Genomic DNA, 72,089 nt, shown 5'->3' with positions numbered 1-72,089 from the left:
CACAGAAAGTGAAACCATGGATAAGGGGGGACTATTGTACTTATGAGTTCTATCAACCATCAGAAGAGAATGGATATCCATTCATCCCCTTTCATATGTAATATAAAAACTATGGGCACCACAAGGGCTTTGTGAACATGATGTACAAAAAGATGTGGGCTTGAAAAAAAATCCCCAAAATAAGAAGGGGCTCTGCGTATTAACCTGTGTCTTGGGTAGTTGGGTAGCATCATCCTGGATGTGGTACCCATGTCCGTAAGCTGGCCTCATGCCTTTAACCAATAACCTAATATTTGACCATGTCATGGACCTGAATCTTCAACCCAAGAATCTCAGCCTAAATGTTAATGCAGTCCTTTTTATTGGTAAGAAATGTTGCAAATCTAGGGAAATATATTTATATGCACATACGTACATATTCATGCACATACATACACATACATATACATAAGTGTGTATTGTATATGTATATATGTGTATGTAAATATATACATTTTTATTTTATGTTAATTACCTTTCTATTGCTTGATTGGAGTAGAATTCTGCCCTTCCCCTTCCCTGCCTGCTTCCCTCCCTGTACCCATAGCTACGGATCTCCATGCTGCATGATTGGAGTTAATTGTGCACACTCATGCATGCACACACAACATCCAGGTGATAACACTCCCTTCATAATTTGTTTCATTACCTGACCTACCGGTTACTGTCTTATAGCCAATATACTGATCCATTTCATTTTTGTTTGTCTCTACCTGCCAATGTCAGCCAGCCTAACAACATTCTATGTTCCTTATTTTACAGATGAGGTTCCTAAGTTAAGAGAAACAGTGGCCTTTGCCCAAATCTACCATTCACTAGTAGGCACCGCACCTAGGCCCCTATGGACTGCATGCTGTATTCTCTCTTCCAACATTCAACCAAGGCTTGTCCTCCTCAGCTATAGTCCAAAACCATTTTCCTTCATCAAAATGTATCTGACCTAGCTAATTCTGTCAAACACTTTTGTGCTATGAAGCAGAATTTAAACTAATAGTTTAATGAGTAATGTGCATTTTCACATGAGGATGTAATATTAATCCCCAGGGAGTGAGACGGAAGATGATTTGCTGACCACATTACAGGTGTAGGTGTTTGGGGACTGTAGTGGGAGGACAGAAGAGTTCCAGTCACTCAGGGATAAGCCACCCTGCCGCATCTGAAGATCATGCCTTTAGGCTTCTGGGAGTAACTGATGTTGAAAAGTCCCAGGCTTAGCAGGTCCTCCCCCACTCCTCTCTTCCAGGAAGCTCAGTCCCATAGCCAGACAGCTCTGTTACCCAACACCCAGCCTGGGAGCGGCCAGCCACACAGTTTATGCTGTCGGTGAGCTCATTAGAATGAATGAGATGAGTCAACATTCACACAAAGACCTTCTGGCCTGCAATCTGAGAAAAGGTTTAGGAAGAACAAAGCAAGGGGGAGAAATGTAACCAAGAACTATCTCTTTATTGCTTTTGAGTTGTTTAAGGGGATTTTAAGGGATTAGGGCTAAAGAAATGTTGACTGTAGGGAGAGGAGCAGGGTATCAGTTGAACAGAATAGAGGCCTTTGTGCTGACTAAGAGGAGAAGCAAATGAAAAGAATATCTCAGCAGCCTGGCTGCTCGCAGTGGGAGGGGGCTAGAAGTCAAAGGTGAATAAGAATGCCGGGTTTTCAGCCTATAGGGAAAAGTCAAAGCATAGGGACTTTTAGGGTCCCTGTTGGTTAGGAGTAGCCGGCTGAGGACTACCAGAGTTCCCCCGGCCCCTGCCTCCAATCTCCTCCCCAAATTTTTTTTTTATTTTTTAGATGGAGTCCCACTCTGTCGCCCAGGTTGGAGTGCAATGGCGTGACCTCAGCTCACTTCAACCTCTGCCTCCTGGGTTCAAGCGATTCTCCTGCCTCAGCCTCCTGAGTAGCTGGGATTACAGGTGCCTGCCACCAAGCCCAGCTGATTTTTGTATTTTTAGTAGAGACGGGGTTTCACCATTTTGGCCAGGCTGGTCTCGAACTCCTGACCTCAGGTGACCTACCTGCCTTGGCCTCCCAAAGTGCTGGGATTACAGACCTGAGCCACCACGCCTGGCCTTCCTCCCAAATTCTTGACTGAAACCCTAGGAGGAAACTCACCACAAGCACTGAACACAAAGAAGGACTAAGCCCTAGGAGACGTGGAGGCAACGTGCCAGGGAACCCAGGGAACCAAAGGGTCACAAACAACTTCAGTGAGGCATATAAGATAAATCTTAGAGTATGATAGGCTCCATCCTGTTCCTTTCATCTCTTTTCTCATTTCCTACTTCCCCGTAAGACTTTCTGTTTCTATCATTGTATCCACCTATGTCTGCCTGTCTTGATCCTCTCCCTCTTTCTCATTCGTGTCTGTCGCTCTCTTATCCCCTGGATATGCTCCCCTGCCATAGATACTATGGCTGCAACCCTCCCAACTCCCTCAAATGGATGCATGACCAAGAGGGGATTTCCACTGATGAGAAATTTCCTCACCAGCCCCTTCTGTCTCCCCACCTGCTGCACACCCACAGTCAAAGGCATAAAGAACAGATAAGGGCTCTGGGCAAAGGAATGATTTATGCTCTTCTTTCAAGTAAGCAGCCTCAGAAAGCCCAATAATACTTTCTATTTTTATCCTTCACCAGATGTTACCCTCCCATTCTTCCAGCAATCCTGCCAGGTAGAGTTTACTTTCGTTGGAAAAATTCATCATAGCTGTGGAGGCGGCACGTTGGGGGAGGGGATGCCTTACTTTTTCCCTCCATATAGACCTGTCTGCCTTGGAACTATCCGTATTCATTTCCTTTTTTAAAGCCTGTTCAGGACTTTCCTTATTGCTGGAAGTTCTCTCTCTCTGATTGGTCCTGCCATGATCAATTCTGCCTTCCCTCTGTACCATTCATTCAAAGACATGGGTTGAGGCTCTGGCGCTGCCACTGGGAAGCTGTGTGGGCTGGGGATGAGAGCTGCTTACCTCCCTTGACTCTTTTTCTCAACTTTCAGATGATGAGCTGTGAGGGAATTGTTAAGACTATAACTCTAGTTGGAGTTCCATGTGACTCCTTGGAGGACAGGGACATTTAAATCACCTGGGAAGCTTAGTAAAGCATCATCCATTCTTATCCAGGATGTGCATCAGAATCACTCATAAAGTTTTTAAAACTTAATTTCACATAAACATTGCTCCATTCCAGAAAATTCTGATGCCATGGTTTTGAGGCAGGGCTTAGAGATTTTTCTTTCTAAATTTACCTGATTATTCCTAATTGATTGACAGACCAAATGACATAGATCTCCTTGCTTGTGTCTCCAATACCAAGTGAAACGGATGTATCTAGTTATTATCTCACTATTAAGTTTACCTGAACAACCACAAGTACCAAAGAGGATAAATCTTGACAGAAAAAAGAAACCCACAGGCTCCCTCTTCTAGGCCCTGATCTTTTACTGGAAACTTGGATAACGTTTCAAATTGCAACAGCCAGAGCCAAAGACAATCTATACTCAAGCTCAGAGAGTTTAATTTATCCACTCTGACAAAAGCTTTAATAGCAGAAGTCAGGGAGAGCAACAGCCGGGTGCATGACATAAGACTAAGAAAGCAGCTTCTCCGTTTCCTCTGTGTTGTAATTTCTTGAAACGGATTGGAAGGAACTTGTTAGGTATTGAGGGTCTGTAGTGAGGTGTATGGAGGTGGTGTGGAGAGAGGTTGATCTCCAGGAGTGAAATTTATCTTAAAGAATAGGCTGCAGGTCAGGGTGGGAATGGGTAGGCAGTGCATACTCAGTTCATTATGGCTGAGACTAACATTTGCCAGGCCGTGAGATGTCGAGCCTTAGAGTTTTTGTTTTTTGTTTTTTGTTTGAGACGGAGTCTCACTCTGTTGCCAGGCTGGAGTGCAGTGGCGCGATCTCGGCTCACTGCAACCTCTGCCTCATGGGTTCAACTGATTCCCCTGCCTCAGCCTCACAAGTAGCTGGGATTACAGGCACGTGCCACCACGCCCAGCTAGTTTTTGTATTTTTAGTAGAGATGGGGTTTCACTGTGCTGGCCAGGCTGGTCTCAAACTCCTGACCTTGTGATCTGCCTGCCTCGGCCTTCCAAAGCGCTGAGATTACAGGCTTGAGCCACCGCTCCCAGCCTGAGCCTTAGAGTTTTGTCTATGCATCTCCCCCTATTTAGGTTCATACTCCTTTCTATGAAACTCTAGGACTTTCACAAATGCATCAGCCTCAAGAGGAAAGCTGAGGAGAGTGGCAGGGGGTGATTCAGAGGGATGAACAGGGACTTCATTTGATAAGACCTTTAGACTAGGATAAAGCATGTTCACCTTATAATATTTGTGTTAGTAAAGCTTCAGAGGGATTTAATGTGCTCTGATTTATGTTTCTAAAAGAATATTCTGGCTGCTGCATAGAGGATAGAATGTAGGGGATTGGCAAGAGCAGGAGAAGGGATACCCTTTAGAAAGCATGGGCTGGGCATGGTGGCTCACGCCTGTAATCCCAGCACTTTGGGAAACCAAGGAGGGTAGATCACCTGAGGTCAGGAGTTCGAGATCAGCCTGGCAAACATGGCGAAACCCTGCCTCTACTAAAAATACAAAAAAAGTAGCTGGGTATGGTGGCTCACACTTGTCATCCCAGCTACTAGGGAGGCTGAAGCAGGAAAATAACTTGAGCCCGGGAGACAGGTTGCAATGAGCCAAGATCGCACCACCGCACTCTAGCCTGGGCGACGGAGCAAGACTGTCTCAAAAAAAATGAAAGAAGCCTTTACAGATATCCAGGCTGGAGAGTCTGGTGGCTTCGACCAGAGTGGTGAGATGTGGAAATATTTTTGAGATATTTTGAGGTATTTTTATCAGACTTGCTGATGGATTGGATATGAAGAGTAAGGAAGAAAGAAATCAAGGGTGATTTCTATGTTTCTATACCTGAGGAACTGGTGGCAGGTATAATTTACTGCAATGAAGAAAACCTAGGAAGGACAGACTTGGGTGGGTGATATGAACATAGAGAATTATGAGTCCCATTTTGGCCATATTAAATTTGAGATATACTTAACTTGTCAAGTGGAGATATCAAGTAGTTAGTACAATATATGTCTGTAATTCTCATCATAGGCCAGGGCAAGAGGTATGAATTTGAGGTTCATTAGCATATAAGTAAGGTTTAAAGCGATGAACTACATTATCTGTAGTGAGAGTATAGGCAGCGAAGAGATGTAAACTTGGGCTGCAGCTCTGGTTCATGCCAAAATTTCAAACAGACCAAAGCGTCCATATCGGCCAGGGTCCAGTTGAGAGACCAAAACCACATTCATTATTTAAATAGATAGAACGTGATATAAAGAACTATTAACTAGACACAGTGTTGTCAATTAGCTTACAAAAAGGGTACAAATACCAACATTAAGTTATCACAGGTATAGCAACTGCAGTAAGCAGCTACCACCTCTAAGACTTAGGGAACCAAAAGAAGACACTGGAATATTGAAAACTTAGAAGCTTAGATAAGGGGCTCTACAGAGCTAAAACTCAGGCCTCTGAGCTGATGTTCCTGCCCTAGTAGGGCTGGTATCTCTGAGGTGGGTACAATGAGGCTTGTTCTTCAAATACTGGACAAAGTGCAAACTAGAGTCAGCTTCTGCCAACAGAAGGAATTGCTGCTGCCGGGATGAAGAAGCCTCCCTGGGATGATGCTCACAGGCATCAGAAGAAAACCAGCTCTAGTGCTTATATTGGTAGAGCCTAACAAGGGAGCCAGTAGGCAAAGCAAAAATGTAGTTTCCAGATTCCCAATCCTAGTATCACAAAGCTGAGTAGAGAAGGAGCTGAGAGACAATAACTTACTCACAGGCAGTCTTCTACAAATATATGAATACTCATACAACAAAATAATTCTGTGTTTTGTTCCTCACAGCAACTATCCAGATAGACAGATCTTCCTACTACCCCAAAGAAAGAGATGCCAAGCCCAATGGTCATGATAGTCTTCTCTGACATATGTTAATTACTTCTCAAATGTATTCAAAATCTCATTTGAATATTCTGTTACCTAAGTACTAAATTGTGAAGTTAGCTTCTAACAAAATTTGTATACAATAGTAAGGGAGGCCGGGCATGGTGGTTCATGCTTGTAATCCCAGCATTTTGGGAGACTGAGGTGAGAGGATTGCTTGAGCCTAGGAGTTTGAGACCAGCCTGGATAGCATAATGGGATCCCATCTCTAATAAATGAATGAATGAATGAATGAATAAATAAAAATAATAAAGGAAAGGAGGAGAAAGAAGAGGAAAATAATATGTACACACACCCCCCAATGAGAAAGCAAATGCACACAGCTGTTACAGTTTGAATTCTGTAAATGGTCACAAGGCTGTAGCTGATGTTCATGAACTTCCTTCTTCCACTACCCATCCTGTTTTGTCTTCAGCCAGAACCTCAGCTGATCAGGGTCTTTACCTGGTAGAATAGCACAGATCTTCATTCTTGAAAGGTCTGAATCTTCAGTGTCTTTGACATTTTTGGTTGCTGAAGTTTTCTATTACCTTTTATTAATGAACATGAAAGTAAAGTCACGTGCCACATAATAACATTTTCGTCAGCAATGGATTGCATATATGACAGAGGTTCCATAAAATTATAATGTGGTATTCTTACTCTACTTTCTTCTATGGTTAGATATGTCTAGACACACAAATACCCTTGTGTTGCAATTGCCTATGGTATTGAGTACAGTAACTTTTTTTTTTTTTTGAGACAGAGTCTCACGCTGTCGCCAGGCTGGAGTGCAGTGGTGCGATCTTGGCTCACTGCAACCAACTCCCTGGTTCAAGTGATTCTCCTGCCTCAGCCTCCAGCGTAGTTGGGATTACAGGCACGTGCCACCATGCCTGGCTAATTTTTGTATTTTTAGTAGAGACAGGGTTTCACCATGTTGGCCAGGATGGTCTCGATTTCCTGACCTCGTGATCTGCCCACCTTGGCCTCCCAAAGTGCTGGGATTACAGGCGTGAGCCACTGCGCCCGGCCGAATACAGTAACATTCTTACAGGTTTGTAGCCCAGGAGCAATAGGCTATACCATATAGCCTGGGTACATAGGTGTATTAGGCTATAACATCTAGGTTGATGTAAGTACACTCTGTTACGTTCACACAAGGATGAAATTGCCTGACAAATTTCTCAGAATGTATCCCCATCTTAAGCAACACACAACCTGTACTTAGAGATACCTCAATGAATCTTTAATGTTCCAAACATTGACCTTCATGTTCCTGTTGTGTAGCCACAATTCAATTCCTTCTTGGTAACCAAGATCAATTACTCTATCTCCACAAAGAAGAGTAATACCCTTCCTTGTCTCTTGGGTCTTTGGCATGAGAAGCTCAAAGTGGCCAAACAGTTTCATCTAGGAAACCAGTGGAACTATAGATGTGTCTGCTGGTAGAAGCATTCTTTTAGGGGGAATAAAAATTTCAAAGTCAACAGATCTCAGGCCAGGCATGGTGGCTCACGCCTGTAACCCTAGCATTTTGGGAGACTGAGGTGGGCTGATCACCTGAGGTCAGGAGTTCAAGACCAGACTGGCAGACACAGTGAAATCCCATCTCTACTAAAAATACAAAAATGAGCCAGGCGTGGTGGTGTGTGCCTATAATCCCAGCTACTCAGGAGGCTGAGGCAGGAGAATTGCCTGAACCCGGGAGGTGGAGGTTGCAGTGAGTTGAAATTGTGCCATTGCACTCCAGCCTGGGAGACAAGAACAAAACTCCATCTCAAAAAAAAAAAAAAAATTGGGAATGAGAAACAAATTCTACAAGTGGGCTGTTAGATGTAATAGTAAGAGGACTCACTCCCATTTCTACCTCTTGATTTTCAGACCCATGTATCCTGGCAATGGGAGTGGTAGAAACATAAATTTATCTCCAGTTCAAAGCATATAACTCTTTCTATAATATATAATCCTATCAGTTTTATGCATTTATGTGTAGAAAAGTTTTTTTCTCTGCTTGGTCAACTGGTTATAAGGAGTGCATGAAACCACTGGAGTATACTGGTGGAGAGAAGGCAATGCAGCAGAAACTGATGTTGGAAAGAGTCTGGAGATCAAAAGCCTGAAAAGGAAAAGCAGTTTGAAGAGCTGACTAGACTTCCTGCAGAGCCTTTGCTTGCTTTGATCATCATTCAAAATTTGTAGCCTTCCATATTACTTGGTAAATGTGTCTAAATAACACATTCAAATATGGTAGATGTTATTTGTAACACCCAGAAAAGCCTACAAAGCATTGTGTCTCTTTTATTGTGGTAGGTGGTACACAGTATAGCAACTCATCTTTCACCTCAGGGATAGCCTGATGTGCTCCAGACCATTAGATACCCAGAACCTTCACTGGAGTGACAAGCCTTGAATTTCCATGAGGTTTATTTCCTACTCTCTGATTTGCATAAGTCTTATTAAGGCATCTAAATTACTGCTAATTCTAGTTCACCAGATCAGATCAACATAATGTTAACGAGATTGTAGACCAGTGTGGTATCAAGAGGATCGAGACTGTCTCCAGCATGTATTACGGCACAGAGCAAAACTGGTGAAGTCCTGAGGCAAATTTGTGAAGGTATGCTGTTGGCCCTGTGGGATAGAAGCAAGCTGCTTCTGATGGTCCTTACAAATTGGTATAGAGAGAAAAGTATTCGCTAGATCAGTAGCTACATGCCAGGTAATAGGAACTATATTGATTATTTTTTCTGGTAAAGTTTCTATATATTAAACCACAACTTGGAATAACTGCCTGATAAAGTTTATGATAATGTACAGTCATTCTCCAATATTTATCTGCCTTCTGCATGGGCAAACAGGAAAGTTAGATGTGGCTTCACCACCTCAGCATCTTTTAAGTCTTTGATGGTGGTGATAATCTCTGTAATTCTATCAGGAATATAGTATTGTTTTTGTGTTTACTATCCTGATAAAGTAAGTTCCAGTGGCTTCCATTCGATTCTTCCAACCATCATGGTCCTTACTCCATGGGTCAGACAGCCAAGATTGGTATTCTTCTAGTTACTAAATGTGTCTATCCAATTTACATTAATTAACTGGGGAAATAACTATACAATTGGTCCATTGACACATTGGGCCATCTGTGACTTGAAATTGATTTAAGAGTCCATATGTCACCTGGCCACAATAGCCCTTATTTTATTGGTGGCACTGTGGCATTTTGAGTCTCTAGGAATCAGCATCAATTTAGAGCTAGCGCCCAGTAATTCCTGAAAGCTCTGGGTAATTCCCTTTTCTTAGTAAGTGAGAAATTCTATTAAATGATTCTTATTATCATTCTAGAAAATGGCAGAAAGTTTTTTGGGAGAAGTCTCCAGTAGGTACTTCAGCGTAATCCAACACACATGATGCCACTGTGTGCCTGGATACTAGCATCTCATTTTCCATTGGCAAGAAATGCAAGGCTGTGACCGAACCAATCCCAAAATACCATCTTTGAGAGTCTGTTTCCTTAGGCCACTTTTGCTACCAATTTCTGTATGTCAGTGACCATCCAGATGACACAATCTGCACCATTATTTAAATAGAAAAAAGATAATGTTAAAAATGCTATGTAGGTGTACATTTGTTAACTAGGTAACTAGAAGGATAAATCCTAACCTTAAACACATAAAAAATGTTAAGAATTACAGAAAGCTCCTATCATTCTCAGGGATGAAGGAACATAAAAAGAGGCTGGAAATATTAATGCTTAGAAACTTAGAAAAAAGGCACCAAAGAGCTGAAACTCAAAGCTCTAAAGAGGTACTACCTAGCTGATGTTGATATCTCTTAGCTCAGAGGAGGGTCCCTGTGAGCACAGGAACTAGACCTTTAAGGAGGGGACACCAGACAGCTGGTGCTGGTGTTTCTGAATGAGATATTATAAAGCTGGTTCTGCAAGTATTAGAAAAACTGCAAACTAGATTTAGCTGCTGCTGTTGTAATAATCCCAACCTCTTCCTTTCATTATTCCTGACTTGGAGTTTTCCCTATTGTATAGATTAAGTAATTTTTGTTTTGTTTTATTTTGTTTTGTTTTGAGAGAGGGTCTGGCTCTGCCACCCAGTGCTGGAGTGCAGTGGCACGACCATGGTTCACTGCAGTCTCAACCTCCCAGGCTCATCTCAGCCTCCTGAGTAGCTGGGACTACAGGCGCATGCCACCACACCCAACAATGTTTGTATTTTTTGTAGATACAGGGTTTCACCATGTTGCCCAGGCTGGTCTCAAACCCTGGCCTCAAGTGATGCACCCACCTCTGCCTCCCAAAGTGCTAGGATTACAGGCATGAGGCACCACACCCAGCCAGATTAAATAATTTTCTAGTAGGCTCTTCATCTGTTTCATTCCTGGGGATACTGTGATCAATCAGCCACTAACAAAAAGGGGCCAAAATACCTTGATACTTGCTCTACTGCTGTTTCCCATTACTATAAATGTGCCTACCTTATCTCTGGTAGTTAAAGTCTGCCACTTGGTATCTGCTATACCCAAATCTCATCATCTTACTGAAATCTCAACTGTGCAAGTTCTATTGTCATACATACCATAAAGTTTTAAACACTGGTGTTCCCCTCATGCATATCTTTCTTAATTTCTTGGTGAAAATTGTGTCCCCTGGCTTTCTAGGGTGATGCAGTAAAAGAGGGAGATATCAACACTCTCGTCCTCTTTGTATTCCTTTTTTTTTTTTTGGCATTATGTCATCATAGATGCTGTAGCATCTCAAACTCATAAAATTATTGTTGAGTCCAAAATTCAATGAACTAAGTAAACTGTTAGAGTCACTTTCAGCTACTTAAGTAAACAGATAAAATACAGAATCTTGGGTAAGAGCACTCATATCAAATTTAGCCTGATATAAATTTGCAATCTATCCCTTGGAATCATTCCCACATATATTCTTCATGTTACTGTCAATTTATATTTGCAAAATATTGCAGTTTTTTGGAATTGTAAGCTTGTAAGTCAAACTTCATGTTTGTCCCCTAGAGCATTAAGAGATATGACTCTTATTATAGGTAGACGAAACAAAGGATAGTTGGGATGTGTCATGATATTGTTACAGTGTCTTCAAGCAATGATAAGCGATTCTCCTCAGATGTGAGAGCACAGGTTATATCAACTGGTAAACAGAAGATCAGAATGGCTTAGAGGTTCAAGATTCTCAGCTTCATCTCTACCAAGATATCCCCCTTCCAAGTCTCAGGGTCCTCCTACTTTCCAATCGATGCCCTGATATTCACACAAGAGATTTGATAAGGCTGTAGTTTATAGTTACATAATAATTCTTCAAACTGCACTATTCAATTTTGCATCAGTTTTCATGGAAGTCAGTCCTGTGACTATAAGAAATGAGATTCCTTTTTAAAATGTATTATTATTCACATGATTGTCAGTGTGCAAGAAATGAGATTCCTTAAGGCTGCCATACAAACTTTCTGGTTGTGTGACTATAACTTGATCTGGGAGTTCATAGCCCTAAACCTCTTATTTTCTTTCTACAAGCGTTCCAATATACTCTGAAGCAACCATCCTACTCCATAGTCTTTGTAGCCATTATTACCATCACAAATGTCAAGTACTGTAATTGTTAGTAAGCACTGACAACAAACACAGATGATAGTTGGATTATTTGCATTACCACTACATGCTGTGAATTACCTTCTTCCCATTTCTCACTGGCAAGGACCTCAGCACTGCATTCAAGTTCAAGAACAGGACCCAAACAATATCGTATCTTTGAAAGTTTGCTTCCTGGGACCATTCCTGGAAACAGAAACCATACCAGTTATTTTGGCATGGAGAATTTAATATAAAGAATTGCTAACCAAGTATTGGAGAACTGAAAAGGCAAAAAGGACACACTGAGGTATCATGAAAGTAATAGCTCCAGAGAACTACAGACCACTGCTCAGCGAAATAAAAGAGGACACAAACAAATGGAAGAACATTCCATGCTCATGGATAGGAAGAATCAATATTGTGAAAATGGCCATACTGCCCAAGGTAATTTATAGATTCGATGCCATCCCCATCAAGCTACCAATGACTTTCTTCACAGAATTGGAGAAAAAACTACTTTAAAGTTCATATGGAACAAAAAAAGAGCCCACATTGCCAAAAGAACAAAGCTGGAGGCATCATGCTACCTGACTTCAAACTATACTACAAGGCTACAGTAAACAAAACAGCATGGTACTGGTACTAAAACAGAGATATAGACCAATGGAACAGAACAGAGCCCTCAGAAATAATACCACACGTCTGCAACCATCTGATCTTTGACAAACCTGACAAAAACAAGAAATGGGGAAAGGATTCCCTATTTAATAAATTGTGCTGGGAAAACTGGCTAGCCAAATGTAGAAAGCTGAAACTGGATCCCTTCCTTACACCTTATACAAAAATTAATTCAAGATAGATTAAAGACTTAAATGTTAGACCTAAAACCATAAAAACCCTAGAAGAAAAACTAGGCAATACCATTCAGGACATAGGCATGGGCAACGACTTGATGACTAAAACACCAAAAGCAATGGCAACAAATCCAAAATAGACAAACAGGGTCTAATTAAACTAAAGAGCTTCTGCACAGCAAAAGAAACTACTATCAGAGTGAACCGGCAACCTACAGAATGGGAGAAAATTTTTGCAAGCTACCCATCTGACAAAGGGCTAATATCCAGAATCTACAAAGAACTTAAACAAATTTACAAGAAAAAATCAAACAACCCCATCAAAAAGTGGGCAAAGGATATGAACAGACACTTCTCAAAAGAAGACATTTATGCAGCCAACAGACACATGAAAAAATGCTCATCATCACTGGCCATCAGAGAAATGCAAATCAAAACCACAATGAGATACCATCTCACACCACTTAGAATGGCAATCATTAAAAAGTCAGGAAACAACAGGTGCTGGAGAGGATGTGGAGAAATAGGAACACTTTTACACTGTTGGTGTGACTGTAAACTAGTTCAACCATTGTGGAAGACAGTGTGGCGATTCCTCAAGGATCTAGAACTAGAAATACCATTTGACCCAGCCATCCCATTACTGGGTATACACCCAAAGGATTACAAATCATGCTGCTATAAAGACACATGCACATGTATGTTTATTGTGGCACTATTCACAATAGCAAAGACTTGGAACCAACCCAAATGTCCACCAATGATAGACTGCATAAAGAAAATGTGGCACATATACACCACAGAACGCTATGCAGCCATAAAAAAGGATGAGTTCATGTCCTTTGTAGGGACATGGATGAAGCTGGAAACCATCATTCTGAGCAAACTATCGCAAGGACAGGAAACCAAACACCACATGTTCTCACTTATAGGTGGGAATGAACAATGAGAACACATGGACACAGGGTAGGGAACATCACACACCGGGGACTGTTGTGGGGTGGGGGGAGGGGGGAGGGATAGCATTAGGAGATATACCTAATGTAAATGACGAGTTAATGGGTGCAGCACACCAACATGGCACATGTATACATATGTAACAAACCTGCACGTTGTGCACATGTACCCTAGAACTTAAAGTATAATAATTAAAGAAAAAAAAGAAAAAGAAAGTAATAGCTCCAGAAAGCAGCAACCACCTAGGAATGGGATAATTAAGAGTATTAGTATTGGGATGTGCAAATTTGAAGAAGAGTTCTATAGAGCTGGCACCAAGATGTCTGAGAAAGAGGCATTGCTGTTCTGGTGCTGGTGCCTCAAGACCTCAGAGAAGGAACCACAGGGGGCTGAGACTCAGATTTCTGAAGACGATGCATCCATCACCTGGGACTTGCTGGTGTCACTTCATGGGCACAATGAAGCTGATTCTGAGAAAGTGGGGGAAAATGCAACTGAAAACCAACCACTGCCACTGGAACCAACTGTGAGAAAATGCTGTCGTGATGACGCTGACAGGAAAAAGGAGCAAACAGGAAGGAGCAGATCCCTTCCCTTCCCTCAGCCTCCCAGCCTCCCACTGACACCCCTCTGGACAAAGTCTAATGGAGAGCCAGCTGGCAAAGCTGACATGTGGTGTGCAAGGTCTCAGGCCCAGCTCCCAGAGCAGAGTATAGCCAGGTGCGTTGAAAATGAGCAACAGCAGCTAAATAAACGGGAACACGGGAGACCCAATATAGGAAGACTGGGAAGGCATTTCTGAAATGACAGTGAAGGGAAGCTCCAAGGTAACAGTGCAGTCTCTGTTTACCCATTCTTCTGATTTTGAACCCCAGAAGTTTAAGAACATAGTTTACAAAGGCGAAATACCCTTTGAACAGCAGGGAAGTGGGAGAAGACAAGTGGGCAAAGGCAAAAGTTTCTTCAGCTGCTGGAGGGAGGGAAAAAGAGACTGTTAACGTGTAAGTAGTTTTCATTCTTATGACACTTGCAAAGCACTTCTCACAATGCTTGGCATGTAGCAAGTACTCAACAAACATAAAATACTATTTATTACTATAAGTAGTAAGTAGTAGAAGTTATAGAAAAGTACCTAGTACCAGACAGGCTCCCAGTAAATGATGATTATTCCTACTATTCATATCTGTATATGACAGAGCATAAAACTTTAGAAAAAAGAGCCTACCAAAAGGATTTATGCAGCCATAAAAAGGAATGAAATCATGTCCTTTACAGCAACGTGGATGCAGTTGGAGGTCGTTATCCTAAGTGAACTAATGCAGAAATAGAAAACCAAATATCGATGGGTGCAGTGGCTCATGGCTGTAATCCCAACACTTTGAGAAGCTGCAGCAGGAGGATTGCTTGAGCCCAGGAGTTCAAGACCAGACTGGGCAACATAGTGAGTGAGACCTTGTCTCTAAAAATAAATAAATAAAATCTAAAAAAGGAAAAAAAAAGTATTGCGTGTTCTCACTTAAAAGTGGGAGCTAAATCTTGGGTTCACATGGACATAAAAATGGGAACAATAGATACTGGGGACTCCAAAGGGAGGGGGGAAATGGCTGAAAAACTTCCTATTAGGTATTATGTTCACTATCTGGCTGATGAGATCGATAGAAGCCCAAACTTCAGCACCATGAAATATATCTTTCTAGCACCACGAAATATGTCTTTCTTTTTTCTTTGAAACAGGGTTTCACTCTGTCACCCTAGCTGGAGTGCAGTGGCATGATCACAGCTCACTGCAACCTCAACCTCCTAGGCTCAAACAATCCTCCCACCTCAGACTCCCAAGTAGTTGGGATCACAGGCATGCACCATCACACCTGGCTAATTTTTTAATTTTTTGTAAAGATGGGGGTCTCACTTGGTTGCCCAGGCTGGTCTTGAACTCCTGGCCTCAAGCAATCCTCCTGCCTCAGCCTCCCAAAATGCTAGGATTACAGGCATGAGCTACTGGAACTAGCGAATATATCCTTGTAACAAACCTGCACATGTACTACCTGGATCTAAAATATAAATTGAAATTTTAAAAATATATATTTAGTAGAATCTTTGGATGTGTCAATCTGAAGAACCCCAGATCCATCCACTTTTATCCTTCCTTTAGCCATGAACTTACATTGTTGTAGGCAGAATAATGAGCCCAAAAGATGTTCACATCCTAATCTCTGGAATCTGTAAGTCATTTTACATAGCAAAAGGGACATTGCAGATGTGATTAAGGATCCTGAGAGGGGGAAGCTATCTTGGATTATCCAGGTGGGCCCAATCTGATTACATGAGTCCTTCAAAATGGAGAGCCCTCCCAGGCTGTGATCAGAGGGACATGTGATAACTAAAGAGCCAGAGATATGGCAGTGTGAGGACTTAACCTGCCACTGCCAGCTTGGAAGACATAGGAAGGAGCCATGAACCAAGAAATGCAGACAGTCTTCAGGAGCTGAAAGTCAAGGAAATGAAAATGGATTGTCCCAAAGAGCTCCAGAGAGGGATGCAGCCCTGGTGACAGCTAGACCCTGCCTGATGACACCTGTGTTGGAATTTCAACCTACAGAACTGTACCATAATAAACTTGTGTTGTTTTAAGCCACTAAGTATGTCAGAAGTTTAACAATAGAAAACTAACGCAAGCATTGTAGTTCCCTTTGCTCTCTTCCTGGCTACACTTGGGGATGAGTCCCTAATCTCAGCACTGAGCACTCAGTGCTCTGATGTCCCTATACCCTGGGAATCAATTTTGGAAGTAAGCAAATGGTTACTTTTTTCCCATGTCCCCAGCAGTGGGAGAGAGAGTCCCAGGTGAGCAGGCAAACAGGGACACAAAGGGCTCATCACCAGGCCTTGTGATGACCTCAAAGGGATAAGCATGCTTTTCTTTTTTTGAAATGGAATCTCGCTCTGTGGCCCAGGCCAGAGTGCAATGGCACGATCTTGGCTCACTGCAATCTCTGCCTCCCGGGTTCAGGCGATTCTCCTGCCTCAGCCTCCTGAGTAGCTGGAATTACCGGCGCCTGCCACCACACCCGGCTAATTTTTATATTTTTAGTAGAGATGGGGTTTCACCTTGTTGGCTAGGCTAGTCTCGAACTCCTGATCTCAAGTGATCTGCCCACCTCGGCCTCCCAAAGTGCTGGGATTACAGGCATGAGCCACCACGCCCGGCCAAGCATGCTTTTCAACAACAGTGTCTCCTCAGCTCACCTGAGCTCCATTTCCTTCCTGGGAACATCTGGGCACTTATCCCCCTTGTTCTGCACCACAGTGACAAAACATCTACCTTTAATTTATTAAAGTGAGATTCCTCCTTGCTGTGGCCTTCAAGGCCTGTAAAGTCTGGCCTGCCTCACCAAGTTTCCTTCTGACCTCTCCTCACCTCATCGCTATGCTCCAATCTCAGCAACTCCCTCCTGTATATTTTCCGGATGACTCTCATGATTTCCCACTGCAGGGCCTTTGCACCTGTCATCCCTCTGCCTGGAACAATCTCCCTGTTCTTCATGGGTGGCTGCTTCTCATTCTTTACATCCCAGCTCAAACGTCACCACCACAGATCCCCTTTTCCCCAAGATGTTCTCTGTTAGGTCACTGTTCATTCGCTTCACAGCACTTATTACAATTAGAAGGGAATTTGCTTTGTGTTTATTCCCTTGCCTTCTGTCCCCCTTGGAATGTAAGTTCCATGAGATCAGGGGACCTGTCTGGTTTGTTGGCTGCTCTTTTCTCAATGCCTGGAAGAGCACCTGGCAGATTACTGACATGCAATAAATGCCCATGAAAGAGAGGAAGCCAGAGAAAATAGCCTGGCTATGTCCCCGGTTCCAGGGTCCCTAACATCATCCAGGCTTTAACCCAGGCCTGTCATATTCTAGGTCATAATTGAATGCCTCCCTTGGCTTCTGAAATTACTTCTTGGTGTTATTTCTTGGCCTTGCCCTTGAACTCTTAGTAGAGCAAGTGAATCTGGTTCTGCTGATGCTTCGATAATGACCCTGTTGCATGAGTCTGGACCCAGGAGCATCATTGCTTCTGGACAGGGTCCTGTTCTGACTTTCAGCAGAGTGCTGAGTAGGCTGCCAGTTTTGGAGTCAGAGAACTGTGTTATGAATCAAGGCTATGCCACTTATTTTGTGTCTTAGTCTTCTCAGGCTGTCATAACAGAATGCCACAGACTGGTGGCTTAAACAACAGAAATTCATTTTCTCACAGTTCTGGAAGACAGAAGTCCAAGATCAAGGTGCCATCAGGGTTAGTTTCTAGCGAGGTCTCTCCTCCTGGCTTGCGGACAGCCACCTTCTCCCTGTGTCCTCACATGGTGTAGAAAGAACGAGCTCTGGTGTCTCTCTCTTCTTACAAGGACACCAGTCCCATTGGACTAGGACCCCTCCCTAATGACTTCATTTAACTTTAATGACCTCCCTAAAGGCCCTATCTCCAAATAGTCACAGTGGGAGTTAAAGCCTCAACATATGAATTTTGGGACACAATTCAGTCCATAAAATCTTGTGACTAATGCCCACTGCACCTTGGTCTTGCCTGTAAATTAAGGATGGTAACTCACTCCTCTTCATAGTTATTAAGAGCATAAATAGGGCCAAGAAACTTCATGTGTTCTGATTATTCAATACTCTACAGCGAGCTACCCAAAAACCTAGTGAATTAAAACAGCATTTTATTTTTATTTATTTATTTATTTTTTTTTTGAGACAGAGTCTCACTCTGTCACCCAGGCTGGAGTACAGTGGCACAATCTCGGCTCACTGCAACCTCTGCCTCCCGAGTTCAAGTGATTCTCCTGACTCAGCCACCCAAGTAACTGGGATTACAGGCGCACACTACCACATTTGGCTAATTTTTGTATTTTTAGTAGAGATGGGGTTTTGCCATGTTGCCCAGACTGGTCTCAAACTCTTGACCTCAAGTGATCCACCTGCCTCAGCCTCCCAAAGTGTTGAGATTACAGGTGTGAGGCATCATGCCTGGCCCTAAAACAGCATTTTTGTGCATGAGTCTGTGGTCTGGGCAGTGATTGGCAGGGACAGGTCATCTCTGCTCCATTCAGCATCATCTGGAGGGGTTGGGGCCTGGAGTCCTCTGAAGCTCACTCTCTCCCATGTTTGACACCAAAGCTGGGAATATTTGAATATCTCGGGACTGGAACAACTGGAGTTCAATGTCTCTCTCTCTCTCTCTCTCACCCCATCTCACCTCTTCTCTCCCCACCTCTCTTGTTTCTGTTTCTCTCTCTCTCTCTACCCCCCACCCTTCACCCCATCTCTCTCCATCTCTCTTGTTTCTGTAGAAAATGGCCTGAGGATAGCCAGACTTCTTAAACTTCAATACACACATCTCAAGAGAGAAAACCAGGTGGAAGCAATACCTATCACCTTTAAGACCAAGCCTTGGAAGTCAGGGATCATCACTACCCTGCATTCTATCAGCTGAGGCAGTCACAAAGGCCTGCCTGGGTTCAAGGGGAGGGGAAATAGCCTCCACCTCTTTATGGGGGAGAGATAAGGCATGTGAGACTGAAAATACTGTTGGAGCAATTTCTGGAAAATACAATGTGCTACAGGAGTCAAAATGTGACTTGCTTTGGACTCAGTGTCCAGATTGTAACCCCAGCCCTTGGTGGGTCTTCTGTTCCTCATGAGAGCAGTGAAGTCTCATAGCTGCCCCCGACCACCTGCCTGGCTGAGCCCAAAAGACATAGAGAAAGGTTTCTAGCTCTGGAACCAGTGATCTCGCGTCTGTTTGCCTTCTTGGAGTTCTTGTGGTTTGTCACAATGCTGTTCATTCAGAAGGCTTTGAGGGATAAGAAACGTCTAGGATCGTTTTCTAGCTACAGTTTCTCATTCTCTTGTCTCTGGTCGACATGGATATCCCATCTGAAAGATGTTGGCCTGGCTGTGTTGGCCTAAGGGCTGGAACTGTAGCCCAGGACTTTCCACATCCTCAGTGGGAGTCCTGTGCTCAGCCACGAGCAAATCTCTCCTTCCCCTGCTTTAGCTGGGGGACCCTCCTGAGCCCCCATGCTCAACTCCATCATCACCAGCCAGCTCGCCATATCTTGCACAGGGTCCTCTGCCTCAAACAAATGCCCTTTTAATGAGAGACCTAGTGGCTCCTGTGGCCATGCTGTCTCCTCCCCTTCTTCCTTCTCTTGCTTTCCTCTCCTCCTCACTCACTTTCTCATTCTGCACCAGGCCTTGTTCAAGAATGGAGCCTTACCATGCAGCCATAAAAAAGAGTGAAGTCGTGTCCTTTGCAGCAACATGGATGCAGCTGGAGGCCATTATTCTAAGCGAATTAATGCAGGAACAGAAAATCAAATACTGCGTGTTCTCCCTTATAAGTGGGAGCTAAACATTACACACGGATGCAAAGATGGGAACAACAGACACTGGGAACTACTGGTGGGGGTAGGGAGGACAGCAAGGGTTGACAAGCTGTTGGGTACTATGCTCAGTACCTGGGTGGTGGGCTCATTCATGCCTCATACCTCAGCATCATGCAATATATAACCAGGTAACAAACTCACACATGTACCCCCTAAATCTAAAAGTTAGAAAAGAAAAAAAAAAGGCCAGGCACGGTGGCTCACACCTGTAATCCCAGCACAGCACTTTGGAAGGCTGAAGCTGGTGGATCATGAGACCAGCCTGGCCAACATTGTGAAACCCCATCTCTACTAAAAATACAAAAATTAGCTGGGCGTGGTGGCGGGCGCCTGTAGTCACAGCTACTCAGGAGGCTGAGTCAGGAGAATCACTTGAACCCGGGAGGTGGAGGTTGCAGTGAGCCGAGATCATGCCACTGCACTCCAGCCTGGGCAACAGAGCAAGACTCCATCTCAAAAAAAAAAAGAAAGAAAAAAACGGAATGCAGCCTTGACTCTTTCTGTTCTAGCTGCAGAGGGATCCACTGGAAGTGAGATACAACCTCCCCATTCTGGGAGAGGTGGTGGCCTGGGGCCATAGGGGCCGCCACCCCCTCTGGTTCCCTTTCTCCTGGGGCTCTGCTTGAACTGTGACAGGCTCTGGGTCCCTGAGCACTCTGTCTCACCTCTGCCTGCCCTGACTCAGAAGAAAACCCTCTTTGGGCCAGGCGCGGTGACTCACGCCTGTAATCCCAGCACTTTGGGAGGCCAAGGCCGGTGGATCACGAGGTCAGGAGTTCGGCCAACATGGTGAAATCCCTTCTCTACTAAAACCACAAAAATTAGCCGGGCGCGGTGACAGGCGCCTTGTAATCCCAGCTACTCGGGAGGCTGAGGCAGGAGATTCGCTTGAACCCAGGGGGCGGAGGTGGCAGTGAGCCGAGATCCCGCCTCTGCACTCCAGCCTGGGCGACAGAGTGAGACTCCATCTCAAAACAACAACAACCCGCTTTGTCCTTGAACTTTTTGAAAGGATCTCTGCAGATTTAAAGGAAAGCAATTGCTAGAAGGATAGCCTGAACAACTTTATGTAATTGATGTGTTTCCCTCCTACTTTGGCCACCTTCTGGCTGAAGGTAGGCTGGTGCAGGGGCTGATGAGCCCAGGGTGAAGGGAAGGAGGTCCTCGCCTCCCGCCTCTCTTGAGTGACAGCTGATGGACTTCTTGCAGATGGGGTGGGGCCGCCTTCTGGAGGACTAGGCCAGGTTCAAGGAATACAGTATTTCCGATGACCACCTTAGAGTGCCTTTCAGGTGGAGTTTCCCAACTATTGATTTGTGCGCAGTACTAACCTGATAATGTCAAGCAAGGCTGAGCTATGAAATAATTTTACAGAACAGGCTAGAAAAGGTAAATAGATACGAATGCTGCTCTGCCACCCATCGCTGGAGAGCCGACTTTCCTGGGCTTCAGTTTCCTCACCTGTCAGGTGAAGCACTGGGAAGCAAGAAAAAGGACAAGCCAGACTCAGGCTGGCAGGACAAAGGGCCTCGCCGCATGCGCTGGACGCCCCGTTCCCGACCTGAAATCCCTTCAGGAAACTGTCACCGAACTATTTCTTTCCCGAAAGCTTTGCTTCCAGTGGGTCTGGGGAGGAGGAGGGGTGGGAACTGCAGGTGGAGAGGGAGTGGGGGAGGGAAGTTCATAAACAGGCTGGCGCCACCCCTCCCCTCCCCCGGTGGCCGCCCCACTTGGAGGTCTGGGTGGGGTGCTCCTCCCGAGGGCACAGGCTGCCAAACTCCCACCCACCGCCGCCGGCGAAGCCCCCAGGAGACCACAGAGCAGAAAGAATTCAAAGGAGCCTTCTCAGGTACAGGTGTGTGCATTCCAGGCCTGCCAGCCACCTCCCCCGCCGCCTTCCCGGGCCGTTTGTCCGAAGGCATTATGCAAAATAAAGCCGCCTTGTTTCCCGCGCCTGGTAACCCCGGGCTTCCCGGAGGCTTTCTTGGTGAGAGGCAGGATCCCAGAGCGGCGACCCGGCTGAATCACCGCGAGCCGCGAGCCTTCTTCCTGCCACTTGTTCTGGCCCACCTGGGAATTCGCAGTGGGGAGCAGAGGAAGATCAGACCCAGCTTCTACCTCAGCAAGTGTGGCCCCATAACGCCTGGGCAGTCCCTAGCCAGGGGACCGCGCCTCAAACACCTAGCACTGCGCGGGAGGAGATGGACCTGCGCCACGGCGGCGCGGGCTGGGGGATTGGAATTCAGGCCGCGAACCAACTTGCTGGAAGAGGAGTTCCATGTTGGGCCTCTAGGTGGCGCGATTCTTCCCGGGGACGCGTGGGTGAAACCCTGGATGGGCCTGCGGCTGTGGCATAGTGAGGCGTGGGAAGGGTACAGGGCACAGAGTAGCGCCACTTTTCCAAGTTAATCAAGTCCCACAAGAGCTAAAAGGCAGCCCAGAGACGATAGGTCCCCGAACTGGATTTCAGCATCTAGAGAGGCATAACAGTGGGGCAGAAAAGCCAGAGTCCTAGATCTGGTTCCAGCATGTCCCCTACTAGTGGGCTCCCTTGTCTACTCATTGATTTCCTAGTGCACCCCCGCCCTCTCTCTTCTCTGTCGGTACCAAACTGCTGAACAGGGAACACCTGGATGAATAAGAGAGCATCACTCCTCCCTCTTCCACAGAGAACACCTCCAGCTTGACTCATGGCCTAGAGAAGAAACGTGTGTTGTTTTGAGTTTTCTTGGGGAAAGCAGTTTTATAAGCAGATAATTACAATGCAGTATGATACGGTTATAATAAAGGCATGTACCAAGTTTTTTGGAAGTTCAGGGAGAGGGAAATTAACTCTTCCTGGGACGTTGAACGAGGTTTCCCAGAGGAACTGGGTCCTGATGAAGAGTAGGCGTTTGAAAGACAGGAATGATAGAAATTCAGACAATAACTTCAGAATCAAAGACCTTGAAGCAAGAAAGTGCAGACAATAGTTGAAGAATGGTATTACTATTTTCAGATCATGTGAAGATCTACACTGAGAACACAAAAAGAATCATCTAAAAAAGTATTAGAGCTAATTAGACCTGATTACAAAATAACCTGAAAAAAATCAAGTTTGAATTTTTTTTTTGTTCTAGAAGTAAGTAATGAGCAAAAGGTTTTTCTTTTGGTAACAATAGCAACAACAAGCAAAAGAGCAAGAAATAAAGGTGCAGAATGTAGATGAACAAAATTTCAGCTTTTTTTTTTTTTTTTTGAGATGGAGTCTCATTCTCTCGCCCAGGCTGGAGTGCAGTGGAGCAATCTCGGCTCACTACAATCTCCGCCTCACAGGTTCACGCCATTCTCTTGCCTCAGCCTCCTGCGCCCGCCACCACGCCCGGCTAATTTTTTACATTTTTTAGTAGAGACGGGGTTTCACCATGTTAGCCAGGATGGTCTCGATCTCCTGACCTCGTGATCTGCCTGCCTCCGCCTCCCAAAGTGCTGGGATTATAGGCATGAGCCACTGCGCCTGGCCCCAGCACTTTGTATTTTTTTAGCCATCTTGTTCTGTCACCCAGGCTGGAGTGCAGTGGCATGATAGCTCAATTATTGCTCATGGCAGTCTTGAACTCGTGGGCTCAAAAAATCCTCCTGCCTCAACTTCCCGAGTAAACAAGAACGACAGGGGCATGCCACCACTCCTGTTAATTAAAAAAAAAAAATCTTTATAGAGATGGGATCTCACTCTGCTGCCTAGGCTAAAACTTCAGCACTTTCTGAAGGACACTTACAACTCTAAACGGAAAGACACAAATATACATAAAACTTTAGTGTGTAATAAGGGGAGGCACTTTCAAATCAACGTGCTATGCATTTATTCCCTAAAAAGAATAGAGAAAGAACTGGATAATCATTTGGAATAATTATAAAATAAGATCCCATCACACTCCAAAATCGGTTCCAAAAAGATTCTAGTATTTCTCCTCCCTTGCTTGTGACTTTAAATCTTCTTGCCAGAGTTCTCATGAGCCAGGCCTTGCGTCTGTAGGTAAAGGCCTCATCAAGGACGGAAACCCATGGACACTGACACTGGCGAACCCAGACTCTGCCTGAGTTCATGAGTAAGGAAAGTGAGGAGAATGTATTTGCCTTCTTTGAGGAGTCAGGCTGTTATATCCTGACACAGAAGCCTAGAATACCAGAGGTTAAAACCAGCAGATGACATTCTGCCAGATTGCTGAGGAGAGAACTTTGTACCACAGAGATCACGGTACTGTATTTCACATATATTGTCTTTCTCTGTTATGAGTTGAGTTGCATGCCCCAAAAAGATATGTTGAAGTCCTAACCCCCAATGCCTCATTCAGAAGGTAACTTTAGCCAGGCGCGGTGGCTCATGCTTATAATCCTAGCACTTTGGGAGGCTGAGGCGGGCAGATCACCTGAGGTCAGGAGTTCGAGACCAGACTGGCCAACATGATGAAACCCCGTATCTACTAAAAATACAAAATTAGCCGGGTGTGGTGGCAGGCGCCTGTAATCCCAGCTACTCAGGAGGCTGAGGCAGGAGAATCAGTTGAACCCAGGAGGTGGAAGTTGCAGTGAACCAGGATCTCACCACTGCACTCCAGCCTGGGTGACAGAGCCAGACTCTATCTCAAAAAAAAAAAAAGAGATGGTAACTTCATTTAGAAATAGAATCATTACAGATGTAATTAGTTAAGCTAAAATGAGGACATACTCAATTACAGTGGGTCCTTAATTCAATATGACTGTTGTCTGTATAAGACGCACACAAGGGGCTGGGCGCGGTGGCTCCCAGCCCTTTGGGAGGCTGAGGCGGGCGGATCAAGAGGTCAGGAGATCAAGACCATCCTGGCTGACACGGTGAAACCCCGTCTCTACTAAAAAAATACAAAGAAATTAGCAGGACATGGTGGCGGGCGCCTGTAGTCCCAGCTACTCGGGAGGCTGGGGCAGGAGACTGGAGTGAACCCGGGAGGCGGAGCTTGCAGTGAGCCAAGATCGTGCCACTGCACTCCAGCCTGGGCAACAGAGCGAGACTCCATCTCAAAAAGAAAAAGAAGAAGCACACAAGGGGCCGGGCATGGTGGCTCACTTGGCTCACGCCTATAATCCCAGCACTTTGGGAGGCTGAGGCAGGCGGATCATCTGAGGTCAGGAGTTCGAGACAAGCCTGACCAACATGGAGAAACCCCGTGCCTACTAAAAATACAAAAGTAGCCGAGCATGGTAGCACATACCTGTAATCCCAGCTACTCCGGAGGCTGAGGTAGGAGAATCGCTGGAACCTGGGAGGCGGAGGTTGCAGTGAGCCCAGATGGTGCCATTGCACTCCAGCCTGGGCAACAAGAGCGAAACTCCATCTGAAAAAAAAAAAAGCACACAAGGAGAAGCCGTGTGTAGATGGAAGCACAGATTGGAATGATGCACCTACAAGCCAAGGAATGCCAAGGGCTGCCAGCAACACCAGTAGCTAGGAAAGGGCCATGGAACAGATTCTCCCTGGGAGCCCTCCGAAGGAACCAACCCTGCCAACACCTTGATTCTGGACTTCAAACCTCCAAAACTGTGTGAGAAGAACTTTCTCCTGTTTTAAGTCCTCCAGTTTGTGGTACTTTGCTGCAACAACCCTGGGAAACCAATGCATTCTCTAAAAAAAAGAGAAATACAGTTCATGCATTATTTGAGTGAGTTCTTTTAAAGTCTACTAACCACCAAGTAAATGATATTTAATGGAGTCATTCTACTTGTATTTTTAATAAAGTGATGCTGGTAACATAAGTGTGCAAGGCTATTGGCAGGCATATGAGAGGGCTGAGCGCCCCTCTCCCCAGCCCCAACCTGTACCCTGGCTCTCCCTCAGAAGACCAAAAGGCAAGTTGGCTGCCTTCCCAGGCAGCTGCCCCCCAAGGGGAGGCCACCCAAGCTTCCTGTATTAGTTTGGGGCTGCAGTTACCTGCTGAGGAAAATGCCTCCCAAACAGCACAAGAAAAGGAAGGTAGGACATTGAGTAAAGGAGTCTGAGGGTGTGGTATTTGCCACCCAGACCAGCCATTTGCTTTAAGTCTTAATAAATGTACAGGGTAATCTCATCTATTAAGCATGGACTCAAGCTTGTGGGCAGTTTAGGTTTTCCATACACAGTGTCCTAAATGATACAATGAGAATAACCACCTGCTGTTGAAGAGAGTGGGGAAGGTCCTCTGTACATCCTGGAACCTTTATAAAGATAAGAGAGGCTACCTGGGGAAATCACACCAAAGATTTCAACTGCAGTGGGAATCTCATTGCTCCAACCCAGCCTAATAGGCTGGATGGAGCAGGTCTTTCTGGGTTCGTTCATACTGAGCCTTCTTCCTTTGTGCCTCCCCTTCCTGCCACAAAGGCTTCATATGATTGCTGCCTCTGTTTAAAATACTCTTCCCAATTTTCAAAACACTGTGTCTCCCCTGCTCCTTACCCGGCCCCCTCTTATGCGCATCCTTCAAGTCTCAGGTTTAACATCATTTTATGGAGGAATTCTCCATGTGACACCCCATTCTTTCTGCTCAAAATTCTAGATAAGGGATCGTTAAATGATAATTCTAAAACTATATGATTAAGTATGAGTTCAGGATTTCCAGGAATAAGGTAACCTAAATATACTGAAATCCTCCAGTGCAAAACAGCTTCACCGTTTACAATGCCTGGATGAGCTTACAAAAAGAAAGTCAAACAACAACAAAGGGAAATCCTTGTGAGAAGAGGCAATGCTGGGTAATCACCAGCTCTGAATCCTCAGCTGCCCTGAGGGCACTATTTCACCCCTGGTGCCTAGAGTTTAGACCACTTGCTGGGAACCAGACAAAGAGCCAGGAGTAAGATCAGAGACCCGCTTTTAAAGCTGGACCTCCACAAAGGGCTACACCATAGGGAAACAGTGAGACAAGAAAATTTAAAAATCTGTATAGGAAGAAGATAGCATGGAAAAGAGTTTGTCTTGGACTTGGTTCTAGGTAGGTTCAGGGAGAGTCTTCTCAGAAAACTCATAGTCAAAGGCCTGAGTTTCTTTAGGTGTGATGATGGTAATGTGGTTTGGGGCTTTTAATAAAGTTCTTATCTATTAGATGTACACAGTGAAATATTTATAGGTACAATTATAAGATGTTGTAATTTACATGTAATGATAAGTGAGGGGGATATGGATAGAGGCTATCAGTGGAAACTAGAATGTCCATGAGTTGACAATTATTGAAACTGGGTGATGGAGAGATGGAATGTTATACTATTCCAATTTTGCATATGTTTGAAAATTTCTATCATGAGTTCACATGGTTCAAAAATATTAAATGGAAGGCCGGGCACAGTGGCTCACGCCCGTAATCCCAGCACTTTGGGAGGCCGAGGCAGGTGGATCATTTGAGGTCAGGAGTTTGGGACCAGCCTGACCAACATGGTGAAACCCCGTCTCCACTAAAAATACAAAAAAATTAACCAGGAGTGGTGATGCATGCCTGTAATCCCAGCTACTCGGGAGGCTGAGGCAGGAGAATCACTTGAACCCACGAGGCAGAGGCTGTAGTGAGCTAAGATCGCACCAATGCACTCCAGCCTGGGAGATAAAGGCAGACTCCATCTCAAAATAAATAAATATGAAATAAAATATTCATTATTTGAATATTATTAGGGACAGAAATACAAAAGAATTAATAAGTGGCCTTAGCAAAATTGCTGGATACAAAATCTTTTTAGAAAATGTAATTACATTCCTAGATACTAGAAATATACATTCAAAAATCAAATTTTAAAAATATCATTTCCAATAGCATTGAAAAACACCAAATACCTAAGACAAATCTAACAAAAGAAGAACAGAGCATTACAGAGAAAACTAAAATCATTATTGAGTAAAATTAAAATCTAAATAAATACGACATACCTCCTTCATAGATTTGAACACTCAGGTTCATAAAGATGTCAGTTTCCCCCAACATAATCTACAGATTTGATGCAATCACAATCAAAATCTCAACTGTGTGTGTGCCTGTGTGTTTATAATTGCTTAGGGTCAAGAATAACTGTAACAATCTTAAGGAAAAAGACAAAGTAGGAAGACCACTTTTGCTGATATCAAAACTTATTTTAAAGCAATTGTGATAGAATTGTGGTATTGGCAAAGGATAAGCAAATAGACTGACGGAACAAAATGAAGAGTTCAGAAACAGACTCATATACAAATGTTCTCTTAGTATGAATACACTTATTTAGTGTATTTCTATAAATAAGAATTAGTATGAATACACAGTATATTTCTATAAACAAGAATTACAGTTGATTTTTAAGACTCAATGGAAGAATTAAATAGGAGAATATACATCAAAATGAAAACTGATGAAAGGGAGATAAATATAAAGAAATTACGAAAAATATGACTTGAAGAAAAAAAGGTGGAAAATATAATAAAGAGGTTAAGCAAAAGAAAGGATAGATGGCTGTGTGTGGTGGCTCACGCCTGTAAACTCAGCACTTTGGGAGGCCAAGGTGGGTGGATTGTCTGAGGTCAGGAGTTGAAGACCAGTCTGGCCAACATGGTGAAACCCTATTTCTACTAAAAATACAAAAAAATTAGCCGGGCGTGGTGGTGTGCACCTGTAATCCCAGCTACTCAGGAGGCTGAGGCAGGGGAATTGCTTGAACCAGGGAGGAGGAGGTTGCAGTGAGCCGAGATTGCGCCACTGCACTCTAGCCTGGGCGACAGAATGAGACGCCATCTCAAAAACAAAAACAAACAAAAAAAAGAAATGATAGAATAAGTTTTACCATATATTAAAGCAAACTCTTAGAAAAGAGAATAGAAACAATGAAGGAGAGGTGGTATTCAAAAAGATGATTGTGGCCGGGCATGGTGGCTCACGCCTGTAATCTCAGCACTTTGGGAAACCGAGGCGGGCAGATCACCTGAGGTCAAGAGTTCGAGACCAGCCTGGCCAACACAGTGAAACCCCATCTCTACAAAAATACAAAAATTAGCCAGGCATGGTGGTGGGCACCTGTAATTCCAGCTACTCGGGAGGCTGAGGCAGAATAATCTCTTGAACCTGAGAGGCAGAAGTTGCAGTGAGCCGAGACTGTGCCATTGCACTCCAGCCTAGGTGACAGAGTGAGACTCTGTCTCAAAAAAAAAAAAAAGATGATTGCTAGAATTTTTCAAAATTGATGATAAACATTGAAAAGATAAAAACTCTCATGCAGAACATATAAAAAGAACTCCATACTGAGACATATCTTAATAAATCTGAAGAACATTGAAGACAGCAAGATTATTGAAAAGTAACTAAGAATGGGTCAGAGATGGACATGAGATTAGAAAAAAAAAGTAACTAAGAAAAAAAAGAATCTCTATATAGTAATAAGAATTGCACTGGAAGCTAGCTTCCCAACAGGAACAAATGAATAGCAAAGACAGTAGAAAATATCTTCAATGTGAAGCTGTCTTCACATTGAAAAAATGAAGACCTTTGTTAGATAAGAAAAAACTGAGTGAGTTTATAGCAATAAAACTTCACTAGTGGAATTCCTAAAGTGTGTATTTCAAGAAACCAAATTTTGATGTCAAAGGATGATTTGAGATTCAAGGAGCAATTTCAGCAAAGAAAATGGTAAACAAGAGGGGAATTGTTGAACAAACATTTCCACTATAAAACAATACTAGAGGCGGGGTGTGGTGGCTCATGCCTGTAATCACAGCACTTTGGGAGGCTGAGGTAGGTGGGTCACCTGAGTTCAGGAGTTCAAGACCAGCTTGGCCAACATGGTGAAACCCCTTCTCTATTAAAAATACAAAAATTAGCCAGGTGTGGTGGTGCACGCCTGTAATCCCAACTACTCGGGAGGCTGAGGTAGGGGAATCGCTTGAACCTGGGAGGCGGAAGTTGCAGTGAGCTGAGATCACGCCACTGCACTCCAGCCTGGATGAAAGAGCAAGACTCCATCTCAAAAAATAATAATAATAGAAATAAAAGTAAGTAGTGGTAAAGCAGTGGACAACAAATAATAGCATATAAGCTGGAAGCTTGGTGATTAGAGTTAAAGCTTCCAGATACATTTGAATTGTTCAGGACCAGCCTGAAGATAATAACTCAACTTTAGCCTTTAAGTTAAAAATGCAAATTAGGCCAGCCACGGTGGCTCATGCTGGTAATCCCAGCACTTCGGGAGGCCAAGGAGGGAGGATCGCTTTGAGGCCAGGTGGGCAACATGGCAAGACCCTATTTCATAAGTAAATAAATAAATAAATAAATAAAATCACAATGCAGAAAAGGTAAGAAAAACAAAATGTAGAAAATATATGGTAGAAATAAATCTAAATGTGTAACAATATGTGGAAACAGTTTAAGCCCTCCAGTTAAGGAGCATAATTTGTCAGAGTATATGTTATTAGGAAATACACCTAAAAATAAAACCAAGAAACCTTAGAAAGTTTGAAAGTAAAATGATGTAAGCAGATATTATAGTAGATAAGAAGACTAATCCAGCTTCTGTACTTCAAGAATCATGAGTGAGTAGGAGCTCCAAGAAATTGTGTTCCAGGCTGGGTGTGGTGTCTCACACCTGTAATCCCAGCACTTTGGGAGACCGAGGCGGGTTGATCACGAGGTCAAGAGATGGAGACCATCCTGGCCAACATGGTGAAACCCCGTCTCTACTAAAAATACAAAAATTAGCTGGGCGTGGTGGTGTGCACCTGTAGTCCCAGCTACTTGGGAGGCTGAGGCAGGAGAATTGCATGAACCTGGGAGGCAGAGGGTGCAGTGAGCTGAGATCACACCACTGCACTCCAGCCTGGTGACAGAGTGAGACTCCATCTCAAAAAAAAAAAGGAATTCTGTTCCAAAACAGTAAGACTCCAGATATGATACACTTTGGTAGAAAATGCTGATCAATCTCTCAATCTTATAGGAGGTATTAGAGACCCCCAAAGACAACCCCCTAAAATTAACTAACCAGACAAAATAATTTAAAAAGCGAAATCCTGGGTGAGGGAGGAATAGGGGGCTTGGAAAATCTGGGCCCTGGGGCCTAGGGTGTCAGAAGCCAGCTCTATACATGTAGGTAGCTGAGGCCATGGTGGCAGGAGATCAGGGCCAGAATGGCAGAGAGCAGGAGGAGAGCAGTGAGAGAGTCAGGAAGTCAGACCTAACAAGCTGGCAGCAGGGATAGCATGGTGTCTATATCAGTCTGTTCAGGCTGCTATAACATAGTACCATTGATTGTGTAGCTTATAAACAACAGAAATTTATTTCTCACAGTTCTGAAACTGGAAGTCTAAGATCAGGGTGCCAGCATGGTCAGGTTCTGATGAGGACCCTCTTCTGGGTTGCTGATGGCCAACTTCTAGTTGTGCTCTTACATGGCAGAGAGGGATGAGAGCTCACTGGGATTTCCTTTTATGAGGGCATTAATCCTATTCATGAGGGCTTCAACCTCATGACCTAATCACCTCCCAAGGGCTCCAACTCTGAATATCATCAATTTGAGGGTTAGGATTCCAACATATGAATTTGGGAGAACACAAACATTCCATTCTTACTAATGCCCTTACTATCCCAGCGCTAAAATAGTATACTGATTTTTTGAAATAACAAGAAGGGTGGGGGCTGTACCTGATCCCCTGCAGAAGCAAAGGCAACTCCAATCTGAAAAACATTCCCAAAGTAGGCCTATAGCACTGTCATAAATCAAAATCAGGAATAAACTAAAAAACAAAGAACTCACAACATGTAAGAAAGAAAGCCGCTGTGAGGCAGTTTATAGAAAAAAGACAATAGATTTAGATCCCCAACTATAAAGAGTTGGAAATGTCAGGTAGAGAATACAGAAAGGCTGTGTGTGAGATGGTTAAAGAAATAAAAGATGCAATCACAAAGATGAGCATAACATAGGAAAACATCAGAAATAAAGAAGTAAACTTAAAAAAAAAAAGATGGAAATGGTAGACAGGAAAATTCCAATAATTGAAATTACAAACTCAGAGACTAATGCACAGCAAGTTAGATAGTATTCTTTTCCTAACTTTTAGTAGGATGCTTATTACATTAATTTTCATTTTTCTTTGTTTCTTTTAGTTTCTTTCTTTCTTTTTTTTTGAGGAGTTTCGCTCTTACTACCCAGGCTGGAGTACAGTGGTGCAATCTCAGCTCACTGCAACCTCCACCTCTCAGGTTCAAGCAATTCCCCTGAGTAGCTGGGATTACAGGCACCTGCCACCATGCCCAGCTAATTTTTTGTATTTTTAGTAGATACAGGGTTTCACTATGTTGGCCAGGCTGGTCTCAAACTCCTGACCTCAGGTGATCCACCCACCTTGGCCTCCCAAAGTACTAGGATTACAGGTGTTAGCCACTGTACCTGGCCAATTTGTCTTAGTTTCTAATACAAGCATTTGAAGATCTAAATTTTTTATTTATTTTATTTATTTTTTTTTTTTGAGACAGAGTCTCATACTGTCGCCCAGGCTGGAGTGCAGTAGTGCAATCTCAGCTCACTGCAACCTCCACCTCCTGGGCTCAAGCAATTCTCCTGCTTCAGCAGGAGAGCTTTAGCTGATTAGAGCTTTCACTGCATCTCATGATTGTTTATATTTTTGCTAAAATTAAAATTATAAATGATTTTTAATATTCAACAGATTTGGAAATCTACATTTCTTTCAATTTAAAGATTTCTTTCTTGCCGCATGAGATAATTAGATAATTAGAAGTGTGTTTTTAAGGTTCCAGGTGATTTTTGTAGTTATTTATTAATGATGTCTTACTGAAAACTTTTATTGACAAAGAACATAAAGTCTAGACCAGATTTTTGAAGTTTAGTTTTATATTATGGCGTAGTGCCTAGTCAAGTTCATAAAGCTTTCTCTTTTTTTTTGAGACAGAGTCTCTCTCTGTCGCCCAGGCTGGGGTGCAGTGGCGCCATCTTGGCTTACTGCAACCTCTGCCTCTCGAGTTCACGCCATTCTCCTGCCTCAGCCTCCCGAGTAGCTGGGACTACAGGCACTCACCACCACACCCGGCTAATTTTTTGCATTTTTAGTACAGACGGGGTTTCACTGTGTTAGCCAGGATAGTCTCGATCTCCTGACCTCGTGATCCACTCGCCTCGGTCTCCCAAAGTGCTGGGATTACAGGCGTGAGCCACCACGCCTGGCCCTAGTTCATAAAGCTTTCTAATGTCCCTCAAGAGATGTTATATTCTCCAATCGTTTCTGTATGTGCCCATCAGATCAACCTTGTCAATAGATTTTGTTCTAATATTCTGTATTCTTAAAGATGTTTAACATTACTAATCATTAAGGAAATGCAAATTGAAACCACACACTTCACACACATTAGGATGGCTATTACTAAAAACAAACAAAGAGGTCAGGGACAGTGGCTCACGCCTGTAATCCCAGCACTTTGGGAGGCCAAGGCAGGTGGATCTCCTGAGGTCAGGAGTTTGAGACCAGCCTGGCCAACATGGTGAAACCCTGTCTCTACTAAAAATACAAAAATCAGCTGGGCATGGTGGAGGTGCCTGTAATCCCAGCTACTTAGGAGGCTGAGGCAGGGGATCATCTCTTGAACCTGGGAGACGGAGGTTGCAGTGAGCCGAGATCATGCCATTGCACTCTAGCCTGGGCGACATGAGCAAAAATCCGTCTCAAAACAAACAAACAAACAAACAGAAAATAACAAGTGTTGATTAGGATGTGGAGAAATTGAAACCCTTAGGCACTGCTGGTAGGAATTTAAAATGGTGCAGCAGCTGTGGAAAACAGTCCAGTGATTCCACAGAAAGTTAAATCAATGAGTGGATAAAGAAAATGTGGTAGATATATCTACCATGGAATACTATTCAGCCATAAAAAAGGAACGAAATAATGGCATTTGCAGCAAACTGGATGGAATTGGAGACTATTATTCTAAGTGAAGTAACTCAGAAATGGAGAACCAACCATTGTATGTTCTCACTCATAATTGAGAGCTAAGCTATGAAGACACAAAGGCATAAGAATGATACAATGGAATTTGGGGACTTGGGGAAAAGGGTGGGCGGGGGGTGAGGGATAAAACACTACACATTTGGGTACAGTGGGTGCACCACAATCTCAGAAATCACCACTAAAGAACTTATTCATGTAACCAAACACCACCTATTCCCCAAAAACCTATTTAAATACAAAATAAATTAAAACAAACAATTTAAACCATGTAGAATTACCATAGAACTCAGAAATTCCACTTTGGGTATATACCCAAAATAATTGAAAATGGGAACTCAAACAGATATTTGTACACCCAGGTTAATAGCAGTATTATTATTATTATTCTTTTTTTTTTGAGATGAAGTCTCGCTCTTGTCCCCCAGGCTGGAGTGCAATGGTGCGATCTCAGCTCACTGCAACCTCCGCCTCCCGCATTCAGGTGATTCTCCTGCCTCAGCCTCCAGAGTAGCTGAGATTACAGGCGCCTGCCACCATGGCTGGCTAATTTTTGTATTTTTAGTAGAGACAGGGTTTCACCATGTTGGCCAGGCTGGTCTTGAACTCCTGACCTCTGGTGATTGGCCTGCCTCGGCCTCCCAAAGTGCTGGGATTACAGGCGTGAGCCACCGCGCCCGGCCAATAGCAGTATTAATTACAATAGCCAAAAGGTAGTTACAACCTAAATGTCCATCAACAAATGAATGGATAAACAAATGTGATATATACATAAAATGGAATGTAATTCAGCCTTAAAAAGGAATAAAATTTTGATACATACTACAACAGGGATGAAACTTAAAAGTGAAATAAGCCAGACACAAAAGGACAAACATTGTATGATTCCACTTACATGGAAAACCTAGAATAGTCCAATTCATAGAGACAGGAAGTAGAATAGTGGTAATCAAAGGGGAAATGAGGAGTTACTGCTTAATGAGTACAGACTTCCAGTTTGGCATAATGAAAAAGTTCTGGAAATAGGTGGTGGTGAAGGTTACCCAACAATGTGGATGTACTTAATGCCACTGAATTGTATACTTAAAAATGGTTAAATTGGGCCGGGCTTGGTGACTCACACCTGTAATCCCAGCACTTTGGAAGGCTAAGGTGGGCAGATCACCTGAGGTCAGGAGTTCGAGACCAGCCTGGTCAAAATGGTGAAACCCCCGTCTCTAATAAAAATACAAAAATTAGCTGGGCGTGGTGATGCACAGCTATCATCCCAGCTACTCGGGAGGCTGAAGCAGGAGAATCGCTTGAACCCAGGAGGCAGAGGTTGCAGCACGCTGAGATGGTGCCACTGCACTTCAGCCTGGACAACAGAGCGAGACTCCATTTCAAAAAAAAAAAAAAAGTTAAATTGTGAATTTTATGTTCTGTTCTGCCCCACCCCCCCACCCCCATACTCTGAGAGTGTTTTATTTCAAACTCTGATCCCTGCCCTGCGATTACAAAGAGAATACTGCTGGTTATCTCCCGCAGTCCCTGCTGTGGGAAAAACTGGTATCCGACATTCTCTGAAACATACTGCCTTTCATCTAGACTCAGAAGCTAGACATACAATTTAAAAAAGAAGAAGAGGATCCATGGCCGTGTTATACCTGCTACCTGCCTAGGACCAGCCATCAGCCATGGTTGTTGACGGTGAGACTGCTGAAAAGACCCAAGCAGGATGGGAGAGAACAAAGGTATTTCTTTGTATAGCATGATGGAGATAGAAGACTTTAAAGCTTCCAGAAGCCTCATCACCCAGGCTTCACCCCAGAAGTTATTCTTGCCATCAGGCTAGCTGAGGCTTCTGGGCCTCTCCGTGTGCCTCTTCATATTCTTCCCCTGGTTTCAGCTGAGGGCCAGGGATCATAACTGTCTTAAGGATGGTGCTTAGCGGGTGCCCATGGGGGAACGATCTTGCCATGCATTCTCCAGCTTCCATAGGGGTTTGTCAGGTGCTTTTCAAATACAACATACTCCAGGACATTCTTGGGTACATCTTCCTGTCCATACATCAACCGGCCAAACCAGTCACAGATGGCCAGAGTCTGCTGGGTGTGCCTACGGTGACCTAGCCGTATAAGTTGCCCTGGTTCATCAGACTTGAACAGTGAACCTGAACCATATGGTAGGGCTCTAAAGATTCCACGAAGCTCCAGCGGATGGTCTTATATTTGATTTCTCAGATCATGTCTGGAAAACAGTGTTCAGTTACCAAGGTATGCAGTCAGTCATGTGTGAGTTGTTTAGACAAAAGTGAGCTTCAGTAAATACATCCTTAGCTTTTTCAGGGAAGTCCTTTGTTTTAAAATTGTCATCATACTCTTTTATCTTCTGGATTGACAATTGTGATGCCATATTCTTCTTCATTTGTTCAGTTCTCTGTTTCAGTCCTTCCTTTGAAAGAGATGGCATGTGAGCATCACCCTCAGGAGGAACATAGGCATCAAAGATACCAGCTGTACAGGCCAGAAGTATGGGACGATCCAGATGTTCTGGAGGAATAACCAGTCCTGCTTTCCGGGCATGTTCCATAAACTCCTTTTGTGTTTTGTATTTAGGTTGATAAATAGGAGGTGTGAAACGTTTTTTAGCTCTTACTGGAACTATAGCTGCAGACTGAGTCACCAGAACTGGCTGCCGAGATCACCAGCCCAAAACCCTTGATAAAAGAGACAACCCCTGAGATATGGGGGTTGCCATTTTGTTCACGCAAAGGCTGCCGGGAAGGTTTTTTTTGTTGGTTTTTGTTTTTGTTTTTGTTTTTTTAGACGGAGTCTCGCTCTGTCGCCCAGGCTGCAGTGCAGTGGCACGATCTCGGCTCACTGCAATCTCCACCTCCAGGGTTTACGCCATTCTCCTGCCTCAGCCTCCCGAGTAGCTGGGACTAGAGGCGCCTGCCACCACGCCCAGCTAATTTTTTCTGTATTTTTAGTAGAGACGGAGTTTCGTCACGTTGGCCAGGCTGGCCTCAAACTCATGATCTCAGATAATCCACCCACTTTGGCGTCCAAAAGTGCTGGGATGACAGGTATGAGCCGCTATGCCCGGCCAATGTTCTGTATATTTTATCACAATTTTTAACAACGAATGAAGGGCCAGGCATGGTGGTTCACACTTGTAATCCTAACACTTTGGGAGGCTGAGGTGGAAGGATCACTTGAGGCCAGGAGTTTGCAACCAGGCTGGGGCAACATAGGAAGAACCTGTTTCTAAAAAAAAAAAAAATTAATTAGCTGGGTGTGGTGGCACATGCTCCTGGTCCCAGCTACTTGGGAGGCTGAGGTGGGAGGATCACTTGAGCCCAGGAGATGGAGGCTGCAATGAGCTGTGATCACGCCACTGCACTCCAGCCTGGGCTACAAAAAAGAAAAAAAAAAAAAAAGGAAGAACTGATACATGCCACAATGCAGATGAACCTCTAAAACATGATAAATGAAGGAAGCCAGACACAAAAGGTCACATATTACATGATTCCATTTATATGAAATATCCAGAATAGGCAAACCCATAAAGTCAGACAGCAGATTAGTGGTTTACCACGGCCTGAGCAGAAGGGAAGACAGAGAGTGATTGCTAATGGGAATGAAATCTCCTTTGCGGGTAATTAAAATATTTTGGAACTAGATAGAGGTGGTGGTTGTACAACATTATGAATATACTAAATGCCACTGAATCATACACTTTAAAATGGTTAATTTTATATTACGTGAATTTTACCTCAAGTTAAAAAAAAAACTTACTTGATGCTACACATTAGTTGGGATTGAAAAAGAAAAAGAAATAAATACTTGAGAATAAAGACAAAACGTGGAGACTCTGTAACGACTAAAGAAATTGAATGACGGGCCGGGCGCGGTGGCTCAAGCCTGTAATCCCAGCACTTCGGGAGACCGAGGTGGGCAGATCACGAGGTCAGGAGATGGAGACCATCCTGGCTAACACGGTGAAACCCCGTCTCTACTAAAAATACAAAAAAATTAGCCGGGCGTGGTGGTGGGCGCTTGTAGTCCCAGCTACTCAGGAGGCTGAGGCAGGAGAATACTGTGAACCCGGGAGGCGGAGCTTGCTGTGAGCCAAGATTGCGCCACTGCACTCCAGCCTGGGCGACAGAGCCAGACTCCGTCTCAAAAAAAAAAAAAGAAAAAAGAAAAAAAGAAAGAAAGAAATTGAATGACTATTTGAGAATCTTTCCACAAATAATACACTAAACCCAAGTGGATTTACAAGTGAATTCTTCCGAATGTTCCAATACCCAAATGTGTAGTTGAGTGGAAATGTCAGAAAAAGTTTTAATGGCTGGAGAGCAGAGTGTGGGATGGGGTGGTGCTTGGTGAAAGGTGGGCTGGAGAAAATGGACAAAAACCAGTCATGATAAGAGTCTATCACGGGGTTTGGACTATCTTAAGGGGCCTTAGGAAGATTTTGATGGGTCTGAGCAGGAGAGTGAAATACTACTTTTGAATCTCTGCCTTATGTGGTGGGTTTGACTGTAAATAATGCTCTCAATAAGCGTTATGAGTATAACGTTTAAATTTTTAAAATTTATTTTAAAAATATCCTTGGCCGGGCGCAGTGGCTTACGCCTATAATCCCAGCACTTTGGGAGGCTGAGGCAGGCAGATCACCTGAGGTTGGGAGTTTGAGACCAGCCTGACCAACATGGTGAAACCACATCTCTACTAAAAATACAAAATGAGCCGGGCATGGTGGCGCCTGTAATCCCAGCTACTCGAGAGGCTGAGGCAGGAGAATCGCTTGAACCCGGGAGGCAGAGATTACGGTGAGCCGAGATGGCGCCATTGCACTCCAGTCTGGGCAACAAGAGCGAAACTACGTCTCAAAAAACAAAACAAAAAATCCTTGCACAAGGGCCATGCTAATATTCTTGGCATCATTCTAATTTTACTATATGTGCTGCTGAAGCAGATACTACATACCTTTTATAAGCTTTATTAACCAATGCCTTTTGTTTGCTCTTTTCATTTTTTCTTCTATTCTTTTATTTATGTATTTTTAAATATTCTTTCTAGAGACAGGGTCTTGCTTTATCACCCAGGCTGGAGTGCAGTGGTGTGATCTCGGCTCACAGCAACCTCTGGCTCCCGGTTCAAGCGATTCTTGGCTTACTACAGCCTTAAACTTTTAGGTTCAAGTGATCTTACCACCTTAGCCTCCCAAGTAGGTGGGACTGCAGGCACGCACCACCATGCCTGGCTAATTTTTTTGTATATTTTGTAGAGAGGGGGCTTCCACCATGTTGCCAAGGCTGGTCTCAAACTCCTGGGCTCAAACAATCCACCCACCTTGGCCTCCCAAAGTGCTGGGATTATAGGCATGAGCCATCACACCTGGCATCTCCCATTCCTTTAAATGCAATCTAAGACATAATGACCAGAAGTTTTAAAAATAAGTTTTAGTTTATTAATATTAATTCATCCTTTTAAACTGTTGACATGATTATTAATTCTGTCCTAACCATGATTTTATTTTATTATTTTTTTTGAGACAGAGTCTCGTTCTGTTGCCCAGGCTGGAGTGCAGTGGCGCAATATTGGCTCACTGCAACCTCTGCCTCCCAAGGTTCAAGCTCCTGCCTCAGCCTTCTGAGCAGCTGGGACTACAGGCACATGCCACCACCCCTGGCTAATTTTTGTATTTTTAGCAGAGACAGGATTTTACCATGTTAGTCTTGAACTCCTGACCTCAAGTGATCCACCTGCCTTGGTCTCCCAAAGTGCTGTGATTACAGGCATGAGCCACTGCACCTGGCCTTTAACCATGATTTTTAAACATAACTTGTTTTTTGTCTCTTTTTTCTAACTTGTTATTTTTGTATTTTTAACATTTATTTATTTATTTAGAGACAGGGTCTCACTTTGTAACCCAGGCTGGCATGATCATAGCTCACTGCAGCCTTGAACTCCCAGACCGAAGTGATCCTCCTGCCTCAGTCTCTGGAGTAGCTAGGACCACAGGCACAGACTGTCACAGCTGGCTAATTTTTTTTTTTTTTTAATTTTCAATAGAGACAAGGGCTCACTATATTGCCCAGGCTATTCTCAAACTCCTGAGCTCAAGTGGTCCTCCCACCTTGGCCTCCCAAAGTGTTGGGATTACATGTGTGAGCCACCACGCCTGGCCTCTAACTTTTTATTTTGGAAAATTATAAATATGCTCAGTTAGAAGGAATGCTGTAATGAAATCTCATGTATACAACATCCAGCTTCAACAAATTTCAAGTAATGGACAATCTCTTTCATCTATACTGTCACCTACTTCTTTACTCTCATTACTTTGAAATAAAACCTAGACATTGTATCAGTTTATTTGTAAATATTTTATTATTAAACATAATCATGTTCCATTATAAAATGAGATTACCAAACTTCAATTCTCAGGTGTCCGTTATACATGTTTGTATATCATACTCATTGAAGATATTCCAAAATTATCTTTAAAAATAAAATGTGGGCTGGGCACAGTGGCTCACACTTTTAATACCAGCACTTTGGGAGGCCTAGGTGGGAGGATTACTTGAAGCCAGGAGTTCAAGACTGGCCTGGACAACATAGCAATATGTCATCTCTATTTTCTTTTTAAGGTAATTAATTAATTAAAATAAAATAAAATGTGACATGTATATTTGGAACTTTGTTCACAGATGTCAGGAAAAATTATAAAATGCACCATTACCCATTTGAAAATAGCTTTTAACCTGGTTTCATCAACAAGGTGTCTCTAAGAGAAAGAGTAACAGATATAATTAAAAATTATTTGTTAACTTTGTAAAAGCCTTTTTGATATATTTCTCAGGAACTGAGAGAAGGAATAACACTAATAACTTGGAACACATTATTTTCTTCATTGAATGGTCTCTATTTCTTTGAATTTTTTTGTTTTTTGTTTTTTGTTTTTGCTTTTCATATGTTGACTTGCTTTAATCCTCACAACCTACCCAAGGGCTATTGAGAATCCCACTCCATCATGTTTCAGCATTGTATAATTGGTATGGTTGTCTCCCTGAGTTCTATCCCCTCCAACAAAGAGGTAGTATCCAAAATTGCCACCTGTCTGGTCCAAGCCATGATGACTTCAAGCCTTCATTATTATAATAAACTTCTTTTACTTTTTTTTTGACACAGGGTCTTGCTCTGTCACACAGGCTGGAGTACAGTGGCATGGTCACAGCTCACTACAGCCTCAACTTCTGGGGCTCAAGTGATCCTCCCACCTCAGCCCTCAGGGTAGGTGGGACTACAAGTGCATGCGCCACCACATCCAGCTAATTTTTAAACTTTTTCGTAGAGACAGGGTAGGGTCTCACCATGTTGCTCAGGCTGGTCTGGAACTCCTGGGCTCAAGCGATCCTCCCATCTTGGCCACCCAAAGTCCTGGCATGACAAGCATGAACTATATGTATGGTCAATAAAAGACTTTCAAGCAAAATTATATTAGGATAAGATTGTGGGAGAAAAAAAGAAATATAAAATTTCCAATTTTACAAAATTGTTTATGTATTTGTCAGTGGCTGATAAATACAAAAGTCATTGTGGAATTTAGATAACATTGGATAAATACAAATTGGCGAAACAATCATATTTTAAAATTATGTATGTATGTATATGTGTTTATGTATTCAAAAATCACATTTTTCAAACTAAACAAATTAAAAAATTGTAATGTCTATTATACGAAATAGTATATAGTTTTAAAAAATTCTATCACAGGGTACATGAACCAAAAATGTTGGAAGCCATTCCTCTAGATGGCCTATCTTCAGGAAAGCATAGAATCTTGGGAACTCCTCTCCCCTAACATCTGCCTTGAAATATCTACTGATTTTAAAAATTCTTTTTTTCAAGATTTCCTACCACAATGAGCCACTTGATCCACCTCATCAGTTTTAGGCCCTCTTCCTTTTCTGGTTCAACAGTGCACTCGTCCCTGCCTCCATCTCTCCTGCCCTTCCCCAAACTCCCTTCCCATCATCCTAAAACCCAAGACCCTCTCAGCCTGGTTGGAACTCTAAGCTGCCTGTAAACTTGAAAGGATTTATACCTCCATGACTAAAATGAACTTTTACTGCCATCATCTAAGTCACTTAATTGAAAAGTACATTTGTCCATTGGTATCCAAGAGGGACTGGCTCCAGGAACTCCCTCAAATACCAAAATCTGTGGATGCTCAAGTCCCTTATATAAAATGGCATAGTATTTTGCATATAACCTACACACATCCTCCTGTATACTCTAAATCATCTTTAGATTATTTGTAGTACCTAATACAATGTAAATGCTATGTAAACCATTGTAGTACTGTATTGTTTAGGGAATAGTGACAGGAAAAATGTCTGTGCATGTTCAGTACAGACTTTTTTTCTTTTTTTGAGACAAGATCTGGCTCTATCACCCAGGCTGGAGTGCAGTGGCGCAATCTCACCTCACTGCAACCTCCACCTCCCAGGCTCAAGCCATCCTCCCACCTAAGCCTCCTGAGTAGCTGATAGCTGGGACTATAGGTGCACACTACCATGCCCAGCTAATTTTTGTATTTTTTTGTAGAGATGGGTTTTGTCATGTTACCCAGGCTGGTCTTGAACTCTCGTGAGCTCAAGTGGTCCTCTCAACTCCGTCTTCCACAGTGCTGCGATTACATGCGTGAGCTACCACACATGGACAGACGCAATTTTTTTCTCCAATTTTTTTTTTCTTTTTTCTTTCTCCAGTGTCAGTGTTGATCCAAATATTTCCAATCTGCAGTTGGTTGAATCCACCAATGCAGAACCCACAGAAACAGAGATCTGACTGTATTGGACCTTGAATCATTCAGGTTATATCCAGAACAGTCCATGTCGCCTCCTGTATTTTTGTCTATGAATGACCTAAGGCTGAAGGCTGACTTTGACCTCGAGGTGAGTGCCTGAAGTCACCAGGTATCACAGCCCTTCAGGGCCACTCTTGTTTAATACCTCTCAATGGTGCCAAATACTGTGGACAACAGAATGCAATCTCCCAATTTCCCTCCTTGACTGGGCCAACCTTATCTTCCTAACTCAGTTAAGGTCACTTTCCTCTTCTCCTTTCTCACTAAACTCAATCACCCCACTGTCCTTCAGCCTCTGGTACAGGTCTAGCTCTCTTGTGCCCCTCTCCTCTGCCTTCACCTTCAAGGTCCTTTAGCCTGAAGTGTTTTCCAGACTCCTTCAGTGATTGGCTGCCTCTTTTTCTTCGGGTTTGTTGCAATTTGACAGTAACTGTCAAGATGTAAGATATCTACCTATGAGCCCATATGAAGAAATATTCATATAGTAGCCCATAACATTAAAAGGATGATTATTGCAACATTTTTTATTTTTATTTTTTACACAGAGTCTCGCTGTGTCACCCAGGCTGGAGTGCAGTGATGCAATCATAGCTCACTGCAGCCTTGAACTCTTGAACTCAAGTGATTCTCCCACCTTAGCCTCCCTGGTAGCTGGAACTATAGACGTGCCACCACTCTTCACTAATTTTTTATTTATTTTTATTTGTTATAGAGATGGGTCTAAGTATGTTGCCCAGGCTGATCTTGAACACCTGTACTCAAGAAATCCTCCCGCCTTGGCTTCCCAAAGCACTGGGATCACAGACATGAGTCACCACACCCAGCTCAGCATTTTTTTGTTTGTTTGTTTGAGACAAGGTCTTGCTCTGTTGCACAGGCTGAAGTGCAGTGACACAATCATGACTTGTTGCAGCCTTGATTTCCCCAGGCTCAAGCAATCCTCCTGCCTCAGCCTCCTGTGTAGCTGGGACTACAGGCATGTGCCACCACACAGAGCTAATTTTTAAATTTTTTTGTACAGATGGGGGGGTCTCACCATGTTGCTCAGGCTGATCTTGAACTCCTGGGCTCAAGCGATTCTCCTGCCTTGGCCTCCCAAAGTGCTGGGATTACAGGTGAAAGCCACTACACCAGCCTTTTTTTTTTCTTTTTTAATAGATAAGGGTTTTCGCTATGGTGCCCAGGCTTGTCTCAAATTCCTAGGCTCAAGCAGTCCTCCTACCTCTACCTCCCAAAGTGCTAAGATTATAGGCATGAGCCACGACGCCCAGCCTGGCCATTTTTTAAGAGAAAAAAATGGTTAAGAATTTAAATACCCTTCAAGAAAGGAATGGTAAAATGGTTGTACATATGCAGCCATTAAAAAGAGTGAAGTAGATCAGTAAGTCCTGGCATGGGTAGAGGTCCATGGTATTGAATATTGCATGTAAAAGAAGAAAATCACAGCACATATAGAGTGTGTAGTCCCATTTATGTAAATACCACAAAGCCACCAGCCTGTGTGGATATAGAAAAAGTTCCAGAAAGCCTCACACCAAGCAGGAGTGGAAGAATAGGAGAAAGGACATTTTTCTTTTCCTCTACATATTTCTATTTTGTGTGAGCACTTTACAGTAACTGTGTGTTTACGTACTAATATAAATTTGAGGTAAATTTGAAGGCAAGGAGCTATCTGCAAATTGGTGTCATGCTAGAGAAATATAACCTTCCAAAGAGATACCACGAGTTTAAAGCAACCTCCCTGGCACCTGCCTTGAGCTGAGCAGGTAAGATGTGACCCATTGCCTTGGTGCTGGAATTGTCAGCTAGACGCTTATTGTCCATGGCCAGGCACAGTGGCTTATGCCTGTAAACCCAGCACCTTTGGAGGCCGAGGCAGGTGGATCACTTGAGGCCAGGCGGGTGGATCACTTGAGGCCGGGAGTTTGAGACCAGCCTGGTCAACATGGTGAGGCCCCATCTCTACTAAAAATACAAAAAATTAGCTGGACGTGGTGGTGGGCACCTGTAATCCCAGCTACTTGGGAGGCTGAAGGAGGCTGAGGCAGGGGAATTGCTTGAGCCCGGGAGGCAGAGGTTGCAGTGAGCTGGGATCGTGCCACTGCACTCCAGCCTGGGCGACAGAGCAAGACTCTGTCTCAAAAAAAAAAAAAAACAAACACTTATCATCCAGAACAGGATCACATCTTTTGACATAAAGCTGTTGGATGGCACAGGCGGGGCCACCATGCGCGTGGATGTCATCACGGTTAGTGTGTTAGGCCATTCTTGCATTGTTGTAAGGAAATACCTGAGGCTAGTAACTTGTAATAAAAAGAAGTTTAATTGGCTCACGGTCTGCAGGCAGTATAAGAAGGCTGGTGCCAGCATTCATTTCTGGTGAGGGCCTCAGGAAGCTTACTTCTCGAAGTATTATGTTGGTGCAACAGTAATTGCTGTTTTTGCCATTACTTTTAATGGCAAGTAAAAGTATTACTTTTGCACCAACCTAGTAAGTACTTACTGGCTGAAGGTGAAGTGGGGAGCAAGTGTCTCACATGGTAACAGCAGGAGCAAGTGGTGGTGGTGGGGGAAGCTCTGCACACTTTTAAACAACCAGATCTCAAGAGAACTCGCTATCTCAAGGACAGCACCAAAGGGATGGCACTAAACCATTCATGAGAAATCATCCCCATGGTCCAATCACCTTCCACCAGGCCCCACCTCCAACTGTGGGAATTACAATTCAACATGAGGTTTAACAAGGACAACATCCAAACCCTACAGTTAGAAATGGTTCATTTCTTCTTGCCGGGGTTCCCAGCCAAGGCAAAGCTTGTTTTCCTTCCCTGGGGCAAGAGAGGGAAATGGGGAGAGTGGCAGGGGCCAGGAGATGAGAAAATAGAAGTGGAAGAATAAATGAATCAGGAGAATAAAGAAGAGAGGAGAAGAACAAAGGGGAGCAGATGGGAGAAGAGAGAAGGGAACGGGATGGGACAGGCAAGAGCAGAGGAGAGGAGAAGAAGGTGGAGAGGAAATGTGAAGGGAAAGGAAGGAAAAGGAAAGGAGGAACTATGAGGGGAGAGGAGGAGAGGAGAGGAATTCTTATCACTCAAATTTTAGGTCAAAGAGGTGCACTTGAGAAAGGATGGAAAGAAAGAAGGGAAGACAAAAAGGAAGAGGGAAAAAAAATGAAAACTCAACCTGATGGTGACTACTATTTTAATTTCTAAGCCAAGTAGGAGAAGATAAATATACACTATAGGTTGTTTCTGAACAGCTGATATTTGGGAATGCTTTGTTTTCCGACCTCTGCCAGTCTAAATAAACCAAGGCATCTATTGCTGCATAACAAATTAGCCCAAAACTTAGTAGCTCAAAACAACAAACATGTATTATCTCACACAGTTTGTAAGAATCAGGAATCCAAGGGTTGCTTAGCTGGGTAATTCTGGCTCAGAGTTTCTCATGAGGTTGAAGTCAAGATAACAGCCAGGGCTGCAGTCATCTGAAGGCTTGACTGGGGCTGGAGAATCAGATGCTTCATCTACACTGACTACAGGCCTTAGCTCCTTGCCAGCTGGTCCTCTCTGTAGGACTGCTTGAGTATCCTCATGACATGGCAGCAAGCTTCCCCCAGAAGGAGTGATCCAAGAGAGCAAGGTAGAAGTCACAATGTCTTTTATGACTTACCTTGGAAGTCACAGATCATCACTTCTACCCTATTCAGCTGACCATACCCACCTTTTATGCAGTGTGGAAGGGAACTACAGAACAACATGAATATCAGAATCTGTGGATCATTCAAGGCCATCTTGGAGGCTGGTAATCACACAAGGCAGAAGAAAAAATTCTTTTTTTTTGAGACAGAGTCTCACTGCTCACTGTCACCTAGGCTGGACTACAGTGGCACAATCACGGCTGACAGCAGCTGCAACCTGCTGGGCTCAAGTGATCTCCCCACCTCAGCCTCCCAGATAATTTGGACTATAGACACTCACCACCATGCCTAGCTAATTTTATTTTATTTTAGTAGAAACAAAATCTCGCTATGTTGCCCAGGCTGGTCTCGAACTCCTGGGCTCAAGCAATCCTCCCACCTCAGCCTCCCAAAGTGCTGGGATTACAAACACCTCACCTGGTCTAACAGATAAATTTCTGATGAGCGGTCTCTTCTCTAGTTGTTTACAGTGACTCAAGAATTAGTCTTGTCAAATCTCTCTGGGATGCTTATCACTCAGCAGTTTCTCTTTTAGCTGTATTCTCTGGAGATATGTGTACTAATGGACAAGAATATCCCTAAAAGCATTGTTCTTGAACAAAAAATATTTGATAGCCCAAACACCATTCAGCAATTAACCACATAAGTTGTGCTATATTTATATGACATAATACTCCAACTATAAACCCACCATCATGATTAACCAACTATGACCATATGCAACCTAGATGAATCTCACAATGTTGAACAAAAGAAGCCAGACCAATATATACTGTATTAGTTCCCAGTTAGATAAAGCTTAAAACACTCAAATCTAAACTAAAATGTTCAGGGCTGCCTACTTAGGTGATAAAACTATAAATAAAACAATGAACTTATCAGCATAAAACTCAGGGGAGTGACTTCTTTTTTGGGGTGATGGAAGGTGTTACAATCAGGAAGGGACAGGATGAAGCTTCTGACAAAGTTTTATTTCTTTGAGTGCTGATTACAAGTGTTTCCTTTTAAATAATACCTTAAGCCATAGATTTATGTGTTGGGCACTTTTCTGTATATGTATCATTTCATAATAAAAGGGCTTTAAAAAATCTTAATGCTCCAAGATCCTGTCTTAGAAAATAATCAACAATGATGATAATAATAATCAGCCTATAATGTGCACGTAGGCCCCATCCCTCTGCAGTGTGGGTGATGGGGATTTGCAGCGAGTAGGGAGAAGTTTGTACCCTCAAATCAGTGACACACAGTGAACCCTGACCCCTGGTGCCCACGGCTGCAGAGCCTCACGTTTGTACTCTGGGAACTGAATTCCTATTGTGGTGACCTCTGAGCTTCTCCTTCCAGAAACCTTGGTCCTGGAGGAATTTCAATCTGGTTCTGCCATCATGGGTCTTCTTTGCCTGCTCCCTCCCACCCCTTCCAATCCTAGCTTTTCTGAATTTCTTTTGTTAAGCTGACAGAAGCCATAATTGAGCCTCCTGACAAGAACTGGACTGTGCTTTTCTCTCTCTTTTCCTTTTTTGCAATCTACAATGAGCCTTCCAAGTTCATTACTGCAGATGGTCCTGGTCAGGACCCAGGGCCCGATGGCAGAAGCTTATTATCCAGCCTCAGGGACAGTGAGAACTGGCTGGCAGCCGCAGTCATTTTGAAGCAGTCATGTCCAATTAGAAGAAACATTAGGCACTTTCCTTCTGGAGGCCCATTAACAAATTAGTCGTACCACAAACTGAGAGAGACTGGATGGGACCAAATACCTTTTGACCACTGGATAATTTGATAATTTGGAGAAGAAACAGTGCAGAACACTGCTGTGTGTGTGTGTGTGTGTGTGTGTGTGTGTGTGTGTTGGAGGTATGAGATAGCAGGAGGTTTGGGAGGAGGATTTGACCCCATATGCCTGTGCCACCCAGGAATGAAATCTTTCTAATACTAAGCTATGCCTGTTACTGGGTTAAAATGGTCTGGGATTTGGCAAGAATGGCTGTCTTTTTTTGTGGTCAGTATTTCATCCATGCTGGACTTGCTGGATTGTAGAAGCTGGCACTGTGTCCTTATGAATTTTTGTTGGGTTTTAGTTCCAGGAAGTTTGTGGGAAGAGGGTTGGGGAATCCAATGCCCCATGTACCCGCTGTGATAAAATAATCTTAATTCACTATTTTAAAATTATGTTGGGTTTTTAAAATATTGGTTGTAAATGGCTTGCTCAGGAAAAGTACTAATTAGACCTCTGAGATTTTTTAAATTCCAAAGTCTGAACCACAAATAAGTTTTTGTTGCTAAGGAAACCACTGCATTCAAATTACCATCGCAAATTTAAATTGCCATTTTAGGTTCATTTGCAATAGAGCAAAAGATTGGAGCAACTCCTCTAAAAGGGAGAGAGAGAAAGGAAGATGAAATAAAGAGGAAAGGATGTTACTGGTGAGAACACAATTCCTATTTTTGATCAATAGCTGAAGAACTATGAAAATCTAGAAGCAGAGGACTGCAAAGAAGGCATGACAGGTTATCAATCCTGAAGTCTCCCATTAGAAAGATTCTTAGAGATTTTCTGCCAACTCCTATTCAGTGCAGGAGTGTTCTTTTTATTTACTATAGATCTTACACATATAAACAAATAATAAGAGAATCTTATAAAAAACTTCATGCCAATGTGTTCAACAACCTAGATAAAAAGGATGGGTTCCTTCAAAAACATAATGTATCTTCTCTGTCATAAGATTAGAATTAAAAGAATGAAAATTATAAAAAATCAAATTAAAAAGTAACGTATCAAAACTAACCCAAGGAGAAATTAAAAAACCCAAAAAGCTTCATATCTATTAAATATGTTGAATTATTATTATTATTTTTTGAGACAGAGTCTCGCTTTGTCACCCAGGCTTGAGTGAGTGCAGTGGCATGATTTTGGCTCACTGCAGCCTCCGCTTCCTGGGTTCAAGTGATTCTCCTGCCTCAGCCTCCTGAGTAGCTGGGATTACAGGCGCCTGCTACCACGCCCGGCTAATTTTTGTATGTTTAGTAGAGGTGGGGTTTCACCATGTTGGCCAGGCTGGTTTCAAACTCCTAACCTCAGAAGATCCACCCACCTCAGCCTCCTAAATTGCTGGGATTACAGGCATGAGCCACTGGGCCTGGCCAAGAAAGTTATTTCTAAAAAGCAGTGCTGAAACTGTGTATCTTTTAAGGAAAAAAATGTAATCCCAACCCAATCTCACTCCATATGTAAAATTAATTTGAAATTAATCACAGACAAAGCATAAAAACCAAAACCAGAAAGCTTCCAGAAACAAAACACAACAAAAAGCAATCTTGAAGTTATCAAAGATTTCTTGAACAGGGCACAAAAAATGTTAAAGAAGAAATAAATAAATTTGACTTTATAGATACTTCTATTCTCCAAAGATAATAAAAGGGCAAGCCACAGACTGGGAGAAAATATTCACAACATGTATATGTAGCAAATGTCTTTAATACCAATAAGAAAGAGTTCAGGCCGGGCGCGTGGCCCAAGTCTGTAATCCCAGCACTTTGGGAGGCTGAGGTGGAAAGATCACCTGAGGTCAGGATTTTGAGACCAGCCTGACCAACATGGTGAAACTCTGTCTCTACTAAAAATACAAAACTTAGCCAGATATGGTGGTGGGCATCTGTAATCCCAGGTACTCGGGAGGCTGAGGCAGGTGAGTTGCTTAAACCTGGGAGGCAGAGGTTGCAGTGAGCAAAGACCATGCCATTACACTCCAGCCTGGGTGACAAGAGCAAAACTCTGTCTCAAAAATAAATAAGTAAATTAATTCATAATAATAATTCATAAAAATTAATAATAAGAAAACCAACCCTTTTTTTTTTGAGATGAGGTCTTGCTATGTTGCCCAGGCTGTTTTGGAACTCCTGAGCTCAAGTGATCTGCTTGCCTTGCAAGTGATCAGCTCAGGCTGCAGTGCAGTAGCTGTAGCCTCGACCTCCAGGGCTCAAGAGATCCTCCCACCTCAGCCTCCCAAGTAGCTGTGGAGGCCAGAGGATCACTTGAGCTTGTGTGGAAATTATATGTGTGATTTCCATGCACATAATCTCTTTAATATTCCCAACCATTCCGTGAGGTATCTGCTTGTATTCTCATCCTGGAGACAAGAAAGTGAGATTCAAAAAGGTTCAGAGAACGTCTCAATAATCCCTCCCAAAGTGCTGGGATTACAGGCGTGTGCCACCATGCCCAGCCCCCAACCCAATTTTTAAATGGTCAAAATTTTGACCAGAAACCACCAAAAAAGATATGCAAATGGCCCATAAACACATGAAGTTATGTTCAACATCATGAGTCATCAAGGAAATGCATATGAAAACCACAATAATAGCTAAGTGTTAAAAGACTGATAATTACAAGCGTTGACAAGGATGTGGAACAATGAGAACTTCATACACAGATCATGGGAGGGTAAAATGGTATAACCACCTTTGAACACCGATTGTTAAGTTTCATATAAAAATGACACGGCTGGGTGCTGTGGCTCACACCTGGAATCCCAGGACTTTGGGAGGCCAAGGTGGGTGGATCACAAGGTCAGGAGTTCAAGACCAGCCTGGCCAAGATGGTGAAACCCCGTCTCTACTAAAAATACAAAAATTAGCCAGGAATAGTAGCAGGCGCCTGTAATCCCAGCTACTCGGGAGGCTGAGGCAGAGACTTGCTCAAAGAGAATTGCTCGAACCTGGGAGGCAGAGGTTGCAGAGGGCCGAGATTGCACCACTGCACTCCAGCCTGGGCCACAGAGAGAGATTCCATCTCAAAAAAAAAGACAAAAACACCTATATTATGATCCAGCAAATTCCACTTCTAGGTAGCAGCAGATGTCCACAAAATCACTTCCATAGAAATGTTTATATAATAGTAGCCGCCATGTTCTGAATGTGTCCCTCCAAAATTCATGTATTGGAAACTTATTTTATTTTATTATTATTTTTTAAAGACAGGGTCTCGCTCTGTTGCCCAGGCTGGAGTGCAGTGGTGCGATCATGGCTCAGTGTAGCCTTCACCTCTGGGGCTCAAGCAATCTTCCTGCCTCAGGCTCCTGAGTAGCTGAGACCACAAGTGCACACCACTATGCCTGGCTAGTTGTTTAATTTTTGTAAAGATAGGTTCTCACTGTATTGCCTGGGCTGGTCTTGAGCTCCTCGGCTCAAGCCATCCTCCCGCCTAGGCCCCCCAAAGTGCTGGGATTACAGGCATGAGCCACCATGCCTGGCCATGTTTTGGAAACTTAATCCCTAATGCAACAGTGTTGAGAGGCAGGGCCTTTGGGGAGGTGATTAGATCAGGAGAGCTCTGCTTGCATGAGTAGATTAATGCTGTTATAAATGGGCTTGATGGAGGAAATTGGACCTGTTTTTTCCTTTCCACTTTCCACCATGTGAAGACACAGTGTTCCTCCCCTCTGGAAGATGCAGTGTTCAAGGCTCCCTCTCGGAAGCAGAGAGCAGCTCTCACCAGATGCTGATGCCTTGATCATGGACTTTCCAGCCTCCAGAACCCTGAGAAATAAACTTCTGTTCTTTATAAGTTACCCGGTCTAGCATTCTAATATTATAGCAGCAAAAACAGACTAAAACAGTAGCTTTATTCATAATAGCCAAAAACTGGAAATCAACCAAATGTCCATCAATGGGGGACTAGATAAAGAATCTGACGTACATCTACACAGTAGAATATTACTCAGCAAGAAAAGAAAAAACGATGAATTATTGACACATGCGATAACACAGATGAATCTCACAATTATCATGCTGAGTGAAAGAAGCCAGACAAAAAGACTACACTGTGTATTTCATTTATATAAAGTTCTATAGCAAGCAAAACTGATCTGTGGTGACAGAAATAAGATCTGCCATGAGCTGGGTGAGCAGTCACCACAAAGGGGCAGGAGGGAGCTCTGTGAGGTGAAGGAAGTGTTCTACATCTTGACTGGATGGTGGGTAAATGGCTTTATAAGTACCAAAACATAGCCAACTGACTACCAAAACGGGTCCCTGTCCTGTACATAACTATACCTCACTCAAAGTTTTTTTGTTTGTTTGGTTGGTTGTTTTTTGTTTGTTTGTTTGTTTGTTTTGAGACGGAGTCTGGCGCTATTGCCCAGGCTGGAGTGCAATGGCGTGATCTCGGCTCCCTGCAACCTCTGCCTCCCGGGTTCAAGCAATTCTCCTGCCTCAGCCTCCCAAGTAGCTGAGATTACAGGCGTGTGCCACCACACCTGGCTGATTTTTGTATTTTTTAGTAGAGACAGGGTTTCACCATGTTGGTCAGGCTGGTCTCGAACTCCTGACCTCAGGTGACCCACCTGCTTCAGCCTCCCAAAGTGCTGGGATTACAGGCATGAGCCACTGCACCTGGCCTTCAAGTTTTATTTATTAATTTTTACATGGGTGGGACCAGATTAGAAAGATGTGTGAAGACTGAAGAGGAGCTTGTGTTGTATCCTGCAGCCAATAAGAAACCACTATAGTTGCTTACCAGAGAGTGATAGGATGAAATTAATCAGAATCATTTAAATTCACCAAATAGTTGTTGGGGCAAGGCATTGTGCGAGATAGTGCAGCAATTCTGATGGAAATAATACAAATAAAAGTCATTTATTCTTGTTACATTTTACCTGTTCCACAACCAATGCACTTCCAAGTACACTGAGTAGAGTGGACATCACCCCCAAACAACCTGCTAAGGTAGAGGAGGAAGGTTTCTACATCCCTTTTATATAGGAGATAACTGATGCTCAGATTGACAAGTGAGGAAGTAAGGACTAGACATTCAGTTTACAAATTCAGCTCTTTTGTAATGTACACTTACACAGAGTTTAACAACCTACAAATGATTCTCACACATATAATCCCTTTAATATTACCAACCACCCCACGAGGTATCTGCTTGTATCCTCATCCTGGGGACAAAGAAAGTGAGATTCAAAAAAGTTCGGAGAATTTCTCAAGAACCCAGAGCTAGTCAAGTTCAGAGGCTAGTACTGGGACCTGGTTTTTGTGATTCCACGTCTAACCTGGCACCACCTCACGGCCTCTCTGAGTCCTTGTTCAATGGATCAGAACTTTGTCAGGTCCAGAGCTACAGCTTCCATGTGAGCCATCTCTGCTGAAGCTCCTCACAGCCCACTCAGACCTAGGGATAGCCATTGTGGCCAGACTCGGGTCCCTTGACTCCTTCCACTCTTTTTTTTTTTTTTTTTTAAATTAAGAGACAGAGTCTTGCTCTGTCACCCAGGCTGGTGGTACCTCCGCCTTCCAGGTTCAAGTGATTCTCCTGCCTCATCCTCCAGAGTAGCTGAAACTACAGGCACCCGCCACCACGCCCGACTAATTTTTTTGTATTTTTAGTAGAGACAGGGTTTCACCATATTGGCCAGGATGGTCTCGATCTCCTGACCTCGTGATCCACCCACCTCGGCCTCCCAAAGTGTGCTGGGATTACAGGTGTGAACCACCACACCCGGCAAAGTCCTTCCACTCTTTTCTTTCTTTTTTTTTTTTTGAGACAGGGTCTCACTCTGTTGCTCAGGCTGGAATGCAGTAGCTGCAGCCTCAACCTCCAGGGCTCAAGGGATCCTCCCACCTCAGCTTCCCAAGTAGCTGGGACCACAAACACATACCACAATGCCCGGCTAATTTTGTTTTTGTTTTTGTTTTTATGTAGAGAGGGACACTCAATACGTTGGCCAGGCTGGTCTTGACTCCTAAGCTCAAGTGATCCATCCGCCTCGGCCTCTCAAAGTGCTGGGATTACAGACATGAGCCACAGCACCCCACCAACTCCTTTCACTCTTAAAACTGTCAAAAACAGGCCGGGCGCGGTGGCTTATGCCTGTAATCCCAGCACTTTGGGAGGCTGAGGTGGGCAGATCATGAGGTCAGGAAATCGAGACCATCCTGGCTAACATGGTGAAACCCCATTTCTACTAAAAATACAAAAAATTAGCCGGGCGTGGTGGTGGGCACCTGTAGTCTCAGCTACTCGGGAGGCTGAGACAGGAGAATGGCGTGAACCCGGGAAAGTGGAGCTTGCAGTGAGCTGAGATGGCGCCACTGCACTCCAGCCTGGGCGACAGAGCGAGACTCCGTCTCAAAAAAAAAAAAAAAAAAACTGTCAAAAACAAAAAAAAGTAAATATGAGTGGCGATGGATATGCTAATTAGCTTGATTACGGTGATCATTTCACAATGTATATATACATAAAAACATCACATCGCACACCTAAAATATATACAATATTTATTTTTCAATTATGCCTCAATAAAGCTGAAAAAAATCATTTAATATGAAAGGACTTTTCTGACCGGGCATGGTGGCTCATGCCTGTAATTCCAGGACTTTGGGAGGCCGAGGCAGATGGATTCCCTGAGCCCAGGAGTTTGAGACCAGCCTGGGCAATATGGCAAAACTATGTCTCTACCAAAAAATACAAAAATTACCTGGACATTGTGGCTTGAGTCTGTAGTCCCAGCTACTCAGGAGGCTGAGGTGAGAGTGTCTTCTAAGCCCAGGAGGTCAAGGCTGCAGTGAGCCGAGATCATGACACTGCACTCCAGCCTGGGTGACAGAGCGAGACCCTGTCTCAAAAAAAAGAAAGAAAGAGAGAGAGAGGGAGTGAGGGAGAGAGGGAGGGAGGGAGGGAAGGAGGGAGGGATGGAGGGAAAGAAAAGGAAAGAAAAGGAAAGAAAAGAAAAAGAAAGGACTTTTCCTTTCTGGCTTAGACTAGGTTTTATTCATCTCAATTTCCCCTTCTCTCTCTCTCTCATTACCCCAAATCTTTATTTATTTATTTATTTATTTATTTATTTATTTTAATGGAACACTCCAGGAATTTGCATGTCATCCTGGTGCAGAGGCCATGCTAATTTTCTCTGTATTGTTCTAATTTTCAGTACATGTGCTGTGGAAGCAAGCCTAAATCTTCATTGGTTTTTTAAAAATTATTGTAAAAGTATACATTCTTATTGTAGAAACAAAACCAAACCAAAGAAATATAAACATTTATGACTTAGATTTGAGGGGAGTGGTAAATGCCTCTAATTTCATACGGAGTCATTTACAATGGAAACAAATTACATGACACTGCTGTAAAAAGTGTTGTTGTTGTTAAAAAAAGTGACACCCTGGCTGGGTCTGGTGGCTCACTCCTATAATCCCAGCACTTTGGGAGGCAGAGGCAGGCGGATGACGAGGTCAAGAGATCGAGACCATCCTGGCCAACATGGTGAAACCCTGTCTCTACTAAAAATACAAAAATTAGCCAGGTGTGGGGGTGCATGCCTGTAGTCCCAGCTACTTGGGAGGCTGAGGCAGGAGAATTGCTTGAACCCAGGAGGCAGAGGTTGCAGTGAGCTGAGATCGCACCATTGCACTCCAGCCTGGGTGACAGAGCAACAGTCCATCTCAAAAAAAAGAGAAAGAAAGAAAAAGTGACATCTTGCCTGCTTAACTAGTCTCCATCATCATTGGAGCCCTGAAGCCATGTGAGTTTGCAATCCCTTCTGTATGCTCAGTCCTCATCCTTGGACTGGTTACTCCCCTCATTGGGGTGGAGGAAAATTCCAGCTAACATTTACAGGTCCATGCTATGAACTAAGTGCCTTTCCATGTATTATGTCATCAGATCCCAGGGACTAGCCTTAGAGGAAAGGCACTGCTCTCCTTATTTTTCAGATAAGGACATGGGGAGTTGAAGCTCAAGGTCATGTAGTCTGTGCAAGGTCAACACTAATGAATACAGGATTCTAGTCAAATGTAGAAAATTAATTCTGAACCCTGTGCATTTAACTCTAGACTGTACCGCCTCCCTAAAGAGACCCAAACCATGCCTTGTAGCGACCCTGAAGGATAAAGGCAGGTCCAGCAGAGGGTCTAACATCCAGGGAAACCTCCCTGGAGAGCTTGGGCTTCACTAGGGATCCTTGGCTCCAGATGGAATAAGTCCTGAATGGGTGCCTTTCGGGTTGGGTGACAAGCTAAGGGAAAGATATTCTGGGGGGAGGGGATGGGACAATAGGAAAGCAAAGTCTCTTTAGCACCCTCCATGTTGATGATTTCTATTTTTATAATCGTCAAGTTTCCTTTCCTTCCTTCCTCCCTCCCTTCCTTCCTTTCTTCTTTCTCAATCTCTCCTTTTTCATCCAACTGAAACCTGTGGGAAATGCTGGTATCTTCCTGAGCTGAAACCTTTTAAAAATTTTTTAATCTGATTTCAGAGAGGCATGTGTTGATCCCTCCATTGTCTATGATGGAACAAAATCTCAGACCCGTAATTATCTCTTCTCCTGGCAGGCCTTAAGATGAAACAGACAGGAAGACCTGAGCGGATTCTTCTCAGATGCCACCTCTTAGCACTGGGCTTTGCGAGCCTGTTATTTGGGGCGCTGCAGAAGGCAAGGCCCTATCCCGCCAAGGATCAATGGGAAAATAAGCAGTTGCTTGTGAATAGACTGCGGTCTCCTGCAGTTGTCAGGCCTCCTTGGTAATGGCTATTTATCCCCACTTAATTGCTACCTGGGTTCCCCTCATTCTGTGCTGGCTGGCACTTCCCACCACTGCCACCCTGGGCAAACTCAGGGCAGCCTGCAGAGGTGCAGCATGTCTGCCCACCAGCCCCTTCACAGAAGCTGAAGATGCTGGTGACCTCAGCAAGGGTGCATTGGTGACACCACCCTTTACTGCCTCTCTCCTGAGTGGTGTTACCCTGATCATCAATGCCTCGTGACAACTGTACTGGCTCAGCCTTGAGATCTGCTTGCCAGCCATGCTGTGTCCGGGGGTTCGTGGGTAGACTTGAGTGATAGTACTTCTATCTGACAACAAACAGTCTGAAGCTGAAAGAAAAAAAAGAAAAGAAAAGAAAAGTGTGTTCCTGGAAAGTGGAAGAGCCCAGAGAACTTCAGAGAAAGGGCCTCTAAGCCCATCCATGTCTGGATCTCTTGTTATGTGATATGATAAATGGATACCCTTAAAATAAGAGAGAAAAACATATTAGCACCTAAGTAAAAATCCCACACAAAATATGATAAACCAAACCACACATTACAGCATGAGTAAATTTGACAAATATAAACTAGCTTGAACTTGGAAAATCAAATCCTGTAATTTATAAGCATCAAGAAGAGACAGCTCACAGAATGGGAGAAAATATTTGTACATTACCTACTAGACAGTGGCCTAGTGTCCAAAATATATAAAGAACAATGACAGCTTAACAATAGAAAAACAATGCTAGCCTGACAAAGGCAAGGCAAAAACAAAAAAAAACAAAAAAAGATAATCCGATTTAAAAAGATTTGAACAGGCATTTCTACAAAGAAATTTACAAATGGGGCAGGGCATAGTGGCTCACACCTGTAATCCCAGTACTTTGGGAGGCTGAGGAGGGACGAACCCTTGAGACCAGAAGTTTGAGACCAGCCTGAGCAACATAGCAAGACCTCATCTTTACTAAAAGAAAAAAATTAGCTGGGCATGGTGGTTGGTGCCAGTAGTTCCCACTACTTGGGAGGCTGAGGTGGGATGATGGCTTGAGTTCAGGAATTCGAGGCTGCAGTGGGCTGTGACTGAGCCACTGTACTCCAGCTTGGGCAACAGAACAAGTCCGTGTCTCAAAAAATAAATTAAATAAATAAATAATGCAAATGACCAATAAGCACATCAAACAATGTTCAACACAATCACTGGGAAAACGTAAATCAAAATTACAATGGACTACCATTTCACATCCACCAGGATGGCTATAATCAGACATATAGACAATAGTAAGCATAGGCAAGGAAAAATCATACGTTCTCATACATTGCTGCTGAGAATGTAAAATGGTGCAGCCACTTACATGCTGGAAAAAGTATGGCAGTGCCTCAAAAGTCAAACATGGAATTACTATACAATCCTATGCATAGAGCAGCATTTCCACTCTTAGTTCATGAGAACTTAAAACGTTATGTCCACGCAAAAGCTTGAACACGAATATTCACAGCAGCATTATTTACAGTAGCCAGCAAGTAGAAACAACCCAAATGTCTATCATCAGATGAATGGATAAATAAAATGTAGTACAGGTTGAGTATTCCAAATTTGAAAATCTGAAATATCAAATCCGAAGCTTTTTGAGCACGGACATGATGCTCTTTTATATGTTGAATGTTCAAACATTCAACATATAAACACATAAACATATGCTTTCAAACATTGCTGTTCAACATCATCTAATTATCAATAACTTATGTTTTTATTTTCTGAGGTGACCACAAATCACATTATTCTTGATGGATTAATTGATTCATGACCTCCTAAAAGACAAAAATGGAAAGAAGTTCAGAGAACAAATAGCATTAATTATTCCAATTTTAATTAATAAGAATATAAAACATTTTTCCTAAGCAACAAGGAAAATAATAGTCATGTCAGTAGACCTGGAGACACCTCTGTTTGATGATGTGAGGAGTGACTTTAAGACTCAGACATGACACAAAGACTTATGTTTTTATTTGTTCACTTACTCATCTCTCAAACCACTACTGGTTGTTAGTTTGTGCTGGGCCCTGGGGAGAGACTGTGATGATGCTCAAAGGAAATGTTGACTGGGAATTTTTGATTTTTGGATTTCGGATGCTCCACCAGTAAGTATAATGCAAATATTCCCAAATTTTTAAAAAATCCCAAATTTGAGGCCGGGCACGGTGGCTCAAGGCCTGTAATCCCAGCACTTTGGGAGGCCAAGGCAGGTGGATCACCTGACGTCAGGAGTTCGAGACCAGCCTGACCAACATGGAGAAACCCCGTTTCTACTAAAAATACAAAATTAGCCGGGTGTGGTGGCGCATGCCTGTAATCCCAGCTACTTGGGAGGCTGAGACAGGAGAATCGCTTGAACCCAGGAGGTGGAGGTTGTGGTGAGCCAAGATAGTGCCATTGCACTCCAGCCTGGGCAACAAGAGTGAAACTCTGTCTCAAAAAAAAAAAAAAAAAAAATCCTAAATTTGAAACATTTCTGGTCCCAAGCATTTTGAATAAAGCCTATTCAACCTGTATATTCATACAATGGAATATTACAGAGTAATGAAAACGAATTTGGTATGATACATCTACAATGTGGATAAGCCTTAAAAACGTTATGCTACAGGTAGGCATGGTAGCTCAAGCCTGTAATACCAATACTCTGGGAGGCCAAAGCAGGTGGATCACTTGAGATCAGGAGTTCGAGACCAGCCTGGTCAACATGGTGAAACTCCGTCTCTACTGAAAATACAAAAATTAGCCAGGCATGGTGGCACACGCCTGTAATCCCAGCTACTTGGGAGGCTGGGGCACGAGAATCTCTTCAACCTGGGAGGCGGAGGTCACAGTGAGCCAAGATCACTGAGCACTCTGTCTCAAAAAAACAAAACAAAACAAATTATGCTAAGTGAAAGAAGCCAGTTACAAAAGGCCAACATGTATGACTCCATTTACATTCATGTGAAATGTCCAGAATAGGCAAATCCATGGAGACAGAAAGTACATTAGTGATTGCCAGGGGCTGGGGGAGGAAGAAATGGGGAGTGACTACTAATGAGTATGAGGTGTTTTTTTTTTTTTCTTTGAGACGGAGTTTCGCTCTATCACCCAGGCTGGAGCGCAGTGGCACGATCTCAGCTCACTGCAACCTTCACCTCCCGAGTTCAAGAGTATAAGGTTTTTTGGGGAGTTGATGAAAGGTTCTCAAATTAGACAGTGGGGATGATTGCACAACTTTATGAATACACTAAAAGCCACCAAGTAGTACACTTCTAAAGCATGACTTTTATGGTATGCAAATTATATATCAATTTTTTTAAGTCTGAAGCACAGTTCTCACTCTCAAATAGCTGACAGTCTTCAGTGTTCAAACATTGCTGTTCAACATCATCTAATTATCAATAACATGTTTTTATTTTCTGAGGTGACCACAAATCACATTATTCTTGATGAATTGATTCATGACCTTCTAAAAGACAAAAATGGGAAGAAGTTCAGAGAATAAATAGCATCAATTATTCAGATTTTAATTAATAAGAATATAAAACATTTTTCCTAAGCAACAAGGAAAATAATAGTCATGTCAGTAGACCTGGAGACACCTCCATTCGATGATGTGAGGAGTGACTTTAAGACTCAAACATGACACAAAGACTCTCATGTTTTTATTTTTTCACTTACGCATTTCTCAAACCACTACTGGTTGTTAGTATGTGCTGGGCCCTGGGGAGAGACTGGTAGTTTCCTCAAGGACCTCAGTGTCTAACGTAAGGAGTAAACCTGTGACCAAATTCTTGTAGTGCTGATGATAATGTGCTAGAAGGGCCATCACAGCAATGTTCTAGGCCCAGCAGGACCTGACCGACAGTGCAATTGTTTTTACGCACAGATATTCTCAAAGGGCCCAGAATCAGCCCAGCATTTGACTGCATTTCCTCTCTTACCAGCAGCATTTTCTCCAAGTATATGTTATGACCACAAATCGTCAACTGACAGCACAATCATGACCTCTACAATGTATTAAAAATGTGAAGTAAGTAGCCATGGACAGTGGCACATCACCTGTGGGACCCGCTACTTGGGAGGCTCAGCCCAGGAGGATTGCTTGAACCCAGGACTTCAAGGGTGCCTTGCACTGTGCTATGATTGTACCTGTGAATAGCCATTGCATTCTAACCTGGGCAACATAGCTAGACCCTGTCTTTTAAAAAATTAGCCTGGAGTGGTGGTGCACCTGTAGTCCTAGCTACAAGGGAAGCTGAGATGGGAGGATCCTTGAGCCCAGGAATTTGAGGCTGCAGTCAACTATGATGACACCACTGCACTCCAGCCTGGTTGGCAGAGCAAGAGTCTGTCTTAAGAAAAACAAATAAATAAAAATTAAAGTTTTAAATAAATCAGCAACATATAAAAAATAGTGGCCGGGCGTGGTGGCTCACTTTGGGAAGCTGAGGTGGGCAGATCACGAGGTCAGGAGATTGAGACCATTCTGGCTAACACGATGAAACCCCGTCTGTACTAAAAATACAAAAAATTAGCCGGGCGTGGTGGCGGGCGCCTGTAGTCCCAGCTACTCGGGAGGCTGAGGCAGGAGAATGGCGTGAACTCGGGAGGTGGAGATTGCAGTGAGCCGAGATCGTGCCACTGCCCTGCAGCCTGGGCGACAGAGCAAGACTCCGTCTCAAAAATAAAAAAAAAAGTGGCCAGGTACAGTGGCTCATGCTTGTAACCCCAGCAACTCAGGAGGCCAAAGTGGGAGAATCACTTGAGGCCAGGAGTTCAAGATCAGTCTGGGCAACATAGCAAGACCCCGTTCTCTACAAAAAAAAAAAAAATAGTTTATAAAAATAAATAAATAAATATGTAATAACAATTAAAAGGTTTTAAATAAAAATCAAAATGTCTAGTTTCTTTTAAAAATCTGGGCTGGGCCAGGTGTGGTGACTCATGCCTGTAATCCCAGCACTTTGGGAGGCCGAGGCAGGTGGATAACTTGAGATCAGGAGTTCGAGACCAGCCTAGCCAACAGGGTGAAACCCTATCTCTACTAAAATACAAAAATTGGCCAGGTGTGGTGGCACGCACCTATAATCCCAGCTACTTGGGAGGCTGAGACCGGAGAATAGCTTGAACCTGGGAGGCGGAGTTTGCAGTGAGCAGAGATCACACCACTGCACTCCAGCCTGGGCGACAGAGCAAGACTCTGTCTCAAAAAGAAAAAAAAATTTGGACTGAGTGTGGTGGCTTACTCCTGTAATCCAGGCACTTTGGGAGGTGGATTGCTTGAACCCAGGAGTTTGAGACCAGCCTGGGCAACATGCAAAACCCCATCTCCACAAAAATACAAAAAGTAGTTGGGAATGGTGGCGTGTGCCTATAGTCCCAGCTAATTGAAAGGCTCAAGAGGGAGGACTACTTGAGCTCAGGAGTTCAAAGCTGTAGTGAGTTATGATCATGCCACTGCACTCCAGCCTGGGCAAAAGAGCAATATACTGTGTCTAAAATAAATAAATAAATAAAATATTTTTTTAAGAACCTGGCAGTGTTGGACTTCTGTACTGGCATATAACTCCAAGCTAGCATAGAATAGTAGCTGTTTCCACTGACCAGATGCACAAATGGGCCAAGACTTTCATAACCTGCCTAGGATCAATGAGCTGGGTGATGGGTTCAAGGGGCTGCATTATGCTGTCATCTCTTCTTTGCATATATTTCTAGATGTCTATAATAACAGGTTTAAAGCAAATGAAAAATTCAGGGTATGCATTCTTCAATTGGCCACAGTCTCCACCCTGTGCTACTGTAATTGAGGCAGAGTGTTAGTTACCATTCACTGGAATTGAGCTACTCTTTTTCTTCGTAGTATTAAAAGTCTACTGATGGCCGGGTGTGGTGGCTCACACCTGTATCCCAGCACTTCGGGAGGCCGAGGCGGATGGATCATTTGAGGCCAAGAGTTTGAGACCATCCTGGCCAACATGGTGAAACCCCGTCTCTACTAAAATACAAAAGATTAGCCAGGCATGATGGTGCGTGCCTGTAGTCCCAGCTACTAGGGAGGCTGAGGCAGGCAGGGGAATTGCGTGAACCCAGGATGCAGAGATTGCAGTGAGCTGACATCACGCCATTGCACTCCATCCTGGTGACAGAACAAGACTCCATCTCGAAAAAAAAAAAGTCTACTGACATGTTTTTCACACCTCTCCTATTTGCCTCATTTTCTTTTCCTGTGCGTGGCTCCTGTACACTCCTTCAAGTACACTGTCTCTAAAAGAAGTCTTAAGCAGAGGGCACAGCCTGGTGGCCAATGGCCAAACTCTGCCCACAGATGTGTTTTGCTTGGCCCAAAGAATGTTTTCCTTAATAAGAATGCCACAGGTGGGCATCACTTGCTAGTTTTCCTAGTCCTTGCCTCCCACTACCTTATGATCCTCTGGCCCAATACACATTTATGTTCCTTACCTTGTCCCTGTAGGCATCTGAATTTTAGAATCTAAGACAAGAAAGACAGTGATTGTATTCAGGATTTCTACTGGTATATGGATGGACCCTGCTAATCTTCAAGAGTCGTAGAAGTCCTGTCTGCCATTAATCCTTTCCATTTAGGGATTGTTGTAAATATCTTCTATTTGGGATGTTTAAAACAGCTCTTTATCTTTCTTAATTTTTGACTAAATGAGCAGCTATGTTCTGCGCAATATTGGTCATCATCATCACCTCCATCTCTGGCTATGTCTCATTATTATTAAATGTTCAACAGAAGCGGGTGAAAGTGAGTAACTAACTCAATGTGACCAAATATAGTTTATACTCAAGAAAATGCAGACAGTCCATGATCACTTCAAAAACTTACAAGCTTCCCAGTAGAGGGGAAAAAATGCAACACCAAATAGGTTTAAGATATTATTATATCTCTACTGAGTTGATTTTAAAAATTAAAAGGGTAACATTCTGTGATTATGAGAAACAGGTTCACTTGCACATCACTTGGTAGCTGCAAATTGGTTGGATCAGGTAAGTAACTTGCAAATATTATAATAGGTTCGGTTAGGTAATTTCACTGGAAGATAAACCCTCCTCAAAAAATAACCAAAAATGAAGTGGACAAAGATATTTCTACTAGTGCCATTTATAAGATACAAAAAAAACTGTAAGCAAACCCCAATGCCAAAAATAAGTGATAGACTAAGAAAACTTTCATTTATTATCATTATTATTAGAGATGAGGTCTTGCCGTGTCTCCCAGGCTGGAGTGCAGTGGAGCCATCATAGCTCACTGCAGCCTTGAACTCCGGGGCTCAAGTGATCCTCTCACTTCAGCCTCCTGAGTAGTTAGGACTACAGATGCACACCATCATGCCTGGCTAATTTTTTATTTTTTGTAGAGATAGGGTTTCACCATGTTTCCCAGGCTGGTCTTGAACTCCTGGCCTCAAGCCATCTTCCTACCTCAGCCTCCCAAAGTGTTGGGATCACAGATATAACATGGTTTTGATGTTTGTCCCTTCCATATCTCATGTTGAAATGCGAGTCCAAATGTTGGATGTGGGGCCTAGTAGGATGTTTGGGTCATAAGGGTGGATCCTTCATTAATGACTTGGTTCCCTCCCACTGGTAATGAGATCTGGCTGTTTGAAAGATTCTAGGACCTCCCCCTTCTCTCTCTTGCTTTTTCTCTCACTGTATGACACCCCTGCACTTGTTCACCCTTTGTCTTCCACCATGATCGTGTTTCTTTTTTTTCTTTTTTCTTTTCCTTTTTTTTTTTCTTTGTCTTTTTGAGATGGAGTCTCTTTCTATCACCCAGGCTAGAGTACAGTGACATGATCTCGGCTGACTGCAACCTCCACCTTCAAGGTTCAAGTGATTCTCCTGCTTCAGCCTCCTGAGTAGCTGGGACTACAGGTGCATGCCAACATACTCAGCTAGTTTTTGTATTTTTAGTAGAGACAGGGTTTTGCCATGTTGGCCAGGCTGGTCTTGAACTCCTGCCCTCAGGTGATCTGCCCACCTTGGTCTCCCAGAGTGCTGAGATTACGGATGTGAGCCACCACACCTGGCACCCATTATCATGAGTGTCTTTAGGCTTTACCAAAAGGTGACCAGATACTGGTGCCATGTTTGTATAGCCTGTAGAACTATGATCCAAATAAACCTCTTTTTAAATAAATTACCCAGCCTCAGGCATTCCTTTAGAGCAATACAAATGGACTGACACAGAAAACTGGTACTGACGAGTGGGGTGCTGCTATAAAGATATCTGAAGACGTGGAAGCAGCTTTGGAACTGTGTAATGGCAGAGATTGGAAGAGTTTGGAGGTTACAGAAGAAAACAGGAAGATGAGGGAAACTTTGGAATGTCTTAGAGACTGGGTAAATGGTTGTGAAAAAAATGCTGATGAAATATCAACAGTAAAGGCCAGTCTGAGGAAGTCTCAGATGGAAATGAGGAAATTCTCAAACTGGAAAAAAAAAAGAAACCCTTGAATTGGTTATGCCTTAGCAAAGAGCTTGGCTGGATTGTGTCCACAGGAATTTGTGGAAGTTTTAACTTAACAGTGGAGGAGGAATTTTTTTTTTCTTCTTTTTTGAGACAGAGTCTCATTCTGTCACCCAGGCTGGAGTGCAATGGCACGATCTCGGCTCACTGCAACCTCCACCTCCCCAGTTCAAGCTATTCTCCTGCCTCAGCATCCCAAGTAGCTGGGATTACAGACGGCCACCACCACGTCTGGCTAATTTTTTATGTTTTTAGTAGAGACAGGGTTTCCCCATGTTGGCCAGGCTGGTCTCAAACTCTGATGTCAGGTGATCCACCTGCCTTGGCCTCCAAAAGTGCTGGGATTACAGGCATGAGTCACCATGCCTGGCCAGGTGGAAGAAATTTCTAAGCTGCAACGTGTTCAAGATGAAGATGTGGCCTGGTCAAACAACCTATGGTCAGGTACAGGAGGAAAGCAATGACTTAAAGTTGGAACTTATAATTAAAAGGGAAGCAGAGTACAAAAATTTGGAATATTTGCATCCTGGCCCTATAGTAGAGAAGGACAAAGCATTTTCAGGGCTGGGTGTGGTGGCTCATGGTGAAACCCTGTCTCTACTGAAAATACAAAAATTAGCCGGATGTGGTGATGTGTGCCTATAATCCCAGCTACTCAGGAGGCTGAGGCAGGAGAATTGCTGGAAGCTGGGAGGCAGAGGCTGTAGTGAGCTGAGAACGTGCCACTGTACTCTAGCCTGGGTAACAGAGTGAGATTCCGTCTCAGAAAAAAAAAAAGAATATAACAAAAAACGTAAATACGTATATATCTCTGTCTCAAAGCTTGAACCACAGCACCCCCTGGCACATAAAAAAAACTATAAATCTCTGATTGTTCTTTAATTATTTCTATGTATATGTCATATCAGCTCAGGTCAATTGTAAACACACGTTTTAGGAATAGTGAATGGCATCACCATAATTTATATAGTGTGTAACCTACCCAACTGTTCCTGCCTGTCCTGATTATGGTTAGTTTTATATGCGGAGGTTAAAAGGTTTTGCTGTGATGCTCCTTCTGTATTCTTTAAGTTTTCTGATCTTCCTGCTCTTCCTAAGAAATACAGAGAACAATCCCACTTCTCAGAATGATCTGAAGCTATCCTGCCACCTTTTAAGTAGACTGCTATTGATTAATTTATCGAATAACTCATTTAGCAAACATGATTTGGGTAACAACTACAGGCCAGGTTCTGGTGCCCAAGCAATGAAAAGAATAAGATTCCCCAACTGCAAAAGAACCAACATAAAATTGTCCTCATGGGGATTAGAAAATTAAAATTAAAAAATCAAAAATATCTCTCCTTTCTTTTTTCCTTAAAGAGAAAACAGTTGTCAAAAATCATTTTTTTTTTTTTTTGAGACAGAGTCTCACTATGTTGCCCAGGCTGAAGTGCAGTGGCTATTGACAGGTACAATAATCACACACTATAGCCTCGGCTCAACTCCTGGGCTCAACTCCTCAATCCTCCTGCCTCAGCCTACTGAGTAGCTGGGACTACAGGTGTGTACCACTATGCCCAACTGTCTTCTTTATGTTCTATTTAAAATAATACACAAACTTCCTACAGCTTTTTGAAACTACTCATAGTTAGTATCTATTCCCTCCTTTCTTTTATCTACAAAATGAGGTTAAAGATGTGAATAATCTACATCCGATTAGCAGCAAGCTACTTAACCAGAAAATACCAAAGAGGTGGTTGGGAGCAGTTCACGAGCAAATAAATTTGGAAAATGAGTCAAGTCATATTCCATCTTGGGGATTTACATGCATATTCACTTATTAAAGGGCCTGAAAAATAATTTTTTAACTTTGGCTAATCCAGAATTTCCAAAACATAGCTGACAATAGAACCATTTTTTTCGTAGATTTTCCAGCACTAACTTTAGGGACTGGTGAAGTGTGAGCCATAGGCACTCTGCATGAGAATCACCTGAGGGTAACTTTATCAAAATCTTGCAAAGAGACTTTCAAGGGTTTAAGTTAACATTTAGACCATTAATGCTTTACAAGTAATAGTGTGTTAATGGCCAGCAGAACTAGTAGCCAGAGAGCCGAAATGGGCAGGGTGAGTGGAGCAATGTCCCTAGGAAACTCCAGGCTGATGACAATAGGACTGAATTAGGAATCAAGCACCTAAATTTTAGCCCTGGTGTCCCCTCAAACTCATGTTTCATCTTGGGGAAGCCACTTTCCTCCCAGGACCATCTGTTAAGGGAGGGGTTGAATTAGACTGGATGGCACTACCCCTATAGGGTGTGGAAATACGTGAGGCCATTTTTGCTTGTCAGTGACTAGGAGGGTCACCACTGGCATGGAGCATGGAAAAGGACTATGGATGCTAGAGATTTGTGGCATGACAGATAGTTTCACACCTTGAAGGTTGCATGATTTTCTGATGTTCCTCTGGACATTCACATAGGAGGTTAAAAAAAAAAAACCAAAAACCTGATTATCTCAGATACCAATGATCCAAGCCTACAACCTAATCCCAAACTGTACATAGATGGTTTAGTATGCACTAAAATTTCCAGGAATGCAACTACATTGCAAATCCAGAGAGAGTTGTACTTGATATATTCTGAACTTTGCCAAGAACTTTGGAATATTGCATCACTACTCATAGGTTTTAATTAAATTACCAATATTTCAAGTCTGTATCAGTCTTCGCTTGTAGCTATAGCATTCACGTTGACTCTATGTAGGGGTGTAAGCATCTGAAAGTTATGTCATCTAGAGCAAGCTAAAGTGTCAGTATGCTGATAAGGAGTCTGTACTAGACTGTTTCTGTTAACATCTTGCTTCTTTCATCCAGAAAGTCTTCGGCCGGGTGTGGTGGCTCACACCTGTAATTCCAGCACTTTGGGAGGCTGAGGCAGGTGGATCACCTGAGGTCAGGAGTTCGAGACTAGCCTGACCAACATGGTGAATCCCCATTTCTACTAAAAATACAAAAATTATCCCTGGCGTGGGGGTGCTACTTGGGAGGCTGAGGCAGGAGAATTGCTTGAATCTGGGAGGCAGAGGTTGCAGTGAGCCAAGATCATGCCATTGCACTCTAGCCTGGGGGACAAGACCCAAACTCCATCCTCCTTCCAAAAATAAAAAAATTAGCCAGGTGTGGTGGCACATGCCTTTAATCCCAGCTGCTTGGGAGGCTGAGGATGGAAAATTGCTTGAACCCGGGAGGCAGAGGTTGCAGTGAACCGAGATCGCAACACTGCACTCCAGCCTGGGAGACAGAGGAAGACTCTGTCTCAAAAAAAGAAAAACAAAAAAGTCGACCGGGCGCCGTGGCTCACGCCTGTAATCCCAACACTTTGGGAAGCTGAGGCAGGCAGTTCATGAGATCAGGAGATCGAGACCATCCTGGCTAACACGGTGAAACCCTGTCTCTACTAAAAATACAAAAAAAAAAAAAAAAAAAAATTAGCCAGGCGTGCTGGCACGCGCCTGTAGTCCCAGCTACTCAGGAGACTGAGGCAGGAGAATTGCTTGAACCCCGGAGGCAGAGGTTGCAGTGAGCCGAGACTGCGCCACTGCATTCCAGCCTGGGCGACAGGGTGAGACTCTGTCTCAAAAAAGAAAACAAACAAAAAAGTCTTTAAAAAATATATTTTTTAATAAAGACAGGGTCTCACTATGTTGTCCAGGCTGGTCTTGAACTCCTGGGTTCAAGCTAGCCTCCTGTCTTGGCATGAACCACTGTGCCTGGTAAAGAAAGTCTTGCTTGATGGAGACTAAAAAAAATGTCAACAAAACTAGTGTGCTTAGGATGTATTGGTTTTTATTCTGGTGTAAGCTTTTTACCTCATTGCAGATCAGTAACAATTTATTTTATGTTTATAGCATATTATTATTTTATAGTCATGTATATAAACTTTATTATAGATATTATAGATGTATTTTATTTCAGAAAAGGAAAGAGGACATAACAAATATTGGTTATGAAAAAAGAAAACTGGGCACAATGGGATTAATATCATTGGATCTAAGGGTGGATTGCCAAGGGCAGGAGCAGGGCATGGCAGGGTTGGGTGAGGGGCTTTCGTATGCCAAAGCATCTTTAGCTACCCCACTCAGTTCTCTGATAAGGATAATTGAGAAATCTCAACTTGGCATAAAGTGAGTGCAGGTCAGTTGCCACTTTGGGACACCTCTTTCAAACAGAACACAGGCCATGAGCCCCATCTATGTAGAAAGTCTGGGGCACTCTGCTAGTGAAGTCTAAGTTCTTTTTCAGACTTTTTGTTCCCAGTTTATTTCTACATCTTTCAGGATTTGCAATTCTATGTCTTGACCTATCAGTATAGCTACCCAAGTTACAGAAAGAATTGATGCTACTCTATCAGGCAGCAATTCAATGCTTTTCCCACCCCTAAAATAAAGATAATTACCTCCTTCATTTCTCTGTCCCCTGAATGTGTACTGGGAAATTGATGGGAGTAAAGTTTCTTTACATAGTCAATGCAATTCAGCCCAGCAAGAGTTAAAGCTGGCTTCCTGTCTCTGCTGGGGAGCCAGGCTGGATGGGGCTCCTCCTGAACTGGGCGCAGATGCCGCCATGCTTTGTTGATTACAATCTCCCACACCAAGGAGGCTTTGACTAGGTTTGACATAATCAGCTCACAGCCTCTGCCTGCACTCTTTCACAAACAGGCCATTTTCACATCTTTTTCATGGAATCCGACAAGCGGAAAAATAATTAATGTTACCTCAGCCCAACAATGACCCTGGCTCTGATTCAAAAAGAAGGCATGTTGCATAAACTGCCCTTTAATTGAGGGTTGGGGGCAGACCCCACATACTCCTGTATCGGTTCTGCCTCCCTGGCCAAGGATGATTAAGGCTTTCCTAAGATTGAGGACCCATGGTCACTGAGTAGTACTCAGTTTCAGGTTCAAAGAGCTTCCGTGAAAGAATTCTGTTCGTGGTATTTAGCAAGCACAGACCTGTTGTGTTGGTCAGAGAATTCCAGATGATACTGTTGCTTGTTCCCATTTTACTGATAAAAACAAAGTGACTTCCTCTTTGCAGAAAACACAAAATTAGAACCCACAACTATTTTTCAATGTTTCTTTTCTTCTCTTGAAAAAGAAAATACAAATATTTTTTATTGTGGAATTCTATGTGGTTACCTTCACTGCTGTTGTGAAATGGTGCAGTCACTTTGGAAAATAATCTGTAAATTTCTCAAATGGTTAAATGTAGAGTTACTATTTGATCCAGCAATTCCACTTCTAGATACATATCCAAGAGAAATGAAAACACATTCACACAAAAAGCTGTACCTGAATATTCATAGCAGTATTATTCATAATAACCAGGAAGTGAATACAACACAAATGTACATCAGTTGATAAATGGATAAACAAAATGTGGTATATCCATGCAATGGAATAGTATTTGATCATAAAAAGGAATGAAGTACTGATAGAGGTTATAACATGGGTGAACCTTCAAAACATGCTAAGAAGTCTGTCACACACACACAAAATGCATATTATTTTATTTATACGAAATATTCAGAATGGGCAGATATAAAGAGATAGATTAGTGGTTGTTTCAGGCTAAGGAGCATAAAGCATTGAGGGGTGAATAGCTAAGGAATGTGACATTTATTTTTGAAATGATGAAAATATTCTAGGGCCAGGCTCAGTGGCTCATGCCTGTAATTTTAGCACTTTGGGAGGCCAAGGCGGGTGATCACCTGAGGTCAGGAGTTTGAGACCAGCCTGGCCAACATGGCAAAACCTTGTCTCTATTAAAAATACAAAAATTAGCTGGGCGTGGTGGCAGGCACCTGTAATCCCAGCTACTCGGGAGGCTAAGGCAGGAGAATTGCGTGAACCTGGGAGGCAGAGTGCACTGCACTCCAGCCTGGGTGACAGAGTGAGACGCCGTCTCAAAAAAAAAGAAAAAATTCTAAAACTGATTATGGTATTTGTTACACAACTCTATACTAAACTATACTAAAAGTTATTAAACTGTACACTTAACAAAAAGTGTAAAGTGCACCTCAATCTTACTCTAGAAAAATAATTGTCAAATTGTGGGCCAAGAGCCCTGAAGATTCCGAAGGTTTTGCAGGGGTATCTGTGAGTTTTTACCTTTTCAACTATATACTCATGTGAGACTGGACTTCCTAAATCATTCAGCTTAAAATATCATGAATTTCCTTATATAATTTAGTAATAAAACATAGTACAATGGATTGAATAAAAAAGCAGAGATAAGAATCAAAGTGTCAATTTTTGACCAAGCCATAAGAAATCTTCAATAATTTGAAAAGAAATAGAGTTAACATGGTCACCAGAGAAAATCTGGTAAATATGGAAAAGTAAAAAAGACAGTAAATGTCTTTCAGGATCTGACCAACCACAGAGAACCACTGATAGCATGTGGGCATGCTTCCATCTGGTCTTTTTCTGCCTCCTTGAGTCCCACCCACATCTTGTGAAGTGGTGAAGCTGTGGCAAGGGACCCAGCTCTGCTGAGCAAGCCCCTTCCCTCTTTATCTTTCCACCATTCTCTTACAAGTAGAATAGCCAATATCTGCTTGCTTCAGGGTGGCAGAATCCCATTTATAACCGCTTAAGACTATGTT

At 43.2% G+C, this 72,089-nt stretch overlaps 2 non-coding genes and 1 pseudogene across 2 annotated transcripts; all 3 read right to left on the bottom strand.

Annotated features, from left to right (window-relative positions):
* Positions 1–35,666: 35,666 nt before the first annotated feature.
* LOC129030416 (large ribosomal subunit protein mL45-like) lies at positions 35,667–36,580 on the bottom strand (annotated as a pseudogene).
* A 2,121-nt stretch (positions 36,581–38,701) lies between these two features.
* On the bottom strand, positions 38,702–38,806 carry LOC129030946 (U6 spliceosomal RNA). Its single transcript, XR_008500838.1, has one exon. It is a non-coding gene; the product is annotated as a U6 spliceosomal RNA (small nuclear RNA).
* A 16,443-nt stretch (positions 38,807–55,249) lies between these two features.
* LOC129030927 (U6 spliceosomal RNA) lies at positions 55,250–55,353 on the bottom strand. The gene has a single exon (XR_008500824.1). It is a non-coding gene; the product is annotated as a U6 spliceosomal RNA (small nuclear RNA).
* Between the last annotated feature and the right edge of the window lie 16,736 nt (positions 55,354–72,089).

This window comes from Pongo pygmaeus, chromosome 12 (genome assembly GCF_028885625.2).
Source record: "Pongo pygmaeus isolate AG05252 chromosome 12, NHGRI_mPonPyg2-v2.0_pri, whole genome shotgun sequence".
Lineage (NCBI taxonomy): Eukaryota > Metazoa > Chordata > Mammalia > Primates > Hominidae > Pongo > Pongo pygmaeus.
This window is presented reverse-complemented; position numbering and strand designations above follow the sequence as displayed.